We start from the raw sequence: 72,089 nt of genomic DNA, 5'->3' as shown, positions 1-72,089 counted from the left end.
CGAGAGACTCCATCCCAAAACTCCTGAAGGTGATTAACTCCTATAGCAAAGTAGCAGGATACAAAATCAATGCACAAAAATCAGTAGCATTTCTGTATGCAAATGACAAAGACACAGAAAAAGAAATAAAGGACATAGTCCCATTTTCAATAGCAACAAAAAAAAAAAAAAAACCAAAATACCTTGGAATAATGATAACCAAGGAAGTAAAAGATCTAAACAACAAAAAAATAAAAACTCTCAAAAAAGAAATTGAGGAGGACTTGAAAAGATGGAAAGACCTCCCATGCTCCTGGATAGGCAGAATTAACATTGTGAAGATGACAATCCTACCAAAGGCAATATATAGATTTAACGCAATTCCAATTAAAATCCCTACAGTGTTCTTCACAGAGATAGAAAAAATGATCTCAAATTTCATATGGAAAGGCAGAAGGCCTTGCATATCCAAACATATCGTCAGCAAATGAAATACCTCTCGTAGCATCAACATACCCGATATAAAGCTATATTACAAAGCCATAGTAATAAAAACAGCATGGTACTGGCATAAAAACAGGAGTATAGACCAATGGAATAGACTGGTGGACCGGGATTTTGGGCCAAGCAAGTATAGCTACTTGATATTCCACAAAGTCCCAAACAATATAGACTGGAAAAAAATAGCATCTTCAACAAATGGTGCTGGACAAACTGGATAACCACATGCAGGAAACTAAGACTTGATGCACACATTTCACCATGCACAACAATCAAATCCAAATGGATCAAAGACCTCAACATAAGACCAGAAACTCGAAAACTACTGGAAGAAAATTTAGGAAGTACTTTCCATAATGTAGGGATGGAAAAAGACTTCCTAAATAAATCCCCAGTGGCTCAAGTTCTTAAACAGTCATTCAACCATTGGGATCATATGAAGCTGAAGAGTTTCTTTACAGACAAGCATATAATAAGCAAAGCCAATAGAATACCCACAGAATGGGAGAAAATATTTGCAGGTTATCCAACTGATAGAGGCCTTATCTCTAGAATTTACAAAGAACTCAAAAGTCTAAACAATAAGAAGACAAATACCTCACTCACAAAATGGGGCACAGAGTTAAACAGGCAATTCACAGAGGAAGAGATACAAATGGCAAACATACACCTAAGTAAATGTTCATCATCCCTAATCATCAGACAAGTGCAAATTAAAACAACTATGAGATTCCACCTTACCCCAATAAGGATAGCCAACATCAAAAGGTCAAATGAAAATAAATGCTGGCGAGGATGTGGAGAAGCAGGGACACTCATTCACTGTTGGTGGGAATGCAGGATGGTACAACCAGTTTGGAAAGCAATATGGAGACACCTGAAACAGCTGACTATAGAAATACCAACAGACCCAGTTATACCATTACTGGGCATCTACCCTAAAACCTTCAATCTAAAAGCCAGAGAGATTTGCTCAACCTTGTTTGTAGCAGCTCAATTCGTAATAGCTAAAAGCTGGAATCAACCCAGATGTCCACCATTAGAAGAATGGATAACAAAGATGTGGTATATCTACACAATGGAATTCTATACAGCAGTGAGAAAAAATGACATAAAGAAATTTGAGGAAAAATGGTTGAACCTGGAACAGATCATTCTCAGCGAACTTACCCAATCGCAGAAAAAAAATCGACACATAGTCTCACTCATCTACAACACCTAACCTGTATCTGCCCAAGATGCCTTACATACCCAGCAAGCACCTCATGGACTAGAGAATAAGATGGATGGGAGGGTGGGGAGGGAATCAAAGTGTGGAAAACAGTAATCCGGACCCAAACGGCAATGGTAACATAAAATTCTACTTCCTAAAAGACAGACCAAATGACGGAACCTTCACTAGACCCTTTCAGGAAACACTTGAACCACAAGACACTGGAGAGGGTAAGATCAAGACTGACCTAAATCTCCTACATCTTCCCTCCCTCCCTCCCTCTCCCTCTCTGCCCTCTATCTCTCTCCTCTCTAGCTCTTGTATATTAGTTATCTTTTTCCTCAATTTCTTAGTGGACACTGACCTGTAACCCCCACTTCCAGCTTGGGCCTACCATCCACAAAGAGCTTTTGATCAGAGAAACCTACAAGGTTTCCCAAAACAATGACAGACTTCTGTCAGAGTATTGATGACCCACCAAAGGCCAGTGGTAAGACCCTATTGCTGAAGACTCCATACGCAGCTGACACGTAAAATGGAATGACATGGCTGGAAGCCAGGAGAGAGTCAGACCCCAGACAGTCAGCATGTCTAGTGCCAGAAGGCGCTACATAGGCGACTGGGGGAAAAGACCAAGATGTGTCCAAGCAACACGTTGTTTAACCTAATTAGCAACAAATAACTGGATGTGATGCCCACACAAGTGCAATAGTGGTACAAAGCCATGGTGAGGAATCAGTCGCTGTTGAGTTGGCTAATTGATCCACTCAGTGGTACTGGACCCATAGCTGGTGCTGGGAAAGAAGTCAGAAACTTACCCAAACACAAGCCCACTCTACAATATCAAGCTAACATCAATCACGGGGTATTAGAGGGCCTAAACCTATCATACTGTCTATCAAAAAAGTAAGTGTTATCTCAATTTTCCAGATGCTATCTTACTCTCCGATGGAGAATCTGCTTCTCTTTTCCAGATAAATGCAGATCCTAAGAAGAGAGCTGCCCCAACATACCTCAAAAGGGGCCCAACTGGGCACACCCTCCTGTTGCTGTTGTCCACCTTCTGTTGGCCAGGGGGTAATGTCCACCCTCTGCTCATGCAATCGTTTTCCCCTGCTATCGTGAGGCTTCCCTTTGAGCCTGTAAGACAAAATAAATCTCCTTTTTCCCAGAAAAAAAAAAGGGGGGGCCCAACTGAAATTAAGGACAACTGGCAAAATAAGCAAGGGTGATGTTTTCCTGATGAGCTAGATACTGTACAAAGGGGAAGGAGACCAACACAAGAAAAATCAACTCCTACCAAATCAGAGAGACAGAGCCTCAGTGGCCCCCAACACCTCAGCACTGAGGCAGACCAAAAATGAACCCAACATGGCTCAGGGAAATCTTGCAGAAGAGTGGGTGGAAAGAATGTCAGAGTCACATGTTGGGTCATGATTTGCAGAGACATTTATTATACCAATAACTGGGGGCCAACTCTACAATGCATGCCCCATTTTCATTAACAAGTAGGGTTTAATGAGAGGGGGTAGATTACAGATGAACCTAAATAATGGTACCAAACTGCCTGTATTTACTGAAAAGAAAACTAATAAATTAAATTAAAAAAAAAAAAAACCAGGCTGCTTGCAACTGCCCTAGGATGGCTTGGATTCTCATTGAGCTAGAGCCCAGGCTTCTCCATCCACCTACCTGCCCATATACTGACATTGGTAGACCACAGCACAAAAGAAATAACATGAAAAATAAAATTCAAGAAAATCCAGACAGATCACCCAGTCCAACAAGTATTACATCTAACCAAAACATAGAAAAGTGTTTACGATCAGAACATCAAGTGGAAGCTATGAGCAATGCAACCCTGAACAACCTACTGCTAGAACTTGCAGGAAAGCTACAAAGGACAGATAATCATGTGGATGCTACCATCACTAAGCTAGAGCAGTATGATAAGACACTGGAAGGAATTCAAAGAGAACTAAGAGAGTTGAGGGAGAATGAAAAAAAGAGGACCTTAAAAATCAGCTGTCCACACTAAATGAAAGCATAAATAAATTCAAGGATGATTTCCAAGAATCATCAAGAAAATCAGAAAATGAGGTGAAAAGGGAGCTGGACAGCAATGGAAGTGATACATAAGAAAGTAGTAGAAAATGCAAACTTAATTGAACAAGTCCAAAACTCGCTAGAGGTTCTCAAGAATAGAGTCAGCGAAGTGGAAGATAGAAACTCTGATCTGGAACACAGGATGGAAGAAACAGTTTGAGAGTCTAAAAATTTCAGTAAGTTCAAATTTCCTGTGAACAGAACATGAGGGAATTATGAGATACACTTAAACGTCCTAATATCAGAATCATTGGAAAACCAGAAGGAGACGAATTTCAGATCTAAGGCATGGAGAACTTATTTAACACAATAATTGAAGAAAACTTCCCCATCTCTTAAAAGAAAGGCCCATCAAGATACAAGAAGTGAACAGAACTCCTAACCGACTAGACCAAAGGAAAAACTCCCCAAGACATATGATCATTAAGACTCTAAACATTGAGAGCAAAGAGAAAATCCTAGAAGAAGCTAGGGAAAAACAGCACACCACTTTCAAAGGAAACCCCATCAGAATTACTTCAGACTTCTCAATGGAAACCCTGAAAGCTAGAAGGGCTTGGAATGAAACTCTCCAAACTCTAAGAAACTATGGCTTCCAACCCAAACTACTCTACCCAGCAAAAGTCTCCCTTATAATAGATGGCGAAAGGAAAACATTCCATGACAAAACTCAGCTTTACAATTATATGAACACAAAACTAAACCTACATAAAGTATTACAGGAAATTCTCCACAGAGAAGAAACAAATAACCAAAAACAAATGCCTACAAGAAGCAGATCACAACAACCAAACCCAGGGTAGACACAAAAAAATTCAAATTTCATGAAAATATCAACACACCTCTCCCACCACAACATGGCAGGGATCAATTCAAATCTCACAGTCATGACCCTAAATATTCATGGCATTAATTCACCCATCAAGAGACACAAGTTAACACGGTGGATCAAAAAATTAGACCCCTCAATCTGCTGCCTTCAAGAAACCCACCTTACCATTAAAGACAGAAACCTCCTCAGGGTGAATGGGTGGAAAACAATATTCCAAGCAAGTGGGAATAAGAAACAAGCTGGTGTACCTATATTAATGTTGGATAAAATTGACTTCAAAGCAGAAACAATCAAAAAAGACAAGGAAGGCTACTTCCTACTTATAAAGGGAACAATCCATCAAGAGGATATTACAATCATAAATCTCTATGCACCAAACACAGGGGCACCACAGTTCATAAAACAAAATCAACTTGACAATAAAACAGAAATAACCACCAACACCATCATAGCTGGGGACTTCAACACACCATTATCAGTAATAGACAGATCACCCAAACAGAAACTCAACAGGGAAGTAATAGAGCTCAATAAAACCAAAGAACACTTAGACCAAACAGACATCTACAGAACTTTCCATCCCAAATCCACAGACTACACATTCTTCTCAGCAGCCCATGGAACATTCTCTAAAATAGACCATATACTGGGTCACAAAGACTGCCTCCACATATTTAGGAAAAGTGACATAATTCCCTGCATGATATCAGATCATAATGCTATATTCCTAGAAATCAACAATAAAAAAACCACCAAGAACCCCAATGGCAACGGGAAAGTGAATAGCACACTCTTAAACAATAAATGGATAGTGGATGAAATAAAAAATGAAATTGCAAAATTCCTGGAATTGAATGACAATGAGAACACATCATACCAAAAGTTATGGGACTCAATGAAGGCAGTCCTCAGGGAAAAATCATAGCTCTCAATGCCTTCATAAAAAAGACACAAAGATTCCAAATCAATAGCTTAACAATCCACCTAAAGGCATTGGAAAAACAAGAAAAATCCAACCAAAGAGCTCCAGAAGAAAAGAAATAATTAAAATCAGAGCAGAAATTAATGAATTGGAAACAAAGTAAACAATTAAGGCAATTGACAAAACAAAGAGCTGGTTCTTTGAAAAAATAAAAAAAGATTGACAAACCTCTGGCCAATTTGATCAAGCAAAAAAAGGAGAGGCTCCAAATTAGCAAAATTCAAAATGAAAAAGGAGAGAATACAACAGCTATAAGTGAAATTGGCAGAATCATCAGGACTTATTTCAAAAATATCTACTCCACAAAACTGGAAAATGTGGATGAGATGGATAAATATCTGGATGCAGATCATCTACCAAAGCTAAACTCAGAGCATATTAATCACCTCAATGAACCATCACACTCCTGGAGATTGAAAAATTAATAAAAAAAACCTCCCAAAAAAGAAGAGTCCAGGGCCAGATGGATTCCCAGCTGAATTCTATCAAACCTTCATGGAAGAACTCAAACCAATCTTTCTAAACTGTGCCATACAATTGAAGAACAGGGAAAGCTACCCAGCTCCTTCTATGAAGCTAGTATCACCCTAATTCCAAAACCAGGCAGAGATGCCAGAAGAAAAGAAAACTACCGGCCTATTACCCTATTGAACATAGATGCAAAGATCTTGAACAAAATACTCACAAACCAAATCCAACAACACATCAAAAGCATTATCCACCTTGACCAAGTGAGATTTATCCCAGAAACACAAAGGTAGTTCAACATATGAAAATCTGTCAATGTAATACACCACATAAACAAGCTTAAACATAAAAACCACATGATCATTTCAATAGATGCATAAAAGGCCTTTGACAAGATACAACATCACTTTATGATCAAAACATTGGAGAGAATCGGCATGGCCAGTTCACATCTTAACATAATAAAGGCTATATACAAAGCTCCAAAGGCCCAAGTAATACTTAATGGAGAGAGACTGGAGGAATTCCCATTGAGATCAGGAACAAGACAGGGATGTCCTCTCTCACCTCTGCTTATCAACATAGTCCTCAAAGTCCTAGCTGAAGCAATAAGACAGAAGAAGGAAATAAAAGGGATACAATTTGGAAAGGAAAAAGTTAAGTTAGCTCAATTTGCTGATGACATGGTAGTATATGTAAGAGACCTCAGAGACTCCATACCAAAACTCCTGAAGGTGATTAACTCCTATAGCAAAGTAGCAGGATAGAAAATCAATGCACAAAAATCGGTAGCATTTCTGTATGCAAGTGAGAAAGATACAGAAAAAAAAAAAATAAAGTACATAGTGTGATTTTCAATAGCAACAACAACAACAAAAAAATACCTTGGAATAACATTAACCGAGGAAGTAAATGATCTACACAACGAAAATATAAAACTCTCAAAAAAAGAAATTGAAGAGGACTTGAAAAGATGGAAAGACCTCCCATGCTCCTGGATAAGCAGAATTAACATTGTGAAGATGACAATTCTACTAAAGGCAATGTATAGATTTAACACAATTCCAATTAAAATCCCTACAGTGTTCTTCACAGAGATAGAAAAAATGACCTCAAATTTCATACAGAAAAACAGAAGGCCTCGCATATCCAAACATATCTTCAGCAAAAGAAATACCTCTGGTGGCTTCACCATACCTGATCTAAAGCTATACTACAAAGCCATAGTAATAAAAACAGCATGGTACTGGCATAAAAACAGGAGTACAGACCAATGGAATAGACTTGAGGACCCGAATTTTGGGCCAAGCAAGTATATGATATTCGACAAAGGCCTGAACAATATAGGCTGGAAAAAAGACAGCGTCTTCAACAAATGGTGCTGGACACACTGGATAATCACATGCTGGAAACTAAAACTTGATGTACACATTTCACCATGCACTACACTTAAATCCAAATGGATCAAAGACCTCAACATAAGACCAGAAACTCGAATATTACTGGAAGAAAATTTAGGAAGTACTTTCCATGATATAGGAATGGAAAAAGACTTCCTGAACAACACCCTGGTGGCTCAAGTTCTTAAACAGTAACTCAACCAATGGGATCATATGAAGCTAAAGAGTTTCTTTACAGACAAGCATATAATAAGCAAAGCCAATAGAATACCCACAGAATGGGAGAAAATATTTACAGGTTATCCAACTGATAGTGGCCTAATCTCTAGAATCCACAAAGAACTCAAAAGTCTAAACAATAAGAAGACAAATACCCCACTCACAAAATGGGGTGCAGAGTTGAACAGGCAATTCACAGAGGAAGATATACAAATGGCAAACACATTTAAGAAAATATTCATCATCCCTAATTATCAGAGAAATGCAAATTAAAACAAGTATGAGATTCCACCTTACCCCAATAAGGATAGCCAACATCAAAAAATCAAATAAAAATAAATGCTGGCGAGGATGTGGAGAAGCAGGAACACTCATTCACTGTTGGTGGGAATGCAGGATGGTACAACCACTTTGGAAAGCAATATGGAGACTCCTGAAAAAGCTGACTATATAAATACTAACAGATCCAGTTATTCCCTTACTGGGCATCTACCCTAAAACCTTCAAACCACAGGCCAGAGATATTTGCTCAACCATGTTTGTAGCGACTCAATTCGTAATAGCTAAAAGCTGGAATCAACCCAGATGTCCACCATTAGAAGAATGGATAACAAAGATGTGGTATATCTACACAATGGAATTCTATACAGCAGTAAGAAAAAATGACACAAAGAAATTTGAGGGGAAATGGTTGAACGTGGAACAGATCATTCTCAGTGAACTTACCCAATCACAGAAAAAAAAAAAAAAAGACACATAGTCTCACTCATCTACAACACCTAACCTGAATCTACCCAAGATACCTTACATACCCATCAAGCACCTCATGGACTAGACAATAGGGTGGATGGGGATGGAGGGGAGGGCATCGAAGGGTGGAAAACAGTAATCTGGACCCAAACGGCAATTGTACCATAAAATTCTACTTCCTAAAAGACAGACCAAATGGCTGAACCTTCACTAGACCCTTACAGGAAACACCTGAATCACAAGACACTGGAGAGGGTAGGATCAAGAGTAACCTAAATCTTCTATATCTTCCCTCCCTCCCTCTCCCCCTCTGCCCTCTCTCTCTCTCTTCTCTAACTCTTGTATTTTAGTTATGTTTTTCCTCAATTTCTTAGTGGGCACTGACCTGTAACTCCCACATCCAGCTTGGGGCTATCATCCACAAGGAGCTTTTGATCAGAGAAACCTACAAGGTTTCCCAAAACAATGACAGACTTCTGTCAGAGTACTTGATGACCCACCAAAGGCCAGTGGTAAGACCCTATTGCTGAAGAATCCATATGCAGCTGACATGTAAAATGGAATGACATGGCTGGAAGCCAGGAGAGAGTCAGTCCCCAGACAGTCAGCATATCTAGTGCCAGAAGGTGCTGCATGGGCGACTGGGGGAAATGACCAATATCTGTCTAAGCAACTCATTGTCTAACCTAATTAACAACAAATAACCTGATGTGATGCCCACACAAGTGCAATAGTGGCACACAGCCATGGTGGCGAACCAAATGCTCTTGATTTGGCTAACTGATCCCCTCAGTGGTAGGAGACCCATAGCTCGAGCTGGGAAACAAGTCAGAACCATACCCAAACATAAGCCCATTCTCCAATATCAAGCTACCATCAATCATGGGGTACAAGAGGGCCTACACCTATGAAACTCTCTATAAAAAAGTAATTGTTATCTCAATTGTCCGGGTGCTAACTTACTCTCCGTTGGAGAATCTGCTTCTCTTTTTCAGATAGATGCAGATTCTAAGGAGAGACCTGCCCCAACATACCTCAAAAGGGGCCCAACTAAGGACAATTGGCGAAACAAGCAATGGTGATGTTTTCCTGATGAACCGGATATCAGCACAAAGGGGAAGGAGACCAACACAGAGAAAAATCAACTCCTACCAAATCAGAGAGCCAGAGCCTCAGAGGCCCCCAATACCTCATCACTGAAACAGACTAAAAATGAACTCAACATTGCTCAGGGAAATTTTGCTGAAGAGGGGGCAGAAAGAATGTCAGAGTCACATGTTGGGTCATGATATGCAGAGACATTTATCATACCAATAACTGTGGGCTAACTCCATTATGCATGACCCATTTACATCAACAAGGAGGGTCCAATGGGAAGGGGTAGATTATGGATGAACCTAAACAATGGTACCAAACTGCCTGTATTTGCTGAAAAGAAAACTAATAAATTAAATTTTTAAAAAGCTAAAATTGTATGTCAAAAATAATACTGTAGAGCTTTGAAAGTAAGTTTGGGGCAGAGTTCAAAGTGAGATGGAAAAGAAACAAATTGCCAAGGGCTAGGAACAAACTGATTGGCAGTGACAGACAGCATATATGCAACATCTCATGTCTTTGCAATGGTGCCTGTGGAAAAGAAAGGAGAAGCAGTTATGGTAAAATTTCTAACACATTTTTTATTTTGTAGCTCCTTAAGAAAAAGATGATAGTCCACATATTTAAAGAATATTCCACATTCTAGAAACAAACAAACAAACAAAGAAAAAAGAAAACTCAGAACAGAACTACTTTAACCCATATGCCTGTGTTGGGGAAGTAAGCAGGAGAGCCTCAGACCTGTGTTCAGCATTCAGATGACAAGGCAGACCAACCATGGTTGTAGCATTCCAAGTGTTAAGCACAGAATGTTCATGAGCAGCCTAACTGCTCTAAGTGTACAGACAACAGTCTCCATGAACTCAGGGAATAAACCCTGTAATAGTCCTAGAAAAACAAAGAGAAAACAAAACCAAGAAGCCAACCATACGAGAAACAAAGCAAGAATTGCCAGAGAATAAACTGCAGGCAACTAGAAGCTAACCAGAGACTTTACAATCCAGGGGAAGGAAAAAGAGAGGAAAAGGAAGAAAGAGGGAGAAGTGTAGAGAGAAAATAAGGAGGAAAGAAAGCATAAAGGGAAAAGATTGGTGGAGACATGAAGTAGACATTATGTGAACTCTTTTCTTGGGAGAAGCAGACAAGCACTTGCTCCTTCAGGCAGGACACCTTCTCTGGTGATCCAGTGAGTTTATTTAACTACGTTAGAGCATGGGTGAAGGGCTACATGGAGACCCCAAAGCAGTCATGGCATCAAAGGGTTTTATCCCAGCATAGATGATGATCTTTCCGTATCTACTTAGGTAGAATTCCCAATCCTTTGATCTTCCATCCTTAATATACTCTTTATCCCCCTGAGGTGAGGAAACCTTTTGTATCATTGTATACAGTTGGCACAGGGATTTTTTGATATCTCACTTGAGGGTCTGACAACACTCTCCATCCCTTCCTTGTAGAGGGAAACAACAGGCCCAATATAGAAAGTTGCTCATGTGAGGTCACACCTGCTTTTGATAAAGATGACAATAACTGTTTTTCTTGAAGGATCATTTCATACAGCAGCATGATCAAAGGATATAATGTAGATATTATTAAATATGATAATAATAGCTACAAGAGACATGGAGAGAGAGTGAAGAGAGAAGATGGAGACAGTTAAGAAATGTAGGCAAGCACAGTAACTGAACACATAGCTGTAATAGGCACACCAGTGATGTGCTGAGGGAATGCAACTCAAAATGTAGCAGAATTTTAAAACTAACTAACATATAACTAACTAGGAAGTATCAACAAAAGTAGAAAGTTATCAATGAAAAGCATCACCATATGGTCATAGCAAAGACAATTCTGTCATAGATGTCAACTTGCCAATTGTGGAGGCAAAATCTCATATGGATGCAAACACAGCAGAACAAGTAGGTTCTCACTGCGTAGCTCAGGCTAATCTCAAACTCATTGTGGTAGTTTAAATATATGGCCCCTTATATATTCAGTGTTTTATTAGCTTGTAGTTTGTATTTACAGCCACCTGGCTGGAGGCAGTGCCACTGGATATATCTTAAGGTGTGGTGGTGAATTTGAGATTTCAATCTAAACATAAGCAAAGTGTGCCTAGCTGTGGTTCCTGAAGTGTGTTATGCTGTGTGGCTTTTGGCTTTTTTTTCTCTTTGCCTGGTCTTTGAAGAGGGGGCCAACTTCTTCTACCATTATGGAACTTCTCCTGGATCTGTAAACTTCAATAAATCATATCCTCCTTAACTGTGCCTGGTATAGAACTTTATCTCAGCAAACCTGAAGCTGTCTGCTACACTCATGATCTTTCTGCCTCAGCCTCCCAAGCGATAGGATTATAGGCAGGGATAATTGCATCATCCAGATTCTTGTATTACCTTATACCATGTCAAATAAATATAATAATAAAATATAGATAGCCAAAGAATCCTAACAGAGCCTCTATAATATGGATTTATGTTAATGTATCACATGTTATAACAGAAAAAAAACACAAAGTTTGTGGGCTCCAGGAGTAAAGGGCTTTCTGTGCTTGTATGAAAACCTGAGTTCATATCCCCAGAACCCATGTGAAAATTAGATGCTGTGGTTTATGTCTGTAATCCCAGCACTGGGGAGGTGGAGAAAGGAGGATGTTTAAGGCTTTCTGTCTAGCTAATCTATCTGAATCAGTGAACTTCAGCATTCAGTGAGATATGCTATCTGAAAAATAAGGTAGACACAAGCCATGGTCACAGGACATCAGAATGCCATGCTGAAACTCAAAGGGAAACTAGCTCCCTCCTGGGTAGCCCTCATAGTGTCAGTGAGTCCTATGGGAGCTGTGGAGGACAACAGTCACCAATAGCATGAATAATCAGGAGACTGTAAAGACTATGAAATCAACCAGCTAGACAAGAAGTACACACTTGTGCAGTAGTGGCACACAGCCTCTAAGGGTAACCTATTGTTCTCTGATTAGACATGAGGCCTGCTCAGTCATATCTCCTACTGGGAATCAAGCCAGAATTCCATGGTCTGGAAACTCATAGACTTCAGAGAGAAGCCCCCATTGCTCTCTGGAGAAGGAGAGTGGGCTTGTACACCATGAATCTTTCAAATAAATTTACATATCTATTTTAACCCAACCTACTCTCACTCTCAGTTGGAGAATCTGTTTTATTTCACAGACTGTGGAAAAAATGGAAGATAGATAAGATCTGTTGAGAAGACAAGAAGATAGATAACTGTCTACCATGAGACTTGCCACCACTACCACATCTGTCAAGCCCCAGGAGAAATTGCAGAGAAGCAGCAACATGAATATTGTTCTTACTGGTAACCTGACAACCAGTTCCATGGTGATGGTGACAGACACAATAATTAATCAAACCTATCAAAGCAGAAATACAGAGGCTACAAAGAACTGAACACCAAATCAAACTGCAAACAGGCCTTTCATGACTCAAAGAACAATGTAGAAGAGGGAGCAGAAAGATTATAAGAGCCACAGAGTGGATAGAAATACCCTGAGGCAAAGTGTCCTCCCCCCACACCTCATAGGGACTTGGGCCTTTGTAACTCCGCAGTGAATACCATACCCCAATGACAAGGGCCCCCAGGGTAATGGGAACCAGGGTGAAGGGATAAATAAAATGAGATGGAAAGTGACTGAGCAAGACACGTGATCTCAATCTTTGGCCTCCACACATGTACACACAGATGTACATCCATTTGTTCACATGTATGTGTTTGTACACATGTGATAATGTGACCACACATACACACCCCCCACCCCCACACAAACCAAAGTTCTTAAAATAGAAATTGTTCAGATATTATTATACAATACTTTCAAAATCATATGCTAGCAGCAGGAACACTGCTGTGGTTCACTCTATATCCATGCTTCATTATGCCTTTTTGTCTTCAGCCTATGTTTTATTTGGGTGTCATTGTTCCCAGATCTATAATGTGCCTACTTTCTGGTGAGTGGGATATAAGCAAAAGATTCTGGAAATGCTTTTGCTTTACTTATATAATGCTACCTGTTATTGATTTCTGATTCAAAATGTGATGCACGACACTTGGGAGATGGTGGGTCAGCCATCACATCATGATGAGGTAAAGGATGCAAGGTAAAATCAGGGCAGTCTTGTTGCTCAGCATGTGCCAGGAAACAGGAAGGAAGCTATATGCTGTACAAGGCAGACCTGGGTGGGCTCTTTGGGCAGAAATAAAGTCCAAAGTTTAAAGCACTGAATGAACCGTGGGCTTCTATTCTGCAGTTGAAGAAGAAAAGGGACAGAACAATCCAAAGAAAAACAAATCCCCTTTAGCCTATAAATAACAGAGCAAGGCAAAACAAAGGATATGTGAGGTTATGGTATTTAGAAATCAATAATCTTGGAAAAATGGAATTCAGACTTCTAACAAAACCATGCGCCAGATACCCAGAATTCCCTCTTTAAAAGCATCTAAATATCCTAATTAATTTTATTTTAAAACCTGCTTCTTAAATGCACAGGTGAGCTGGTTAGAAAGGAGTCTTTTTTTTTTTTTTTTTTCCCTCCTAGATAAACAGGCAGTGCAAGGCTCTTGATTTCCCACCAGGTATACATGGTAAGACCCTATTGTTGAAGACTCCACATGCTTGGGCTGCAAGGTCACTGAGAAATCAAGCTGGACCTGAGCTAAAAACCTCTTCTTTATAGATCAACTGACAGAAAGATGGAAAAAGCTAAGCTGCATGTCACCCCATGGGAGAGAGAAGTCATTAATGGAGATAAATAACAGTGGATGCTGCAAGTCTTAAGTTTAGTCAGCCAGGCCAAATGATTCAATGGGTACAATAGTGGTATGTCTGTTATGGGGTAAACCAACTGCTCTCTAATGGGAATGGAGGCCCACTCCATAGGAGGGAATACATGCCTGGTCCTGAAAACCCATGACAGGGGAGGTCATGAGCCCTGGGGGTTTAATGCTTGTTTGTGTCTGGCTAAAAGCAAATATTAAGCTCACCAAACTGCCCACTGTTCATACTGATATATTAATGTTACTCTCACTTTTAGATTAGAGAAGCTTCTCTTTTCAAATGCTGGTAACCTCTAGGATAACAGTGCTGAGAAGTGACAGAGACTATCCAGCACTGAAACATCTCTATCACATCCTCCAAAGTTCAGGGTCCATTGTGGAAGTGGTGGTGGAAAGAATGTAAAAGCCCAAGGAAGGGTAGGACTACTTACAATGCAGTCTTTGAGACACAAAATGCCCTGGATATCCATGACCTCACAAATCTTGGTACTAAATACACAGAATCCTCATAATACGAGGAAAAGATGATGACATCAAAATAAAAGAGGAACTAATTGAGAGGGGAAGGTGATATGATGTAAAGTGGATTTATGAATGGGATAGTGGGGGAAGGTAGGGAATTATCATGGTGTATTGTTTACAATTATGGAAGTTGTAAATAAGAAAAAAAGTTTAAAAATGGTATGTACTACAAAAAAGAAAGAGAGAGCAATAAAGAAAAAAAAGGAAAGGAAGGAAGGAAGGAAGGAAGGAAGGAAGGAAGGAAGGAAGGAAGAGAAAGAATGAAAGAAAGAATGAAAGAAAGAATGAAGAAAGAAAGAAAGAAAGAAAGAAAGAAAGAAAGAAAGAAAAGAAAAGAAAAAATGAAAGAAAGAAAGGAAAACAGGCAGTGAAGAACATGGGTAGGCCACATTCTGTGCTTGGATCCTTTCCTAAATGTACTTATTAAATTTGGTCCTTTGATCCTTTGAACTGGCACAGAGTGAATACCAGACCTGTGTCCACCCAAGATGGGTCATATAACGGCAATTTACTTTCATAAACTGGAGACCTTAAAGGAACATACATTCAAATACGTGAGAATGAAACAAAAGGAGACCCCATTTCTTCCATATCCTAGAATTCAAGATTTCACTTTTCTGGAATATGCAGGAGCTACTACTCGGGAAGAGAGGTCTTACTGTGTAAAACTAGGAAGCACACAGCAGCCCCGCATGGGCTTGTAGCCATAATCTTCTTCTGCATGGTCCAGAAGTAGAGAAGAAAATTTAAATCAGACCCATCTTTGACTGACACTGATCAGGGGCATTTTGTGGAATCAAGTGTACATTATTGATGGAGAAATCCAACTTCTTACCAGTTCTCAAAGGACCCTCACAGGCATCTCAAGAAGAATGAACCAATCACAGTAGAAAGTGTCAAAGGAGCAGGACACACCAAAGAGAGTTAGAGGAGAAACAGACAACAGAACAGTATTACAAGGCCAAGATCCGTGCAGTTTTATCTTCACTGATGGCACACACACAGGAATATAGACATTTTAGATGTGGTAAAGACAAAGAAACACAAGTTTTTCTTGTCCAGAAGTAAAATGCTTTTAAGTACCTATAAAAAGAAGCCACCTCCACCTCTACAGAGCCCACTGCTCAGCATCATCAGCATAGAGAATGATGTCTCCTGGGATGCTCCAAGTCCATCCTTAACTGTGCAATGCTAACAGAATATGCTTCTTTCTATTGTTATTGCAAACATAGTTAATGTGAATATATCATGTGTTGGCACCATCCTTTCCCTCGTCCCTGCCCAGTTTTCACTGTGGGCCCTCCTCAGTGTGGTTGCTAATATTCCCAATGGGGTTGTGGGTTATGCATTGTGAGAGAAGCAGTCAGATACTGGGGGGAGGGGGAATGCCTCTGGGTAAGACATCCTAACCTGTGGCTCTTACAATCTTTCTGCCCCCTCTTCCACAAAATTCCCTGCTATGTGGTGGGTGTGTTTTGTGCCTACTTCAGTGATGAGCTTTTAAGAGCCTTTAGATCTCTGCTTTTGTATGTGTTGAGTATCCCCAGCATCTGTCTCCTTCACCCTGGAGCTGATTTTCAGGCTCACTATGGAATCAGCAGTCTTGTTCTTCTCCACAGTCACTCTGTGGTTTCTCTGCTGGGTCTTGGGTGAAGTGCAACAGTGCAACAGATGGTTTAATTCCTCAGGTCTCACTACTTTTGAAAAAGTAAAACAGATTCTCCCAACAGAAAGTGAAGTCAGCATAGGTTAAATGTGATAAGTGTTATTAATTTAGGGATAATTTGATGGAGATAGCACCTCTTTTAGCTAAAGACTATTGGGAGCTTGTCATTGGAGAGCATAATCTTTGTCTCCATGGGATTCTAACCTGGTACCCACTTCCAGATAAGTGTTCCTTCTCACTGAGCAGATCTGTTAGCCAATCAGAAAACTACTGGCTACCCACCAAGGCTGTGTGCCAACATTGCACTGGCGTGTACATCTTGTCAGGGTTTTGCCTCTGAGTAACTTACACCCCTGGCTGCTAGGACCTTTGACCACTTTCCCCCAGGAGCTCATGTAGCACTTTCCAACACTAGATGAGATAACTTTCTGGAGACTGGCTTTCTTCTGGATTCCAGTTGTGTTTCTGTGTTGGCAGCTTATGGTGTCTTCAGCAACAAGATCTTGCCTTGTACCTCAGGCAGGTAATCAAGTGCTTTGACAGAGCTTGTCTTGTTTTGGGGACCTCTTAAGTCTTACTTGTCAACAGCTTGTTGTAGATGCCAACTGATTTCTGGCACTGAGAGTTGCAGACCAGAGCAAAATAATAGTAATAATAATAGTAATAGTAATAATAATAATAATGTTATGCTTCTCACAGTCTCTAGGACTCTTCTTTTCAGGTGTTTCCCCCATATGCCTTGCAGTCTACCTTTAAGGATAAAGGTTTCTATGATAAAAATTCATTTTGGGTTTAGTTTTGTGTTTATTTCCCCCAACTACTCCTTCCACTCCCTATTGTATGGGACTCAAGGTGCCTATCATGTATGCCAGCAACTTGAGCTGATCCAGGATAGGAACTGAGGATGAGTGAGAACATATAGTATTTGTCTTTCTGTGATTGTATGTGTTTGCTGAGTATGGTCTGTTCCAACTCTGTCTGTTTTCCTACAAATTTCATTGTATTGTTTATTCTTATGACTGAGTAGAATTCCACTATGTAAATATACCACAATTTCATTATTCACTCATCCAATGATGGACAACTGAGTTGATTCCAGTTCTTAGATATTATGAATTAAGCAGCTATAAACATGGTTGAGCAAATATCTTTGTAGTTACTGGGCATAGGGCACGATGTTGGAGAGATGTGGGCATTGCTGGGTTTCATAGCCCAGCAGACCCGGGCATTGATCAATGGGCACATACAAGGGTTCTTGTAGGCAGCACAGGTTGTGGAGGTTCTGAGATCTGGGGAAGTGAGGCAGCCTGTAGGCCTCTCAGCCCACCAAGGAGGAGAGACAGGGATGCATGCACAGACAGCAGGGGAGCCTGGAGGAGTGGGCCATGTGCTCAATCAGGGAGCCCAAGGAAGAGCTGCAGGAGACAGGGAAGTATAGTGAGAAACAATAGAGTGTGGTGGGAGACAGGGGAGTGCCAGTGGGCCCGTGGGCTTAGTGGCCTAGGGAAGCATGGATGGGCTGTGGGCTTAGTCAGCAGAGCCTGCTGAAGCAAGGTGGGATACAGGGAAATGCAGGTGGGCCAAGTGCAATGGAGTGGGGGTGGGAGACAGTGAAGTGCTCACAGGGCCACTGATAGATGCAGTGAGGGATGGGCTTTGGGACACAGGGAAATGTAAGCACACCACCAACAGATGTGGGAAGAGCTTCTGGGTAACTCAGTGGGAGATAGAGGAGTGCATGGGCCTTGGTCAGGAACAGCAGTGGTGGTGTTATACAGGGAGTCACGCTGGCTGCAGGTGTGATTGGCAGAACCTACAGGTAGTGCATCCTCAGAGCACCTGGTTGGTGAATCAGGAATGCAGTGGCTGGAGCTAGTGATGGAGGGGCCCTGAGGGTCTAGTAGGCTACCTCAGAGTTTAGGAATCAACATATTCCCAGCTGTGCACCCCTTGACCATCCACTGAATGTCTGCAAAGACCTGCTTGAACTGGAACTCACAGATCGTGCCTGATATTACCCTGGGAGCTGAAACATGGTTAGGGGACTACCATCTTGGGTGGAAGTCCCCTCCAAATATGTTTCTTATGCATATAAAAGCAAAATACCTTGGATCTAAATGTCTTTATGGATGATTATTTGTAGAATATCTCAGGTCTTTAAAGATATATGTTTTGCTTATAAGTCAAATAAGGGGGAGATGGTAGTTCAAACTTTCCTTTTGATATTGATTTTTTCTAGGTGCTATTCATAAAATAAGGGCATTACAGTGGGAAATCCTGTATCCATCCATCCCCAACATTATATGATCTTTGGATTTGGTCCATCCATGTCAAATGTCATGGAAAAGCAGAATTTATGGAAGTGAACTAGTTCTAACCTAAGAAACTATGTATGAATGCCCAAGATAAGGTCTATAATAAGTTTTCAACTGTGATCTTTAAGAAGTTAAAAAGTCCAGGTTACTTAGATGCTCAGGTCATGTTTTAGAGATTAACATCAGCAGTGTATTAGTTACTTTCTAATTGTTGTGACCAGGAACTTTATAAGAAACAATTTAAAGAAGGTTCAATCTGGGCAGTTTAACATGATGGGGAATGCATGGTGGCAGGAGCTTGGGGCAATTGGTCACATTCACTCCACAGTGAGAAAGGAGAGAGAGACAGAGAGAGAGAGAGAGAGAGAGAGAGAGAGAGGGAGATTGGCAGAAAAGACAAAAAATTAAATGGAATTATTATTATTAAAATCTATTATTCTGCACAGTGCAAAACTATATAACAAGTAAACAATCTGTCAAGGAATGAAATCATAGAAATAGACGTGTGAGGTAGCTTATCACATTATTCTCATAGTCAGGAAGCAGAGAGCTATTAATGCTAGTGTTCAGTGTTTGAGTAAGATATCCCTTTAGCATGGATATTATAATGGCAAATCATAGGCATGGTGAAGATAATATATTGTGTAATATACATATGTATGTCTTGTGATGTCTTATGTAAGATTAACAGTGGTATGCACTGGCTTGTATGCATGGGCTAAACAATATTATGCCATATATATATATATATATATATATAGCAAATTTCCTTAAAATGGTTTATTTGTGTAGCATGTAAAGGATTCAAGAAATAGTTTATTAAGAATACCAGCTTTGGGTTCTGATAGTGGGGCTATAGCTTCCTTCTTGATGTCTTTGGAGATTTCTCATTTCTAGTTTATTAGACCAGGATAATATCTCTACTACAAATAAAGGAGGTCATTACTTTAAAATATTGCTTTCTAATATACTAGACATGGGCATGAAATAAGAATAATCACAAAATAGAGAATTCATGTAATTTGTCCAATAAATACAAATGGGTGTTCAACTAGTTGGCCTCCAATTCATATTAATGCAAATAGGTTAGCTACTAGAATTCAGTATATACATTGACTAATAGGATGGAAGATTATGCTTTGCTGTTTTGAGTTGTAAAGAAAGGGAATGATAGCTAGGATTAAAATATACAGGACTCGAGCCACTACTCCACCTAGTTTATTAGGAATAGATTGTAAAATGGCATATGAAAATAAAAATCTAATCTAGTTTAATGTGGGGAGGAGCATTTAGAGGGTTGGCTGGTATATGGTTGTCCAGGTCACATAAGAGGTCTTAGAAAATCAGAACTAAGAATGGAAGGAAAAAATATTAATTGGAAGCCTAAGATGTCTTTGATTATATAGTAAGGATTAACGGGAAACTTGACTATAGCAGAGTTTAATCCAGTTAGGTTGTTAGAGCCAGTTTTGTGAAGGAAAGGGTGAACAACACTGAGGACTCCAATAACAAATGGAAGAATAAGGCTAGAGTGGCTTTATCTACAGAGAAGCCTCCGCAGATCCATTCTACAAGTAAGAGACAGCTGAGAGAAGCTTAGTAATGATGGTAGCTCCTCAGAATGCTATTTGACCTCAGGGAAGAAAATATTCTATAAAGGCTGTAGCTATTACAGCAAATAAGAGAGCTGCACTAATATTTCAGGTTTCTATAAATGTATAGGAGCCACAGTAAAGGCCACATCCTATGTGTGAAAAAAAGCAGTGAATAATAGTAATACTGTACTCTGTTAGCATGAAGATAATGAATCAGTCAGCCATACTTCACATCTCCACAGCCATGGGTTATACACAAGAAAGCCATAACAAACCTTCCCCTCCTATACTGTATCTTGTATCAGGTATTTGGTTAGAGCAACAAGAAACACAACCAATACAGCAACCAATAATAAACTATTATGAGTAGTAAAGAAACATAACAAATGTATTTTTTACTTTTTTTTAAACAAATTTATTTATTTATTTATTAAGAATAAAAAGAGGCTGGTTGGGGGGCAGAGAATGGATGCTCTGGGGCATCTAGCCACTGCAAATGAACTCCAGATGCATGTGCCACCTTGTGCATCTGGCCTATGACCACTAAGCCATCTCTCCAGCCCTATTTTCTACTTTTTGATTAATATAATGTGATGTCCCTCTCCTGATATTTGGTAAATTATAATGATCTTATTAAATTATTGTCCTGTGGCTGGAGAGATTGCTTAGCAGTTAAGGCAAAGGACCCAGGCTTGATTCCCCAATACCCTTGTAAGCCAGATGCACAAGATGGCACATGTGCATAAAGCTCATTTTCAGTGGCTGGAGGCCCTTGTGCACCCATTCTCTCTCTTTATCTATCAAATAAATAAAAGTAACAGAATCTATTAAAAAGTAAATAAAAAGAAATTATTGTCCTGTAGCAAATAGCTATGAATTTAATTACACTGTTTATCTTCTAACAATCCTGCATGATCATTGTAAGTTCCCAATATTAGCGATAGCTCACCTTTCTATAAGGAAAAAGACACAGTAGATAAAACTTAGGTCAGAAGTCAACAAGGTAAATTGAGGCTCATCAAAGTTTCATGCTCGTAGCTCTGTACGTGCAGTAACCTCCTCTTGCCATAGGGCTGTGCTGAGATTTTCTTCATGTTCCCTCTATGTGGCCCACTATACAACTTTCCATAGAGGAGGGTCAATTACCAGGTGGAAAGTACTGCTCAGGGTAGATCACATGTGGGAGAAGTCAGGCTTTAGCCTTTGATTATTTGAGCTGGTGTTCAAGTCTGCCAGAAAATCACAAAGGCAAATTAGCACTGGGCAAATATACAATACAGCTTGTAACAGGAATTCTGAGGATAGTATTTCAGAGAGTCTAGTTCCCTTATGGGAGAGGGTCTGAATTAAAGAGTTTCCTAGAAGAGAACTAAAAATTCCATTGCAGACAAAAAGGTAGCTGAGGCAAGGCCAAAGGCAGTGGGTCTTATTTTAAGAAGTAAGCAAGCCAGCCTTGTCCCTGAACTGCAGACTTCTGGAATGGGAGGTGGGAGACTTGAAAGAGAAAAATGTAGTACAGAGAGAGGCTGGGTGGGAAGAAATAAATTGTCTCCACAGACAGAAACAATAACTGAAGAGAAGTTAGCACATAGGTCTTAGCTCAGAGAAGCCAGGAGTGGCTTGGCAGAATGGAACACCCTAGGCTGTAGAGCTATGCTCAAGTGCTTGCTTGAGTGCTCACAAGTGGTGACCTTGGGCCAGAGGGTTATCTCCAAGTGACAATTGCGACTGTCAATGTTTGTCTTGAGAGAGTCACTAACTACCTAAAGCATTTTGGCTTAATGTGAGTGCACAAAGAAGGAGACCAAAATCTCCAGAATAAAGGCTGTGATCTACAGTTAGTGTCCATTAAGATCTAGTTGTTGGATGATGGGAAAAATATTTTACTTTCTTATGTCTCAGTTTCTTCATCTGAAATTGAGTGAACAATAGTACCTCCTTCAAGATAATGGCAAAAATAACTATCATTTCCTGTTATCTGATGATTTAACTGTAAAAGTTGTTATTGTGATTAGGTACATTATTATCATCTTTGAGGAACTGAATGGTTCTTACAGAATATTGGGTAGGTGAATCAGAAAATAGAAAGATGCTGAAAGAATCAATAGACATCTCCATTTCATAATAAAGTAAACTTGAGTCCATCCTTTCTGTCAGAGGGGTTTACTTTCCATCTTCTTGTAATGTGCACCTATAGGCCACCCTTTCACACATCCATTGCTGGAAGTTGTAGTTACCTTCTCATTGCTGGACAAATACTCAGCCAGAAGCAGCCTATTTGGAGAAAGGGCTTACTTTAGGCTTATGGTTCCAGAGGAAGCTTCCTCATGGTGGAAACTGGCTCACTTTATCATACATCCATAGCAGAGAGACAACAACTAGAGCTCAAGATGGCTCTCTACACACCTTAGGGCTGCACTCAATATCTGCCTCCAGTGACACACCTCTTCCAGCAGGGGCTGATTGCTGGACACTTAAGTAGGAAGCATAACCTCAATCAAAAAATACCTGCAGTAGGGCTGGAGAGATGGCTCATCAGTTAAGGCATTTGTCTGAAAAGCCTGCAAAGCCTGATGACCAGTGTTCATTCCCCTATACCCACATAAAGCAAGGAGCACAAAGTGGCACATGCATCCTAAGTTTATTTGCAGTGGCTGGAGGCCCTGGCATGTCCATTCCCTCTGTTTGTCTCTCTTCTATCTCTCTCTGCTTGTAAATAAATAAATAAAATTTTTTTAAAATCCAAGGTTCAGGGGGACATTTACATTCCAACCACCACATTGCATAAACAATATAAATCCTACTTGATTAACTCTTTGTCTCTAGAACTTGATGTGTTGCCACTAAGGCCAAAACAACATGAAGACATGGGTTCTTGAGTCACTATTGGGAGTATTTCAACAGGCAGAGAGATAGCTGAGGGCATGTTGGGGCAGAGGAACCAAATTCCTGTATAAGAGGAGGAACAGTAGGAGTAAAGGGATAATTCAGAATCTGAAGACTGCTAATTCCTGATAAGATTCTAGATCTGTTTCATATGATCCCACTGGTTGAGTGACTTTTTAAGATTGTGAGCTCTTGGGCTTTTGTTCAGGAAGTCTTTTTCCATTCCTATATCATGGAAAGTACTTCCTAAATTTTCTTCCAGTAGTATTTGAGTTTCTGGTCTTATGTTGAGGTCTTTGATCCATTTGGATTTGAGTGTAGTGCATGGTGAAATGTGTGGACCAAGTTTCAGTTTCCTGCATATGTTTATCCAGTTTGTCCAGTGCCATTTGTTGAAGATGCTGTCTTTTTTCCAGCCTATATTGTTCAGGCCATTGTCGAATAGTAGCTATAGTTGCTTGACCAAAGTCCAGGTCCTCAAGTCTATTCCATTGGTCTATACTCCTGTTTTTATGCCAGTACCGTGTTGTTTTTATTACTATGGCTTTGTAGTATAGCTTTAAATCAGGTATGATGATGCCACCAGAGGTATTTCTTTAGCTGAGGATATGTTTGGATATGTGATGCCTTCTACCTTTCCATATGAAATTTGAGATCATTTTTTCTATGTCTGTGAAGAACACTGTGGGGATTTTAATTGGAATTGCATTAAATCTATATATTGCCTTTGGTAGGATTGTCATCTTCACAATGTTAATTCTACCTATCCAAGAGCATGGGAGGTCTTTCCATTTTCTCAAGTCCTCCTCAATTTCTTTTTTGAGTGTTTTTATGTTTTCACTGTATAGATCTTTCACTTCCTTGGTTAACGTTATTCCAAGGTATTTTTTTGTTGTTGTTGATAATGAAAATGGGACTATGTCCCTTTTTTCTTTCTCTGTATATTTGTCATTTGCATATAAAAATGCTACCGATTTTTGTGCATTGATTTTTGTATCCTGCCACTTTGCTATAGGAGTTAATCAGCTTCAGGAGTTTTGGGATGGAGTCTCTCAGTCTCTTACATATACAATCATGTCATCAGCAAATAGAGCTAACTTAACTTCTTCCTTTCCAAATTGTATCCCTTTTATTTCCTTCTCCTGTCTTATTGCTTGAGCTAGGACTTCCAGTACTATATTGAAGAGCAGAGGTGAGAGAAGACAACCCTATCTTGTTCCTGATCTTAATGGGAATCCCTCCAGTCTCTCTCCATTAAGTATTATTTGGGCCTTTGGAGCTTTGTATATTGCCTTTATTATGTTAAGATGTGAACCGGCCATGCCAATTCTCTCCAATGTTTTGATCATGAAGTGATGTTGTATCTTGTCAAAGGCCTTTTCTCTATCTATTGAAATGATCATGTGGTTTTTATGTTTAAGCTTGTTTATGTGGTGTACTTCATTGACAGATTTCCATATGTTGAACCACGATTGTGTTCTTGGGATGAATCTCACATGGTTAAAGGTGGATGATGCTTTTGATGTGTTGTTGGATTCGGTTTGCAAGTATTTTTGTCAGGATCTTTTCATCTAAGTTCATTAGGAAAATAGGCTGGTAGTTTTCTTTTTTTTGTGGCATCTCTGCTTGGTTTTGGAATTAGGGTGATACTAGTTTCATAAAACAAATTGGGTAGCTTTCCCTGTTCTTCAATTGTGTGGCACAGTTTTAGGAGGATTGATTTGAGTTCTTCCATGAAGGCTTGATAGAATTCAGCTGAGAAGCCATCTGGTCCTGGACTCTTCTTTTGGGGGAGGTTTTTCATTACTTTTTCAATCTTCATGAGTGTGATGGGTTCATTGAGGTGATTTTCTGCTCTGAGTTTAGCTTTGAAAGATGGTATGCATCCAGGAATTTATCCGTCTCCTCCACATTATCCAGTTTTGTGGAGTAGAGGTTTTGGAAATAAGTCCTGATGATTCTCCAGATTTCACTTATGTCTGTTGTGATCTCTCCTTTTTCATTTTGAATTTTGTTAATTTGAAGGCTCTCCTTTTTTTTTTTGTTTGATCAAATTGGCCAGCGGTTTGTCAATCTTGTATATTTTTTCAAAGAACCAGCTCTTTGTTTTGTCAATTGTCTTAAATGTTTCCTTGGTTTCCAATTCATTAATTTCTGCTATGATTTTAATTATTTCTTTCCTTCTGGAGCTCTTTGGGTTGGATTTTTCTTGTTTTTCCAGTGCATTTGGGTTGATGGTTAAGTTATTTTGGGATCTTTCTGTCTTTTTTATGAAGGCATTGAGTGCTGTGAATTTTCCCCTGAGGACTGCCTTCATTGTGTCCCATAAGTTTTGATATGATGTGTTCTGATTGTCATTCAATCCCAGGATTTTCAAAATTTTCTTTTTTATTTCATCCACTATCCCTTTATTGTTTAAGAGTGTGCTGTTCAGTTTCCAGGAGCTGTTGGGATTTTTGGTGGGTCTTTTGTTGTTGATTTCTATCAATATGCATTGTGATCTGATATCATGCAGGGAATTATGTCAATTTTCCTAAATATGTGGAGGGATACAAATGGCAAACACACACTTAAGAAAATGTTCATCATCCCTAATCATCAGAGAAATGCAAATTAAAACAACTATGAGATTTCACCTTACCCCAATAAGAAGAGCAAACATCAAAAAATCAAACGAAAATAAATGCTGGCAAGGCTGCAGAGAAGCAGGAACACTCATCCACTGTCGGTGGGAATGTGAAATGGTACAACCACTGTGAAAAGCAAAATGGGGACTCCTGAAAAAGCTGCCTATAGATATACCAACATACCCAGTTATTCCCTTACTGGACATCTACCCTAAAACCTTCAAACCACAGGCCAGAGAGACTTTCTCAACCATGTTTGTAGTGGCCCAATTCATAATAGCTAAGAGCTGGAACCAACCCAGATGTCCACCATTAGAAGAATGGATAACAAAGATGTGGTATATCTACACAATGGAATTCTATACAGCAGTAAGAAAAAATGACACAAAGAAATTTGAGGGAAAATGTTTGAACCTGGAACAGATTATTCTCAGTGAACTTACCCAATCACAGAAAAAAAATCATCACATAGTTTCACTCATCTACAGCACCTTACCTGAGTCTACCCAAGATACCTTACATACCCAGCAAGCATTTCATGTATTAGACACTACGAGGGATAAGGAGGAAGGAGAGGGCATCAAAGGGGTTGGAAACACTAATGTAGACCCAAACACCAGGGGTACCATAAAATTCTACTTCCTAAAATGTAGACCAAATGGCTGAACCTTCACCAGGCCCTTATAGGAAACACCTGAATCACAAGACACTGGAGAGGGTAGGATCAAGTCTAACCTAAATCCTCTATATCTTCCCTCCCTCCATCTCCCTCTTCCCCTTTCTTACCTCTCTAACTCCTATATATTAGTTACCTTTTACCCTCATTTTCTTAGGGGGCACTGACCTGTAACTCCCAGTACCAGCATGGGGCTATCACCTACAATGAGCTTTTGATCAGAGAAACCTACAAGGTTTTCTAAAAGAATGACAGATTTCTGTCAGAGTACTTGATGACCCACTAAAGGTTAGTAGTAAGACCCTATTGCTGAAGACACCATATGCAGCTGACACATAAAATGGAACGGCATGGCTGGAAGCCAGGAGAGAGTCACTCCCCAGACAGTCAGCGTGTCTAGTGCCAGAAGGTGCTACATGGGCAAATGGGGGAAAAGACCAATATCTATCCAAACAACATATGGTCCAACCTATGTAGCAGCAAATAACCTGTTGTGATGCCCAAACAAGTGTAATAGTGATACACAGCCATGGTGGGGAACCAACTGCTATTCATTCAGCTAACTGATCCCCTAAGTGATATAAGACCCATAGCTGGAACTGGGAGACAAGTCAGAACCATATCAAAACATAAGCCCATTCTCCAATATCAAGCTACCATCAATCATGGGTTACAAGAGGGCCTACACCTATTAAACTCTGTATAAAAAAAGTAAGTGTTATCTCATTTGTCCTGGTGCTCACTTACTCTCCTTTGGAGAATCTGCTTCTCTTTTTCAGATAGATGCCTATCCTAAGGAGAGAGCCACCCCATCATACCTCAAAAGGGCCCTGATTGAAACTAAGGAAATTTGGTGAAACAAGCAAGGGCCCTGTGTTCGTGATGAACCCGATATGAGCACAAGGGGGAAGAAGACCAACACAGAGAAAAATCAACTCCTACCAAATCAGAGCACCAGAGCCCCAGAGGCCCCCCAACACCTCAGCACTGAAGCAGACCAAAAATGAACCCAACATGGCTCAGGGAAATTTTGTGGAAGAGGGGGCAGAAAGAATGTCAGAGCCACATGTTGGGTCATGATATACAGAGACATTTATCATACCAATAATTGTGGGCTGACCCCACAATGCACGACCCATATACCTCAACAAGGAGGGCCCAATGGGGAGGAGGTAGGTCATGGATGAGCCTAATAATGGTACCAAACTGCCAGTTCTTGCACAATAGGAAACTAGTAAAAAATAAAAAAGATTCTAGATCTGAACGATAGGCAGGAAGACTTTTCTTGATGTCAAATTTTCCAACATTGGACACCAGGGAGATTGATTTCTACCTCCTTAGAAGTCACCGAGGGCTTGTGACTTGCTTTGGTAATGACAAGAAAGCATAGCTAGTGATGTGTGTCAGTACTGGACCCAGCCCTTGATTTGGATTTGCTAAAGGACAACTCTGAGCCCACTTTCTGATGCTGTCCCCTGAAAGAAACATATGGAGACAGGAAAACATTCTGGTCATTTTTCTTTGTTTGTTTGTTTTTGAGGAAGGGTCTCACTATAGCTCATACTACCTGCAATTCACTATGTAGTCTCAGGCTGGCCTTGAACTTATACCGTTCCTCCTATCTCTGCCTCCAGAGTTCTGGGATTAAAAGCATGGACCACCATGCCCAGCAGCAAAGAATTCTGGAACTCAGAGTTAACCCAAGGATTATGGCTGACCTGCAGGGGAAATATTCCTTTTATGGTTATTCATTGTTATTTTGGTTGTATATATTTCTCTCTCCCCACCCTGTTTTTTTCTTAAACTGAAGTATCTTGACTGATATTACATGGACTATAAGTTGGCATATTTATTAATAAAAAATTATCATTAGATATTCATGCACATTTCACTGTGAATTTTCTCTAGAAATTTCCCTTTATTTAACTTTTAATCACCAACACATAGAAAATGTATTTGGGGGACTGGAGAGATGGCTTAGCAGTTAAGCACTTGTCTGTGAAGCCTAAGGAGTTTATTACCAGTGGCTAGAGGCACTGGCAGGCCCATTTCTAACCCCCCCCCCAAGTAAATAATAAATAAATAAATGTATTTTTATCATAACCTGTCCCAATTGCCTTCTTTTGTCCCTCTTCTCACACCCACCATGCCATTCCACTGAATCCCTTCTTTCCAGCTAGTTTCTCTTCTATTCTGAGGTGTTCTTTTTTCTTTTATTGTTTTGCTTTTCTCCATCACCCATGATAAAATGTGCAGATATGGTACAGGCAGTGAGTCCCTGTGAAGACAAAATGCAATTACCACTTCATGTCCTATGTACAGAAGACAGTTCCTAAATTCTTTACAACTACTAGGAAGACTCAAAACTAGTCAAAGGTGCTGAGAATAAGTGACTGTTGAGTCTCAGACTAAATGAGTCATCTATAGCATGCCCTCCAAGGCTCAGAAAGCATTGCATAAGAGGAGCTTCCTTTTGGTGATGCGATAGACCAGCAGACTGGGAGATGGTTGTACAGGCCTGAATCAAGCTTTTAGAACATTTTCTGAGACTATGTTCTTTAATTTCTCAAGAAAAGTTTGAATTAGATAGGTTTTAGCATATTGACTATTCAAATGAATGTGAGTCAAATCACCAGGAAATTTTCAAGGGTGAAATTTTAGGCTCTGTACCTCCCAGCAACTTAGTTGAAGGCAGTAAGGAAGGCATTAAAAGCCATGCTGTAGCAGATAGCTTCAGGTTTGCTGAGATGAACTTCCAGACAAGACAGAGGAATGGATTTATTGAAGCTTACAGATCCAGAGGAAGTTCCATAATGTCAGAAGAAGCTGGCCTGCCTTCACAGGACCAAACACAGAGAGAGAAGTACAAGCCTAAAAGTAAAAAGCCACCTATCGCAGCACCATTCAGGAACTCCAGCTAAGCACACTTTGCATATTTTTAGATTGAAATCTCAAACCCACCACCACACCTTAAGGCTGGACTCTAAGATCTACCCAGTGACACTGCCTTCAGCCAGGTGGCTGCAGATCCAAACTACCAGCTAATAAAACACTGAACATACTGGGGGGAGAGGGGCATATGTTCCAACTACCAGTGTTGTATTGTCTGCTTTCATTAGCTCATACATTCACTGACTGTTTTGTTAGGTGCTCATTCAACAAGTAATTATTATTTTTTTACTTGAAAAAAAAACATTTTACTGTGCACATCTGAGGTATAAAACCAATTATGGGCCACATATATATGCATAGTAAAATTTTGAGTAAGACAAATTAGTATATTTGTAACCCCATATACTGAGTTTATGAAAAGTGCAGCTAGAATCACTTATTTAACAAAACCTTCAATTTTATACATTTTAAGTAACTAAAGTTACCAATTTTACATGAGATCTCTATATGTTCATCTTACATGTCTACTGATCTGCATCTCATGAACTACATCTGTCCACTCCACAATTCTTCCTATCCTGCTACCTAAGATAGGCCCTTTTTACTCTCTCTCTCTCTGCACATATGTGTGTGTGTGTATGCAATATTTTGTATATATACAATATCAATGGAAAATTCAGGTTAGGAGCCACAGATGAGTGAGACCATGCAATGATTATCTTTTTGTGATTAAGTGAGTTTGCTGAGAATGATATGTTCCAAGTTTGATTATTTTTCTTCAAATTTCATTGTGTCATTTGTCCTTACTGATGAGTAGAATTCCATCATGTAGATATACCAAATCTTACTTATCCATTTGTCTAATGATGGACATCTGGGTTAATTCCAGCACTTAACTATTATGAATTAAGCAACTATAAATATGGTTGAGCAAATATCCCTAAGCTGAGGTTTGGAGCTTTTAGGGTAAATGCCCAGTAAGGGAATAACTGGGTCTGTTGGTACCTCTGTAGTCATCATTTTTAGGCATCTGCATATTGCTTTCCATAGTGATTGTACCAGCTTAAATTTCCACCAACAATGACAGTTCTTATTTCTCCACTACTTCACCAGCATTTGTTGTCATTAGATTTTTTAATGTTTGCTATACTTACTAGGGTAAGGTGGAATTTCATAGTTATTTTAATTTGTATTTCCCTGATGATTAAAGATGATGAACATTTTCTTAAGTGTGTGTTTGCCATTTTTATTTCTTCCTCTGAGAACTCCCTGTACAGTTCTGTGCCCCATTTTGTGAGTGGGTTGTTTTACATTTTATTGTTTAGGCTTTTGAGTTCTATGTAGATTTTAGAAATTAGGCTTCTGTCCAATGTGTATCCATGAAAGATTTTCTCCCATCCTATATTGGCTCTGTTTATTGTACATTTGTCTGTGAAAAAGCTTTTTAGCTTCCTGAGATCCCAATGGTTGAGTGATTGTTTAATTTCCTGAGCTACCACGGTTTTCAACAAAGAATACTTGAACGCTGAGGGAACTCAAGGTCCAGTACCCTAAACCATTCCTTAGCTCTTGAAATACAAGTCCTGTTCTTCACTGTACTTGAGAGCTTGGAGGCACTGAATTACAATGTTGAACTGTTTGTCACAATATTATTGTTTGTACATTTAAAAAATTACACTGTGTTTATTGTTCTGATCAGCCCCAAGTCTTGTGTTCACTCACTCTCCTCCAAAACTGGAGTTATCAGATGTTCTAGCACTGTAAGCATGGTATCTTGCTAGCTAGTGGGTTCTTTTAAAACATCACACTTGTAGCTGGGTATGGTATCACACACCTTTAATGCCAGCACTAGGGAGGCAGAGGTAGATGGATCACTGTGAGTTCAAGGCCACCCAGAGACTACATAGTTAATTCCAGGTCAGCCTGGGCTAGACTGAGACCCTACCTTGGAAAACCAAAAAAAAAAAAAAAAAAAAAAATCACGCTGTAATTCAGCAGCTAGAAGTGAATGTCAGGCAAGGAAAGAAATGTAACTATATCAAAGTGGATATGGGCACAGGATTACAAACAAGAATGCTTGACACAGAGAAAGCTAAAAGTGGAGGAAGGGATGTGTCTGTGGGTGAAAACTATTCAACTACGAATAGTTCTCATTTTCTAAAAGGGTGGAAGTACTTTCACTATGTAAATTTCACTTGCAAAATGTGTTTTATTTTGTGTTTTATTTGCATACATTATAGAAAACCTTATAGCGTCAAAGGAGAAGTTATATGAATATATTTGGTTTGAATTTTTGTTTTAATTTTAAATGAGAATTATTTAGATGATGGATTCAAATTCTTGCTTTCTCTCTTACTAGATTAAAAAAAAATATTCAAAAAATCCACCTCACACTAAAGATAGACACCTCCTTAGGGTGAAAGGTTGGGCAATAACATTCCAAGAAAATGGGGAAAAAGTGGGTGTTGCTATATAAATATCTGATAAAGTAGACTTCAAACTGAAAGTAATCAAAAATGACAAAGAAGGCCAGTTCTTACTCATCAAGGGAATGATCCCACATGAACACATCACAATCATAAATAAATATGCACCAAACACATGTGCACTACAGTTTATAAAACAGAAATAAACACTAACACCATCATAATCAGAGACTTTAATACTCCACTCTCATCAATAGATAGATCATCCAAGAAGAAAATCAACACGGAAATAATAGAGAGTTCAAAAACATCATCAATCAGCTAGACCTACAAGATATCTACAGAACTTTCCACCCCAACTCTACAGAATACACATTCTTCTCAGCAGCCCATGAAACCTTCTTGAAAATTTATCATATATTAGGCCACAAGTGTGCCTTCATAAAGTCAGGAAAATTGAAGTAACTTCCTGCATCATGTGAGATAATAATACATTCAAGTTAGAAATTAATAACAGACACATCAACAACACCACCAGCTAATGGAGACTAAATGATACACTTTTAAACAATGAATGGGTCATGGAAGAAATCAAATAATAAATTGTAAAATTCCTAGAATTGGATGATAATGAAAATGCAAACTACCAAAACTTATGGGGCACAACGAAAACAGTCTGAAGGGGAAAATTCATAGCCCTAAATGACTTCATTATAAAGACAGAGAGATCCCAACCAATCACTTGATTGTCCCCCTGAGGGTGCTGGAAAAACCCAAAGAGCTCCAGATGGAAATAAGTAATCAAGATTAGAACAGAAATTGATGAATTAGGAACTAAGAAAACAATTTTAAAAATTGCTGAAATGATGAGTTAGTACTTTGAAAAACTAAACAATATTGACAAAGCCCTGAACAAATTGATTTAGCAAAAGAGAAGAGATATCTCAAATTAACAAAACCAAAAATGAAAAAGGAGAGAACACAACAGACATCAATGAAACTGGAAGAATCATTAGGACATACTTCCAAAACCTCTACTCCACAAAATTAAATAATCTTGAAAAAAATGGATGAATTCCTAGACACATATCTCCTACCAAAAGTAAAGTCAAAGCAGATTAATCTTCTAAACAAACCTATCACATCCATGGAGATTGAAATGGTAATCAAAAACTTCACCCAAAAGAAAAGTCCAGGACTGTTGGGCACTGCCAGGCACAGTCTGGAACCTTCAGGAGAGGGGCCTGAGCTACCGGAGGCCACTCCCTTTCAAAGCCTGGCACACCTGAACTTAGGCTTTGCCCATAGCCCTGTGACCTTTGGCCAGTTGCCTAGGAAACTCCTTATCAGCCAGCGCCTTCACACAGCCCTTCCCCCTGGGACTCTAGATTACCTGGCCCCCCCCTCTGCCATTGCCTGCATGCTGTAATGAATGTCCCCATATGCTAATTAGACATAAGCAATTAACCTCATGCATCCAATTACCTTAGGACCTTCCCCTGCCCTCAGATGCTTATAAACCCATTTCCCTGACAATAAACTAAGCTGCTCACTGAAACTATCTCTCAAAAGTCTTTTACTTTTGCATGCTCACCCACTCTGGTATCATAGGCACCTTTGGGGGTACTGCAGACAGTCCCCCAGAGCAAGGACCCAGGAACGCACAGTTGGTGCCTGAACAGGGACTGTATGAGATGGACAGGGTAGGTGAGTGCTCTCCCAGAGGGACTGGGAGACATAAGCCCATTGTGGCTTTGCCTCCATGGTTTTGAGGGATGGCAGGTTTCTCTTTTTCCACTTTGATTTTTGGTTCATACCATCACATGGGACCAGACACGACAAACTGGCAGCTGATGTCCCTTGGCCGATGCCACTCTTTGGTATTGACTGAAGGCTAGCCTTCCTCTTTCTTGACCATGACAGTCTGTTGGTTGTTTGCAAAACCCTCTATCTATTTGTCTTTCCCCCATCAGAGAGAAGCTATTTTTCTCTTTTTCCTCCTTTAATGTTTTCTCCCAGAAAAAGGAATCACAGATTCATAGATTAGGGGCTTTTCTGAAATTTAAGGCAATCAAGCTCTCCCAGAATGAGGCCACCTGCTTCTGGGAAGTCCTCTAAGTTGACCCCTGTATGGTTTCTTGGAATTCCATGTGGCCCAGAAACACGGACCCACATAGCTTATCTGGCTAAGAAACAAAAAGTTCAGAAAGGAAATTTACCCTCACTCACTTTAAGTGGTGAAGCTGCAAGCTGGTTTTGCAAGTGTTCCAAAGTGGATTAAGTCAGAGTCAGGCAGCAGGCTTACATGGGCCCAGACAATGGCGCCTCGGTCCATGCAGGTACCATGTCTCTGCCTCCTTCTCCAGAAGCCCCCTGGTCAGTCTTGGGACCATTTCCTTTCCCAGGAGACACCCCACAGGCCCCTTCTTTCCCAGTGAGCTCGCTCCCTTCTTCTTTCCTCTTTGGGTAGCTAGACTCAGTCTCCAGCAGTTGTCTCAGCTGTTACCCAAACATGTGCCACACCGGACCCAGGGTTAGTGCCAAGGAACTGGGCAGGGATGATCTAAAGGTGTATGCAAGCCCTGCCCAGCTGCCACAGCAGTGGCACCAAGAAGAGGCAAGAAAGAATAAAAAGGTCATGTTTAATTAAAGTCTATGGTGAACTAAGATATATGTAAACAATGCCATACTTTGTTAGATGATATCATAAGATTATGTTCCCTGATATCATGAGTTTATGTTCTAGGTTAACTTCAACTTGCATAGAGGATTATTGAAAACAGGAGAATTCTCTCTGAAGTGGTGACTTATAATGTGTCAGGTATTTTAAAATTAAAAAAAAAGATTTCAATGTCTTGTTACTTAAAAGGAGGAGGCAACTGACCTAATTTCTAGGCCAGCCTGCCTCAAGATAGCAATAAAATTTGCCTTAGTTACTCCTCATAAAATCATTTCCAAGTGTGTTATTGGTATTAATGACATAAAAATTGTCTTTAGACTACTTGCTTGTCAGTGAGTAATAAGACTAATCAATTTGGTGTAGTTTATCTTAATGGCCTTATAAGAAAGATGGTTAATTATGGGTTAAGATGAGATGATTAAATAAACTGGGAAGGTATTTTACAATGTTTGACATAGAATGCTCATTAAAAATACCTTTTGAGTAGGAGGTCAAGATGGTATCCACCTAACCATGCTGCAAGTCCTGGGAAGGAGAGGCAAGGAATTAAGGGGTCACTGGGTCTTTTACAGGAGAACAATCTCTAATAGATTGCCAGTGGAAGGGTGTAGAGGGGGGAAAAAAAGTGGATCAGCTGATCCCCATGCCCTTGGGTAACCAACCAGTTCCCCAATCCCCCCAAACAGCCATCCTAGTCAGAGTCACAGCCTCAGGCTACTCTTGAGCCAACTGCAGGCAAGGAGACCCAGGACAGTAGTTCTACCTGTGCCACCAGTGTGATCTCACATGTGTCCGCAGACCCATCCCCCACTTCGGAACTGCTCCACTCCACCTGGTCCCCCCTTCCCAACTTCAACCAGCCTCACTCAGCCCTGCCCCCAAGACTTCAGGCCTGCCCCACTCGGCTCCATTCCCACACCACTTCTGACCCGCTTCACTCTGCTCTTCCCCTGCCCCTCATGACTTCAGACTTGCTCTGCTTCATTCTTTTCAACTCTCACATGACCTTTGACTCTCTCCTGTCTTCTCTGCCCTGCCCCACATAACTTTGATCCACTCTGTTCAGCCCTCTTATTTGCCCCATGTGACTTCAGACTGCTCTGCTCCACTCCACTCTGCCTCCACGCAACTGCTGACTCTTGCCACTCTGCCCCAACACTGCACATCCTGCCACTGCATGACTTCAGATATGCTCTGCCCCTTCCCCTGCACTGTCTCCACCCCCACAAAGAGGCACCACCCCCTGCACATCACGACCACAGACCACAGTCCCATTATGCCTGCTCCTACACTCTGATTGGCAGACTACAAGCAAAAGGAATAACATAAAAAATCAAATGCAAGTAAATCCAATAAGATCTCCCAGTCATACAATAGATGTCTCTCATCAAAACATAGAAGAAACAATAGGATCAGAACTCCCAAAATGAAGTTATGAGCAATGCAACCCTGACCAAGCTACTGCTAGAACTTGCAGAAAAGCAACAAAGGATGAATTGTGTGGATGCTGCCATCATTGAGGAATAGAAACCATACATAGAAAAGCAGTAGAAAATGCAAACCTAATTAAACAACCTAAAACTCCTTAGAAGCTCTCAAGAATAGAGACATCCATATGGAGTGAAGATAGAATCTTCTCAGATCTGGAAGACAAAACAGAAGAAACAGTTCAAGAGTGCAAAAGTTTCAATAAGTTCAAAAATTTCTGTGAACAGAACATGAGAGTAATGCAGGATACCCTTAAACATCCTAACATTCATATCATGGGAATACGAGAGGGGAAAAAATTCAGACCAAAGGCATGGAGAACTTACTGGACAAAATTATCAAAGAAAACTTTCCCACTCTCTCAAAAGAAAAGCCCATCAAGACATACGTGAAGCTAACAGAACTCCAAATAGCTTAGACCAAAGGAGAAACTCTCCCAGACATATTGTCATAAAGACTGTAAACATTGACATGAAAGAGAAAGCCCTAAAAGCAGCTAGGGAAAAACAATACATCAGATTTAAAGTAACCCCATCAGAATCTCTTCAGACTTATCAATGGAAACGCTGAAAACCAGAAGGGCCTGGAATGGAACAATGAAAACTCTAAGAACCTATGGCTTCCAACCCAAACTACTCTAACCAGCAAAATTTTCCCTCATAATAGATGGTGAAAGAAAAACCCTCCATGACAAAACTCAGCTTTACTACTATATAAACACAAAAGCAAAACTAAAGAGAGTATTTTAGGAAATCCTCCACACAGAAGAATCAAATAAACAACCTCAAGTGCCTACAAGATGCACATCACAATAAGCAAACTAAGAGGAGGCACAAAAACCTTCAAAGTCCATGAAAACACCAAGCCACATAAAACAACAGCAGGGATCAAATCAAATCACACAGTCATTACCTAAATATCAATGGCCATAATTCACCCATCAGAAGACACAAGCTAACAGGGTGGATCAGAAAATTAGAACACTCAAACTGTTGTCTTCAAGAAACCCACATCACCACTAAAACACCTCCTCAGAGTGAAAGGGTGGAAAATTATAACCTAAGCAAATGGGAATAAGAAACAAGCAGGCAGACCCTTACTAATATCAGACAAAATAGACTTCATACCAAAATAATAAAAAAGACAAAGAAGGCCACTTCCTAATAACCAAGGGAAAAAATATAGCAAGAGGATATCACTATCACCAATCTTTATGCACCAAACACAGGTGCACCATAATTCATAAAACAAAACCTACTTGACAATAAAACAGAAATAACCACCACTACCATCATACTTGGGAATTTCAATACACCATTATCAACAGTAGATAGAACATCCAAAGAGAAACTTAACAGGGAACTGAGAGAGCTCAACAAAACCATAGAACATTTATACCTAACAGACATCTATTAAACATTCCACCCCAAATCCAAAGACTACACATTTTTCTCTGCAGTGCTTGGAACCTTCTCCAAAATGGATCATATACTGGGTCACAAAGCCTGCCTCCATATATTTAGGAAAACTGACATAATCCCCTGCCTGATACCAGATCACAATGCTACATTGCTAGAAATTAACAACAAATCACCCACCAAAAACTCCCATCAGTTCCTGGAAACTGAATAGCACACTTTTAAACAATAAATGGGTAGTGCATGAAAAACAATAAAATAATGAAACTGGGAAATGAATGACAATGAAAACACATCATACCAAAACTTATGGGACATAATGAAGGTGGTCTTCAGGGGAAAATTGCTAGCAGTAATGCCTTCATAACAAAGACAGAGAAATCCAAAACCAATAACCTAACCATCCTCCTAAAGGCATTGGGCAAGCAAGAAGAATCCAACACAAAAAGCTCCAGACAGAAACAAATAATTACGATCAGAGCAGAAATTAATGAATTGGAAACAAAGAAAACAATTAAGACGATTGGTGAAACAAAGAGTTGGTTCTTTGAAACAATAAAGAACATTGAAAAACCCATGGCCAAGTTGATCAAGAAAAAAAAAAAAAAAGAGAGAGACACTTCAAATTAACAAAATTAGAAATAAAAAAGGAGAGACAAAAAGACATAAGTGAAATTGGAAGAATCTCATCAGGTCTTACTTCAAAAACCTCTACTCCATAAAATTGGAAAATCCAGTGGAAATGGATAAATTCCTAGACACATAACATCTACCAAAGCTACACTCAGAGCAGATTAATTCCCTAAACAAACCTATGACATGCATTTAAAACTCTCAAGCAAGAAATTGCAGAAGACACTAGGAAATGGGAGAACATCCCTTGTTCCTGGACTGGAAGAATCAATATTGTGAAAATGGAAATCTTACCAAAAGCAATCTATACATTTAATCTTCATCAAAATTCCAATGGCATTCTTTACAGAAATAGAAAAAACAATCCAAAAAATTCACTGGGAAGCAAAAAAAAAAAATAATCTCGAATATCTAAAGCAATTTTGAGCACCAAAAATGAGGCTGGTGGTATCACCATACCTGATTTTAACCTATACTACAGAGCCATAGTAACAAAAACAGCATAGTACTGGCACAAAAACAGACATGTAGATCAGTGGAACAGAATAGAGGGCCCAGATGTAAGCCCAGGTAGCTATAGCCACCTGATATTTGATAAAAATGCCAAACACCCTCATTAGAGAAAAGACAGCCTCTTCAGCAAATGGTGCTGGGAAAACTGGATATGTATCTGTAGAAGGGTGAAAATACATCCTTATCTCTCTCCATGCATAAGAATTAAATCCAAATGGATCAAAGAATTTAATATCAGACATGAAACTCTGAAACTGCTACAGGAAACAGTAGGGGAAACCCTTCAACATATTGGTTTTGGCAAAGACTTTCTGAATATAACCCCAATTGCTCAGGCAATTAAGCCACAGATTAACCGCTGGGACCTCATGAAATTACAAAGCTTTTGTATGACAAAGGACACTGATTAGAGCAATGAGGCAACCTACAAAATGTGAGAAAATCCTTGCCAGCTATACATCTGATAGAGGATTATTATCTAGGATGTACAAAGAACTCAAAAAATTAAATAATAAGAAATCAAACAACCCAATTAAAAAATGGGCTATGGAACTAAATAGAGATTTCTCAAAAGAAGAAATACAGATGGCATATAAACATCTAAAAAATGTTCTACATCCATACTCATCGTGGAAATGCAGATTAAAACTACTTTGAGATTTTATCTCACTCCTGTCAGATTGGCTACCATCATGAAAACAAATGACCATATATGTTGGAGAGGATGCAGACAAAGAGGAAACCTTCTACACTGTTTTTGGGAATGCAATCTGGACCAGCCACTATAGAAATTAGTATGGAGGTTCCTGAGACAGCTAAAAATAGATCTAAAATATGATCCAGCTATAGCACTTCTAGGCATATATCTTAAGGACTCATCTCACTACCTTAGAGATAGTTGCTCAACCATGTTTATTGCCACTCTATTCACAATATCTAGGAAATGGAACTAGCCTATATGTCCCTCAACTGATGAGTGGATAATGAAGATATGGCACATTTACACAATGGAGTTTTACACAGCAGTAAAGAAAAATGAAGTTATGAAATTTGCAGGAAAATGATTGATCTGGACAGGAGTATAGTAAGTGAGGAACCCAGGCTCAGAAAGCCAAACATCATTTGTTCTTTCTCACATGTGGATCCTAGCTACAGATCACTGGACTTCTGTGTGAGTAGGAAGATAACTCAGTAGCAGAGGGTAATAAGCTAAAAATGGATATATAAAGGGAATAGAAAGGAAGGGAGATGGGGACTTAATAGGATTGCACTGTGTATATGTAGGTAAAAGAATAGATTATTCGGGGTGAAAAGGTCTAAGTGAGGTCAGGGGAAGAGATTGAGTAAAGGAAAGATGGAGGGAGGCTCATTAAAACCTAAGATGATATAAATAAATCATATGGAAACCTACTTTTCTTGGACAGTGGAATACAGAGGAGCCATAGATTGTTACAAGAAAACTTTCAGTGCCATGGATGGGATACCTTCCAGTGAGTTGTTAGCCAGCAAGGTCCCTGATGCCCCCAAAACATTTCAGGCCATTGACGAGGCCCTTGGTTTCCCACCAGGAAGAGATGATAAGACCCTATTGCTGAAAACTGCACATATTTGGGCTACAAGATCACTGAGAAATCCTGCTGGAACTGAACTGAAAACTTCCTCCATGTAGACCAGCTGACAGAAATATGGAAAAAGCCACACTGCATGCAGCTCAATGGGAGAGAGAGAAATCACAAGTGAAGATGCTCCACAGTGCACAATGCAAGCTTTGTATTTGACCAAACAGGGCAAATGAGCCAATAGGTGAAATTGTGGCATGTCTGTTGAGGGGAAACCAACTGCCTTCTAATTTGACTGGAGGCCCACTCCATGGGAGGGAATACATCCCTGATACTGAAAACCTACAACAGGGAGAGTCATGAGTCCTATGGATGTAACATCTGCTGCTGTATGGCTAAATGTATATACTGTGCTCATCAAACTGTTCAGTAAGCACTTCTCTTAATGTTCATATCCATATATTAATGCTACTCTCAGTTTTTCATTAGAGAACTTTCTCTTTTCAGATAGCAGTGACCTTGGGATGAATCAGAAGGCATCAGGGTGCTGATAAGAAGTGACAGAGGAGTGCTCAGCTCTGCAATATCTGTATCACACCTTCCAAGGCTCAGGATCCATTGCAGAAGAGGTGGTGGAAAGAATGTAAGAGCTAAAGGAAAGGTAGGACTCCTTACAATGTACTCCTCCAGACACAAAATGGCCTGGATATCCATGACCTCACAGTGCCTGACACTACCTACATGGGATCATCATAATAGGAGGAAAATCTGATGATATTAAAATAAAAGAGAGACTGATTGAGACAGGGAGGGGATATGATGGGGAGTCGAGTTTCCAAGACAAAAATGGGGGGAGGGAGGGTATTACCATGGGCTTTTTTTTTTTACAACCATGGAAGTTGTAAATTATAAAAAATTAAAAGAAAAAAAAAATAGAAAAGTTAATTAAAAAAAAAAAAACTCCCTCAAAAGATGAGTCCAGGACCAGATGGCTTCTCAGGTGAATTCTATGAAACCTTCATGGAAGAACTCATACCAATCTTTCTCAAACTATGCCACACAATTGGAGAACAGGGAAAGTTCCCCAACTCCTTCTATAAAGCTACTATCACCCTAATACCAAAACCAGACAGAGATGCCACAAGAAAAGAAAACTATAGGCCTATTTCCCTGATGAACTTAGATGTGAAGGTCTTAAACAAAATTCTCACAAACAGAATCCAACACCACATCAAATCCATTATCCACCTTGATCAAGTGAACTTCATCCCAGGAACACAGGGGTGGTTCAACATACAGAAATCTGTCAATGTAATACACCACAAAAACAAGGCTAAACACAAAAATCACATGATCATTTTGATAGATGCAGAAAAGGGCTTGACAAAATACATCATTTCATGATCAAAACATTGGAGAGAACTGGCATGGTCAGTTTATATAAAGGCTATATACAAAGCTCCTAATAAAAGCAATATACAAAGCTCCTAAATCCAAATAATACTTAATGGAGAGAGACTGAAGGAATTCCCATTGAAATCAGGAAAAAGACAGGGGTGTCCACTATCATCTATGCTCTTCAATATAGTACTGTGATTCCTAGCTCAAGCAATAAAACAGAAGAAAGAAATGAAGGGGATACAATTTGGAAAGGAAGAAATTCAGTTAGCACTATTTTCAGATGAAATGACTCTATATGTAAGAGACCCGAGAGCCTCCACTGCAAAGCTCTTAAAGGTGATAAACTCCTTCAGCAATGTATCAGGATGCAAAATCAATGCACAAAAATCATAAGCCTTACTATATGCAAATGAGTAAGATACAGAGAAAGAAATACGTGACATTCTCCCATTTTCAATAGAAACAATAACAACAAAAATACATTTGGAATAACATTAACCAAGGAAGTGAAAGATCTATACAATGAAAACATAAAACAACACTCAAAAAAGAAACTTAGGGGGACTTAAGAAAATGGAAAGGTCTCCCATGCTCCTCAATAGGCAGAATTAACATTGTGAAAATGGCAATACTACTAAAGGCAATCTACAGATTTAATGCAATTCTCATCAAAATCCCAACATCATTCTTCATGGAGATAGATAAAATGATCTCAAAATTTACAAATGGTTCTAAACAAACTGGATAACTATATGCAGGACATTGAAACTTGATCCACACATCTTGTCATGCACAACACTCAAGTCCAAATGGATCAAAGACCTCAATATAACATCAGAAACTCAGCTATTACTGGAAGAAAGGTTAAGAGGTACATTCTATGATTTAGGAGTGGGAAAAGACTTCCTGAACAAACCCCAGTAGTACAGGATCTTATAAAAATCACTCAACCAATGAGATCTTATGAAGCTGAAAAGTTTCTTTACAAATGCACAATAAGCAGAGCCAAGAGATTACCCATAGAATAGGAGAAAATATTTGCTAAATATCCAATTGACAGAGGCCTAATTTCTAGAATCTACAAAAAACTCAAAAACCGAAACAATAAAATGTCACACAACCCATTCACAAAATGGGGCAAAGAACTGTACATGCAGTACCCAGAGGAAGAAATACAAATAACAAACACACACTTAAGGAAATATTCATTATCCCTAATAATCAAGGAAATGAAAATTAAAACAACTATGAGATTCTACCTTACCCCAGTAAGGATTGCAAACATCAAAAAATCAAATGCAAATAATGTGGAGAGGATGTGGAGAAATAGGAACACTCATCCACTGTTGGTGGGAATGTAAGATGGCACAATAAATTTGGGAAGAAATATGGAGACCTCTACAAAAGCTGACTATAGAGGTACCACATACCCAGTTATTCCATTAGTGGGCATGTACCCTAATAACTCCATGCCTCAGTTAAGAGAGGTTTGCTCAACCATGTTTATAGCTGCTCCATTTGTAATAGCCAAGAGCTGAAATCAGCCCAGATGTCTATCATTAGACGAATGGATAACTAAGATGTGGTATTCTACCCAGGAGTAAGGAAAAATGACACTGTGAAATTTGAAGAAAAATGGTTGAACCTGGAACAGATCATTCTCAGTGATAATCACTGCATAGTCTCACTCATTTACATCTCCTAACCTAAATCTACCCAAGTTGCTAAAACACCTAGCAAGCATCTTGAGGACTATACAATAGGGAGGGTGATCAGGGAGGGGAAGGTAAGGGAGGGAGGGAGAGGGAGACATGAAACTGGACCCGAATGGCAATGGTACCATCAAACTCTACATCCAAAAAATAGACCAAATTGTTGAACCTCCACCAGGCCCTTAGATTTACAAGACTCTAGAGAGGGTAAGATGAAAACTGACCATTATCTCCTCTGTTTCTGTATCTCTCTCTCTTCCTCTTCTCTCTTATATCTCTATCTCCTTTACATCACTTATCCTTTTCTTCTTTCTCTTCTTGGGTTCTAACTTGTAACTCCCAGCAGTATCAGCAGGTGGACATCATCCACAATGAGCTTTTGATCACAGAGACCTTCAAGGTCTCCCAAAAGAAGACAGATTTATGTCAGAGCACTTGATTACCCACTATAGGTTAGTGGTTAGACCCTACTGATGAAGACACCATACACTGTTGGCACATATCATGGAACGACATGGCTGGAAACTGGAAGAGAGACAGTCCCAGACAGTTAGGGCATCTAGTGCCAGAAGGTGCTACATGAGTAACTGGGGTAAAATGACCAATATCTGTCCAAGCAATACATAGTCTAACCTACTTAGCAGCAAAAAACCTGACGTGATGCTCATACAAGTGCAATAATGACACATAGACATGGTGGGAAACCAACAGCTTTTGATATGGCTAATTGTTCTGTTCAGTGAAATAGAACCCATAACAGGAGCTGGGAAACAACTCAGAACTACATCCAAAAATGAGCCTACTCCCCCATTAAACTATCTCTAAAAAATAATGGTTATCACATTTACTTAGGCTAACTTTACTCTCCATTGGAGAATCTACTTCTCTTTTTCAGACACAGATTCTAAGGAGAGAACTACCCCATCATATCTCAAAAGGGCCCCAGCTGAAACTAAGAATAATTGGGGAAACATGCAAGAATGCTGTTTTCTTGGTGAACTGAGAATCAGCACAATGGTAAAGGAGATAAACATGGAGAACAATCAACCCCTACCAAATGAGATATACAGAGACACAGAGGCTTCCAAAATCTCAACACTGAAGCAGAGCTAATATAAACCCAACATGGCCCAGGGAAATTTGTGGAAGAGGGGGTGGAAAGAATGTCAGGACCACACCTTGGGTCATGACATGTAGAGATATTTCCTCCTACCCAAAACTAAAGGCTAACCCCACACATTGTATGATGCATATACCCCAACAAGGAAGGGAAAGGACAGGGAGGAGGCTAATAATGGCACCTACTTGGCTGTATTCAATGACTACAAAAGCAAAAAAAAGAAAATTAAAAATGCCTTTTGAGTGGTACTTAAATAAAATGTTAAAGTATATGAATAAAGATGTACACACATGGGAAACAATTTTCAGGCTAAACCTAAACACCATGCCTAAAGTTAGAGATTGTTCAACTGTGTACAAACTCTTAAGAAACAAAAAACTAATTTTCAGGCTATAATATGTTGGGATAGCTTACTTAAGCTTTATCAAATTTAAGTCAAGGGTCAATTAGAATTTAGGTTGCTGTTTGGGCTCAAAAAAGACCAGATTATGCTCTATTATATCTAAAGTCTCTTTTTTTTTTGCATCTTAAGTCCAGTGCATTTAACAAAATTAATTCTTAATATATATTCCTTACCTTAGGGTACAGCCTCATTTTCAAACACTGGTCCTTATCTGATAAAAATATTTTCAAACTCTGTGGTTCTGTTTCCAATGTTCTTTGGGTAATTCCTACCTACACAGGTATCTGATCTAATCAAAGATGTTTTCAAACACAGGTGCTGAGACTTTATACTTTCTTACTTGTCCCTTTCTGACAATTTCTAGGTTAAATTAATAAGTCTTTTTTGTAAATTAATTGGTATTGTTTTCAAGGCTGGTAACAGGTTCTGCCTGTACTTGTAACAGTTAGATATTTAAAGTATAAGATATGCCTGCTTTCTATACTTCAGTTATAGCTTGTGCTGACACAGGACAACAAAATTTTTAAAGGTTGGACAAAATGATTTTAGAAGCTCTTGCACCATTCTTTAACTAAATGTATTTCAGTAATCAAATGTGCTCTATATGTACATACGTCCAGGCTGGCATAACTTCCTTTCTAAGTGTATTAATCACCTATATAGAAACCAAAGCCAATTTGATTCATCAGAGCAAAAAGCACCCATATTTTGGCCTGTGCTCCCAGATCATGAAACCACTGGAGATGATGGGACACTTCTAGACTGGTCCCTTGGTAAGTCACCTGTCTTCCTGTGCAGGGAGGGTATGGAGACCCAAAGAAAATTGGGGTACAGTCCAAAAAAGGAGAGTCAAAATTGGGGAGCAATCAGCCCTCCTGTATTCCCAAAGAAGGGAAAACTACTTGGCCAGCACATCCCTGACTTATCCTAACAGACAGAAAACACCAGTAGTCATAGACCCACTCCTGGGTCTGTTTGAAGAGTCATTAATGACCTCCAAAATTAATCCTTAATTAAGGTTTGGCTATCTGCATTGTCTTAAACATTCAGAGAGAAATGTATAAGCAAAGATAAAAAAACCTTAAATATATAAATGGCCTATTAAGTAATACAACAAGAGCTTTCCAAGAGGGGAAACAAACAAAACCTAATGACATCTCTACCCCATAGTTATAATTCTATTAAAAATGAAACAACTACAGATGTCAAAAGGGTTATTTTCAATATAGAATATATAAATAAGTTCTGAGACAAAACATATATTTGTACAGCCTTTTATGACACCCAGTGGCTCCCTATTATTAAGGTTAAATGTTGTGTATATGTTTCTGGTAACTATTATCTCATCTGTTTTAGAAGCCATGTTGAGTACTACTGTGTTATTTAATGAACAGTTCTAGAGGAAAAATCTCAGCCAGCTCATCCTCAGATGGTCCTGAGACAATCCATGCCTGTCTACCTGGATTCTCCCAACCACAAAAAGGACCAGTTTGCTGTGTGCTCACTTCTCATTAAACCCTTACAGATGATATGATTCTATACATAAAAAAATCCATAAAAACTCTACTAGCAAATAGTTAGAGCTGATAAACACTTTTAGCAATGTAGTGGGAAACAAAATACACAGAAATCAGTAGTTTTCCTATATACTAACAACAAATGTTCAAAGAATGAAATCAGGGAATCTCTCCCATTCACAATTGCCTCAAAAAAAAAAAAAAAGTGCCTTGGGATAAACTTAACTAAGGAAGTGAAGGACATCTACAATGAGAACTTTAAAACAATCAAGTGAGAAATTGCAGAAGACACAAGGAAATGGAAAGATATCCCATGTTTTTGGGTTGGAAGAATCAATATTTTGAAAATGTCAACCTTATCAAAAGCAAACTACACATTTAATTAAATCCCCATTAAAATTCCAATGGCCTTCTTCACAGGAATAGAGAAAAAAGTCATCCTAAATTTCATTTGGAAGAACAAACAACCTCAAATATTCAAAACTATTTTGCACAATGAAAATAAGGCTGGCAGTATCACAATACCCAACTTTAAGCTATAGTACAAAGCCATAGTAATAAAAACAGCATGGTATTGGCCCAAAGACAGAACAGAGGATCCAGATATTAATCCAGGCAGCTACAGGCATCTGATTTTTTAAATTTTTTTTGTTTATTTATTTATTTATTTGAGAGCTACAGAGAGGAGGAGGAGAGAGAGACTGAGAGAGAGAGAGAGAGAGAATGGGCACGCCAGGGCTTCCAGCCACTGCAAACGAACTCCAGACACATGTGCCCCCTTGTGCATCTGGCTAACGTGGGTCCTGGGGAATCGAGCCTTGAACCGGGGTCCTTAGGCTTCACAGGCAAGCGCTTAACCGCTAAGCCATCTCTCCAGCCCACTGATTTTTGACAAAATGCCAAAAATATTCATTGGAGAAAAGACAGCCTCTTCAACAAGTGGTGCTGGCAAAACTGGTATCTAGATGTAGAAAAATGAAAATATATCATTGCATTTCCCCATGCACAATAATCAAACCCAAGTGGATCAGGGACCTTAATATTAGACCTGAAACTCTGAAATTGCTAGAGGAAAAGATAGGGGAAACCCTTCAACATATTGACATAGGTAATGACTTTCTGAATATAACCCCAGTTGCTCAGAAAATAAAACCATTAATCAACTACTGGGATCTCATGAAATTACAAAGCTTTTGTACAGCAAAGGACACTGTGAATAGAGCAAAGAGACAACCTACAAAATGGGAGAAAATCTTTGCCAGTTACACATCTGACAGAGGGTTTATATCCAGAATATACAAAGTACTCAAAAAATAACAGAACAATAAGAAATCAAACAACCCAATGAAAAAATGGGCTATGAAATTAAATAGAGAGTTCTCACCAGAAGAAATACAGATGGCATGTAAATATCTAGAAAAAAGTGTTTCACATCCTTAGCCATCAGGGAAATGCAAATTAAAACTATCTTGAAATTAAATGCAAATTAAAACTACCATCTCTCTCCTGTCAGAATGGCTACCATCAAGAAAACAAATGACAATAAATGTTGGTAAGGTTATAGTAAAAGGGGACCTCTTCTGCACTGTTGGTGGGAATATAATCTCATACAGCCATTGTGGAAATCAGTGTGGAGATTCTTGAGACAGTTAAAAACAGATTTGCCATATGATCCAGCTATAACACTCCTAAGCATATATCCTAATGACTCTTTCATTACCTTAAACATACTTGCACAACCACGTTTATATCTGCTCTATTCACAATAGCTAGCAAATGGAACCATCCTAGATGTCCATCCACAGATGAATGGATAATAAAGATGTGGTACATCTACACATGGAATTCTATCCAGTGGTAAAGACAAATGAATGTGTGAAATTTTCAGGGAAATGGATGGATCTGGAAAGAATTAAACTAAATGAGGTAATCCAGGCCCAGAAAGCAAAACATTGTATGTTCTCTCTTATATGTGTATCCTAGCTACAAATGAATAGAGTTGTGTGAGATCTGGAACCAAAAATCAGTAGCAGAGGCCCATAAGCTAGAAAAAAGGCTATAAGACAGGGAGGAGAGGGAAGGTATTAAGAGAATGGTATTGTATATATGCAAGTAGAAGAACATTACAGGGACGGGGAAGGCCTAAGCAAGTTCAGGGGAAGAGATTGTGTAAAAGAAAGGTGAAGGTCAATCAAAATTCAAGATATTCTTAATAAGACATATGAAAAACTACTTTTTAAAAATAATGGCACACCCTGAAGCCATAGATTGTTACCTAGAAAATTTTCAGGCATAGGATACTTTTCAGTGAGTCATTGGGCAGGGAGGTCCCTGTTGCCTCCCAAACATTACAGGCCTTAACCAAGGCCCTTGGTTCTCCATCAGAAAAAGATGGTAAGATCCTATTGCTGAACACTTCACATGCCTGAGAGGCAAAGTCACTGAGTAATCAAGTTTGTGCTGAGCAGAAAACCTTCTCCCTGTAGCCCAGTCAATTGAAAGATGGAAAAAGCTGCACTGATTGCAGTCTTGTGGGAGATAGAAGTCATCAGTGGTGGAAACAGTAAACACTGGAAACCTCAAGTGTGACAAGGCAGGCGAAATGACTGAACAAGTGCAATTGTGGTATGTCAGCTCTGTGGGAGACCAACTTCTCTCTAATTGATCTAAAGGTCTACTCTATGGGAGGGAATACATGCCTGTTACTGAAAACCTAATCAAAAGCCTATCGCAGGGGAGGTCATGAGCCTTAGAGGTATAAAGCCTGCTCTTGTCTGGATAAATGCATATATGACTGTCACCAAATTGTCCTGAATACACTATACTTAAGGTTCATACTCATATACTAATGCTACTCTCACTTCTGGTTAGAGAAGTTTCTCTTTTCAGATGGTGATGACCACTGGGATGACGCAAAAGGCAATACAGTGTTGAGAAGAAGGGATGGTGGAGTTTCCAGCACTGAAACATCTCACACCCTCCAAGACAGAAGAGGTGGCCAGAAGAATGTAAGTGCCAAAGGATGAGTACCACTCCTTACATACAACTGTGTGGACAGAATTTGGCCTCAATATCCAAGACCTCACAGTGCCTAGCAATATCCACACAAGACCCTCATCATAAGAGAAAAAGATGATGACATCAAATTAAAAGAGAGACTAATGGTGAGAGGGAGGGGATATGATGGACAGCAGAGTTATGAAGGGGAAAGTGGAGGAGGGGAGGAGAGGAGAGGGAAATACCATGGTTTGTTGTCTGTATATATGTTGTCAAATATATATATGTGTATGTGTATATATATTTAAAAACCCTTACTTTTTTTCTTTCTTCCCAGTGTTCTCTTCCAATACTATTTTCCTATACTCCGGGGTCTATTAGAATAGTTTCCCTCTCTTGAGAGATTATCTAATTGCCACAAACCAAAATTTTATGTTCCATTCAGCAGGAAGTAGTAAGTGATCCATCCGATGTCTTCATTCTTTTTCCTCTAACAGCAGTTAGAGTGTCTTCTCATGACACTCTTATTAGTACAGGAGAGAAATAAATGTGGATAGAATTAGGATGACTGGTGCCCTGAAGGTTAAAAGGACAGTAAAGTTTTTCCTATCTTGCCCAGTTCCAAAGAACTCTTTTTCCATGTGTGCACCGTGTTCCTGGGGCTGCAAAAGGCAGGCCTCATCCTCTTCAATGCTGGTTAAGTGTTGTTTCTCTGCCTGTGCAGCTCTAAGTCAACCAGAGCTGAATGCTTGTTCAACATTTCCATAATCAGGACCAGTTGTGTCAAGACACCTGCTCTCTTTTGGTGCAAAAGGACTAACCACCCCATGCATAAATATTTCCTCTCCCACGTATTGTTCCCCAGTCTTGATTGCTTCATAGGTGTAGCTCTATAAGAAAATATCAGCCTACAAACAAAATCAGCCTGAGCCAACTGCCAGTGCCCACTAAAAGAGAACTTCATCTCTCTGCTGGTGGGCCTCGGCATTACACTGTTGATGGGTGTCTCCAGTGGTGACCAATAGCCTTGAATGCCTCCAGAGACAGTTGAACTTTCTAATGGGTGTGGTACTTCAAAACTGTCTAACCTTAGACTTAATTATTGCTGTACATGGGGGGGATATGTATTGTCTTGGAAAAGGAATATTATGTTTTGTTGTTGTTGTTGTTGTTGTTGTTGTTGTTAATGAATCAAATGCTGTTAAGCTGCTTGACTGCTACAAGCCTGAGGACCCCACCACCTGGTTCTCTAACCCTTTAGTTACTTGGGTTCTCCTTAGCCACTATATGAACCCTATTTCTTGTAGTCCTCTGTCACATCAAACTTCTCAGAAAACAAATAACTAATATTGCTAAAGTTGCTGCTAATCAGGTCCTCATACACCACCAAACTCTATCTCACCTATGTTAAATTATGAAGAACTCATTTGGGATGACACTGGTCTATTATGAAAACAAAAGGGAAGTTGTTGGGCACTGCCAGGCACAGGAAGGAGCTTTAGGAGAAGGGCCTGAGTTTCCAGACATGGCTAATCACCCCTGGGCTACAGGAGGCTGTGTGCTGAGAAGTATATGTAAGTGGAGTTAGTAAGGCCAGAGCTCCAAGTTACCAAATACCTTTGAAATCTCATCAATCTGCACATTTGTGGTTATAACCCCATCATACACCAGTGCACAAATCCCATTAACATTTAAAATGGACCACACTCTGAATATCCTACAAGTACCTATAACCTAGATGAGTAGATCACAACACACACACAAACACACACAGTCAGGAACCTGAGAGATCTCCACCAAGAATGCCTAGTCCCACAATGGAAACCTCCAATGAAATGCTAGAAAAATCACCAGAAATTTAATTCCAAAATGAAAACAACAATCAATGTGACCCTGATCAAAATAATAAAAAAAAAATCACATCAACCAATCTCAAGAGCCAACAAGAAGAAGATCACAATAAACAAAACTAAATCACGCTCAAAAAAGTACACAACAGGGCTGGAGAGATGGCTAAGCAGTTAAGCGCTTGCCTGTGAAGCCTAAGGACCCCGGTTTGAGGCTCAGCTCCCCAGGTCCCACGTTAGACAGATGCACAAGGGGGCGCATGCCTCTGTAGTTCACTTGCAGAGGCTGGAAACCCTGGCACGCCCATATTCTCTCTCTCCCTCTATCTGTCTTTCTCTCTGTGTGTCTGTTGCTCTCAAATAAATAAATAATTTTTTTTTTAAAAAAAGTACACAACACAGGAAAGCACCATACAGCACTCCATCATGGCAGAGATTTAAATAAAGCTCATGATTATAATCTTAAACATTCGTTGTCATATATCACTCATCAGAAGATACAATTTGATAGGATGGATCAGAAAAATTGACCATTCTATCTGCTGTCTTCAAGAAACCCACGTCATCACTAAAGACAGACAGAAAATTATATCCTAAGCAAATAGAAATAAAAAACAAGCAGGTGCAGTATATTAATATCTGATAAAATAGAATTGAAACCAAAAGTAATCAAAAAGGACAAAGAAGGCCACTTCTTACTCATCAAGGGAATGATCCAACATGTGAACATCAAGATCATAAAACTGTATGTTCCAAATATAGGTACATCACAGTTTATAAACAAAACCTTCTTGAAAACAAACCAGAAATAAATACAAAGTCCATCATAGTCACAGGCTTCTATACTCCACTATCAGCAATAGACAGATAATCCAAGCAGAGAATAAATAGGGAAATAATAGAGCTCAATAACACTATAGATCAACTAGAACTAATGGACATCTATACAACATCCCACTTCAAATCTACAGAATACACATTCTTCTTTACAGCCCATGGAACCTTCTCCAAAATAGATCATCTAGTAGGCCATAAAACATGCCTCTATAAATTCAGGAAAATTGAACTAACTTCCTAAATCATCAGATCACAAAGCTTTAAAGCTACAAATTAAAAAGAGACATATCAGGAAATTAATCATCTCCTGGAGACTGAACAACACACTTTTAAATAATGAAGGGGTTATGGAAGAAATAAAAAACATGTATAATTTCTAGAAATGGATGATAATAAAAGCACAACTTACCAAAACTTATGGGACACTATGAAGGCAGCCCTGAGGGGAAATTTCATAGTGATAAATGCCTTTATAACAAAGACAGGGAGATCCCAAATTAATAACCTAACTGTCCATCTAAAGCATTGGAAAAACAGGAAGAATCTAACTCTCAAAGCTCCAGATGGAAATAAATGCTCAAGATTAGAGAAGAAATTAATGAAGTGGAAATTAAGAAAACAATAAAAATAAATCAATGAATCAAAGAACTGGTTCTTTGAAAAAAAATTTAAAATATGGATTGATAAATCCCTGGAAAGTTTGGTCAAGCAAAAAATAAATAGACATCTCAAATTAACAAAATCAGAAATGAAAAAGGAGAGGTCACAACAGGGACCAGCAAAATTGGAAGAACCACCAAGACATTTTCCCCAAAACTTCTACTCCACAACATTGGTTAATCTGGAAGAAATGGATGAAATCCTAGCCACATACAACCTATCAAAACCAAACTCAGAGCAGATTAATCTCCTATACAAACATATCACATTCATGAAAATTGAAAAGGTAATCAACCCCCCTCAAAAAAATAAACAAAAATAAAAGGACAGGACCAGATGGCTTCTCAGCCAGATTTTATCAAATCTTTATTAAAGAACTAAAACCAGTTTTTCTAAAACTGTTTTGCATAACTGGAGAGCAGGGTATCTTCCCCAGTTCCTTTTGTGAAACTAGAATCACCCTAATAACAAAATCATACAGAGATATAAGAAAAGAAAACTATAGGCCTATATCCCTAACAAATTTAGATGAAAAGATCCTGAAAAAAGCCTCATAAACAGAATTCAACAACACATCAAAAGCATTATCCACCTTGATCAAGTAGCCTTCATCCCAAGGATGCAGGAATCATTCAAAATATGGAAATCAATTAATGTAACATAACATACAAATAAACAAACTTAATCACAAGAACCACATGATAATCTCAACTGATGCAGAGAAGGCCTTTGACAAAATACAGCAACACTTCATAATCAAAACACAGGAAAGAATAGGCAAGGAGGGTTTATACCTCAACAATAAAGGCTATATATAAAGCACCCAAAGCCCAAATAAAACTTAATATGGAAAAAGTCATTAAGTTCCCAATAACATCAGAAACAGGACATATGGGTGAACACTCTCACCACTGTTATTCAACATAGTACTAGAAGTATATCTCAAAACAAAGGAGAAATCAATAAAAAGGAATACAAATAGGAAAGGAAGAAGTGAAGTTAGCCCTATTTGTGATGACATGATCCTATACATAAGTGACTAGAAAGTCTCTATCTCAAAACTTCTAAAGGTGATTAATCCCTTCAGTAAATTGGAAGGATAGAGAATAAACACACAAAAATCAATGGCTTTTCTATATGCAAAGGACAACTATACAGAGAAAGAAATCAGTGAAGGGGGACAAATTTTCAATAACAACAAAAATTTAAATACCTTGGAGTAACATTAACCCACTGTGGTGGTTTGATTCAGGTGTCCCCCATAAACTTAGGTGTTCTGAATGCTAGGTTCCCAGCTGATGGATATTTGGGAATTAATGCCTCCTAGAGGGAGTGTATTGTTGGGGGCAGGCTTATGGGCTTTATAGCCAGTTTCCCCATGCCAGTGTTTGGCACACCCTCCTGTTGCTGAGGTCCACCTTCTGTTGGCCAGGGGGTGATGTCCACCCTCTGCTCATGCCATCGTTTTCTCCTGCCATTGTGGAGCTTCCCCTTGAGCCTGTAAGCCAAAATAAATCTCTTTTTCCCAGAAGCTGCTCTTGGTTGGGTGATTTCTAACAGCAATGTGAACCTGACTGCAACACCCAGGATGTGAAAGGCCTATATAATAAAGGCATAAAAAACATAAGGAAGAAATCATGGAGCACTTGAGAAGATGGAAAGACCTCCCATGTTCCTTCCTGGATAAGTAGATATAATACTGTGAAAATGGCAATTCTTCAAAAAGCAATATACATATTAGATCTAATGCAGCACCAGTAGAAATTCCAGCATCATTCTTTTACAGAAATAGAAAAAAAAATGGTTGCCAAATTCATAAGGAATAGCAGGAGGCATCAGATAGCCAAACATATGCTTAGCAAAAGAAACACATCTGAGGGTATCACCATACCTGATCTAAAGCTATATTACAAATCCATGATAACAACAACAACAACAACAACAAAAACCAGCACAATACTGGCATAAAACTAAAAACACAGACCAACTGAACAGAATTGAAGACCCAGACCTTAGGTCAAGTAATTATAGCTACTTGATCTTTGACAAAGGTGCCATTAAAGCAGACTGTAGAAAAGACAACATATTCAGCCAAAGATGCTTGACAAATTGGATATCCATGTGTAGAAAAATGAAACCAGACCCACTCATCTCCCCATACACAAAAATCAAGTTCAAATGGATTAAAGACCTCAATAGAAGAACTAAAAATCTCCTACTGGAAGAAAAAATAGGAGGATCTCTCCTTAATATAGGACTAGGGAAAGACTTCCTGAACAAAACCCAAGTAGCCCAGGAAATCAAACAATCACTCAAAAAGTGAAATCTCATGAAGCTAAAAAGCTTTTACAGAGACAAACATACCATAAGCAGAGCCAATAGATTATACACTGAATGGAAGAAAAATCTTTGCCAGCTATACCATTCACAGAATTGTAATATCTAATATCTACAAAGAACTCAAAAAACTAAAAAATAAAAAAAATCCAACAATCCACTCCAAAGATGGGGCATAGAACTGAATAGGGAACTCTCAGAGGAAGAAATACAAATGGATTACACACAGTTAAGAAAATGTTCAATATCCCTAACTATTAGAAAAATTCAAATTAAAACAACCATGAGGTTCCACCTTACTCCAGTAAGGAAGACAATCATTAGAAAATCTAACAACAACAAATGTTGCCAAGGATGTGGGGAAGGAAGAACCCTCATCCACTGTTGGGAACGTACTCTTGTACAACCACTATTCAAATCAACATGGTTAGTCCTGAAAAGAGTGAACATAGAGCTACAAATAGACTCAGTTGTTCCCTTACTGGGCATTTATTTTAAATGCTGCATGCCTCACTATAGAAACATTTGCTCAACCATGTTTATATTTGCTCAGTTTATTATAGCTAAGACCTACAATCAACACAGGTGTCCATCATTGTATGAATGGATAACGAATTTGTATACAATCATACAATAGAATTTTACTCAGCAGTAAGAAAAAAATTATACAATGAAATTTGGACAAGAATGAACATACTTGGCACAGATCATACTCAGTGAACTCACATTGTCTCACTTATCTATCATGCCTAACCTGGACTTGCTTGAGTTGCTGACATACCTAAATGGAAACTCTAGGCCCAGGTCAGAGAGATGGAAGGGTCTGGGAGGGAAGCAAGGGGGGCAGGTGGAAAACAAACACAAAACTCAATCCAAAATAAACTGTTACCATAGAAATCTTTATCCTTGGAAATAGCCTAAAAGATATAACCCTAAAAAGGAGTAAGGGAGGAGCACCTGAACAGAAGATCCCTGAAGAGAGTGGGATGAAGCCAAAGATTAAAAGAAAATTTGTTGTCTCTGGTCTGTAACGTCTGTAACTCCCAGTACCCAAGATTGGTTGCTACCCACATTGAGTTGTTGATCAAAGAGGCCTATGAGGTCCCCAAATTAAGACAGCTTTTAGTCAAAGCACTTGGTTACCTGCCTGAGAAAAAAGCTAAGACCCTCTTGCTGAAGACACCATATGCTGCTGACAAAGACTATGGAGAGATTTGGATGGAATTCAGAAGAAAGCCAGACCACAGACTGTTAGCCTGTCTACTGCTGCAAAGCTCTACATGAGCTACTGGGGGAAAGTGACCAACAATGGTCTAAGCAAACAGCTGTCTAAGCTACTCAGAAGCAACACCCTGTAAAGATTTCCATGCTACTACAAAAGTGGCCCACAGCCTTGGTGGGTAACCAATAGCTTTCTGATTGGCTAAGAGATCTGCTCAGTATAAAGGAACCCATATTTAGAATTGGGAACTAGATCAGAATCTTATAGAGACAAAGATTATGCTCTCCTGTGTCAAGTTCTCACTAGATGTGTTGAATGGGACTGATTTTAAAAAGGAAGGCTATTGGATTAACTTATGACAGTCCAGTAGCCTTTGCAGGCCTGAGAATCAAAGAACCCAGAAGCTGCTTAATCCATGTGTCTAGATGGCTCAGCAGTAACAATCCAGCCCTGTATAATTCCTAAGGAGCTGCTGGTCTTCAATCCACACTGGTCTTCGGTCTGTGTTTGCTTCAGTCCACTGAAAGTGGGCAAGCAGCTCTAGCAGAAACTGAAAGGAAGAGAGGGTTTTTTACACACAGAGCTTTCATGTATAAAGTCCCTCTCCGAGAGAGGCTGCCCACTCTGGGGGAAGGGCTCATCCTGGGGGAAAGATTTCCACCTTCAGTAAATCTTTCCTGGAAGTAACCTGAAGGATCTGGGCCATTTATCATACTACCTCAATTGGGTTGTTTGATGACAACACTAAGAGATGCCTTAAGGATCTCCTGCACTCCCAACGACACATTCTTCCTTATATCCATTGTAGAGGAGCAGTCAGATTTCACCCCTGGTAACACTGTAGCACCTTTGTTAGTCTGTTGACTGGATGGCATCAGGAGCCCAATGTGGCCAGGAGGTAGTCTTGCTTCCAGTTCAACTGAATGTTCTTTGTGCCTACTGCCAAAAGCACTCCCCTGTCTGGCACCAAGACCTGTATGCCAGCAGAGTGTAACATAGTGGGAACAGGATGCACAAGTTTGGCTAATGAGTCACTGGGGGTGATGGTAATCAGGGCCATTCCCATTTCCACTGCTTAATTCCTGGACATGGGAATCTGAGCTATAGGAGAAACAACACCGTATATAGGATGCTGATTCAGAGCATATACAATCTTCTGGAGGACACACCCCCAGCATTCCAAGCTATTGCCACCTAGTTTGTGCTTTAACTATTTCTTTAAAATGTCATTCCACCACTCTATCAAGCCAGATGCTTTAGGGTCGTGGGCCAAATGGTAAGACCAGTGAATTCCATGATCATGAGCCCCCTGCCATACTTCCTTGGCTGTGAAGTGAGTTCCTTGGTCAGAAGCAATGCTGTGTGGGATGCCATGATGGAGGACAAGGCATTCTGTAAGCCCACATATGGCAGTTTTGGCAGAAGCACTACATGCAGGAAAAGCAAACGCTACCCAGAGTAAGTATCTATTCCAGCAAGGACAAAATTCTGCCCTTTTCATGATGGAAGTGGTTCCACGTAGTCAAATTGCCACAAATTTTGGCTCATCACCCCAAGTAACCCTACCATACAGGGAGCTCAGAATTGGTCTGTGTGGCTGTCAGATTTGGCACTCAGCAGCAGCTGTAGCAAGGTCAGCCTTAGTTAGTGAAAGTCCATGTTGTTGGGCCCCAAAATAACCTGCATCCCTGCCACCATGACCACTTTTTCCATAGGCCCACTGGACAATGACAGAGATGGCTATGGAAAGAGGTTGATCACTATCCACAGAATGGGTCAGCTTCTCTATTGATTATTAAATCCATCCTCTGATGAGGTCATCTTCTGATGAGCATTAACATGGTACACAAGTCTCTTTATAGTCTTTGACCATTCAGAGAGTTCTATCCACATACACCTTCCCCAAATGTCCTTCTTACAATTTTCTAATTGTGATGCTTTCAAGTCCTGGAACAGCCAGCCAAACCATTGGCCACAGCCCACAAATCAGTGTATAACTGAACATCTAGCCATTTCCTTCCAAGAAAAATGCATAACCATGTGTACTGCCCAGTGTTCTGCCCATTGTGAAGACTTCCTTTCACCAGAGTCCTTTAGAGTTTTCCTGGAAAGGGGCTGTAATCCTACAGCTATCCACTTCTGGGAGGTGCCCACATAACATGCTGAACCACCTGTAAACCATTCCCTGGGTTTCTCCTCTTCACTTAATTGATCATAGGACACACCCCATGATGCCACAGGTGCATGCTTCAGGACAGAAGGCACTGTAACAGGAGTAGAAACCATACACATTTGGGCAACTTTCTCATGTAGCTTACTCTTTTAACTTCAGAGCCTGATAGAACCTGATCACAGATATACCACTTCCACTGGATGATGGACTGGTGCTGTGCATGTCCAACTCTATGGCCTGGTGGGTTAGATAACACCCAGCTCGTAATGGGCAGCTTAGGTCTCATAGTAACTTGATGATTCATTGTCAAATGTTCAGTTTCCACTAAGGCTCAAAAGCAGGTTAAGAGCAGTCTCTCAAAGGGAGAATAATTGTCTACAGAAGATGGCAGGGCTTGAAAATCCCAAGGGCCTCCACTCTGATTCATGTATGGGGGCCTGCCAAAGGCTCCAAATGACATCCCTATCTGCCACCAACACCTCAACTACCATAGACTCTGCTGGATTATATGGCCCAAGTGGCACAGCAGACTGCACAGTAGCCTGGACTTGTTGAGGAGCCTTCTCTTGTTCTGGGCCCCACTGAAAACCAGTAGCTTTCCAAGTCCACTTCATATATGGGATAGAATAAGACACCCAAATGAGGAATGTACTGTCTCCAAAATTCAAATAGGCCCACTAGGCGATATGCTTCATTCTTAGTGTTAGGAGGGGCCAATAACGTATCCTTCACCTTAGAAGAAATATCTCTGAATGCCTCACACCACTGAACTCCTAGAAATTTCACCAAGTTGGGAGGTCCTTGAATTTTAGAGAGATTTATTTCTCATCCCCTGATGCATTGTACCATAAATTCCACAGTGGTTGCCACCTCCTGCTCATTTGATCCAATCAGCATAATGTCATCAATATAATGGACCAATGTGACACCTTGTGGAAGGTAATCAAGATCCTTGCAAACTAAGCTATGACACAAGACTGGAGAATTAATATAACCTGAGGTAATACACTAAAGGAGTACTGCTGAACTTGCCAGCTGAAGGCAAGTTGCTTCTCGTGATCCACATGGAAAGGTATGGAGAGAAAAGCATTTGCAAAGTCAATAGGTGCATACCAAGTAAGAGGAGAAGTGTTAATCTGGTCAAGTAAAGAGATCACATCTAGTACAGCAGCTGCAATTGATGTCTCCACGTGATTATGTTTCTGATAATCTAATGTAATCCTCCAGGATCTGTCTGTCTTCAGAACAGGCCAAATAGGAGAGTTAAAGGAAGGCATGGTGGGAACCACCACCCCTGCATCCTTAAAGTCCTTTATAGTAGCATTAATTTCGGCAATCCCTCAGGGATTCGATGCTCTTTTTATTTATTTACTTATTTATTTATTTATTTATTTATTTATTTATTTATTTATTTATTTATTTATTTGAGAGCGACAGACACAGAGGGAAAGACAGATAGAGGGAGAGAGAGAGAATGGGTGCACCAGGGCTTCCAGCCTCTGCAAACAAACTCCAGACGCGTGCGCCCCTTGTGCATCTGGCTAACGTGGGACCTGGGGAACCAAACCTCAAAACAGGGTCCTTAGGCTTCACAGGCAAGTGCTTAACCGCTAAGCCATCTCTCCAGCCCTCGATGCTCTTTTTGACTCACTGTTTTCCCCAGTGGTGGGAGCCACAATGGCTTCTATTTGGCCTTTCCAACCATCATATCTATCACTCCACAAGCCATAGAACCAATGTGGGGGTTCTGCCAAGTTCTAAATGTATCTATCACAATTATGCTTTCTGGGACTTGGGAAATAACCACAGGTTGAATTCTGAATCCTATTGTACATACTGTCAGTCTAACATTAGCCACAACTTTATTGATCACCTGATCTCCATAAGCACCTATTTAACTGGAGGGCCATGATGCTGTTTCAGGTCTTCTGGAATCAATGTCAATTCAGTGGCAGTGTCCAGGAGACCCCAAAATGTCTGATTATTTCCTTTCCACTAGTGTACAGTCACCCTAGCAAAAGGCCATATAGGTTACTGTGAGGAAGGATAGTATTAAGCTTAATTTTGAAACTTTTGGGGTTTGCAGGAGGGTCTTTCCTTGAGAAGACATGTCCACCCATTCAATCAATGGGCTCTGGATCTGGATAAAGTTGGCTAAAGTCTGGAAATTGGTTAAGGGGCCTTCATTTTATGTAACTATAATTCAAAGTGGCTTTTTGTTCCTTTGCTCTGGAAGTTTTCTGCTTATACAGATCAAGCAGGAACTCTTATCTATTTGATTTATGTGAATACCATGATTAATCAACCAATACCAAAGGTGTACAAGAGTCATATCTTATGTGCATTGTTTTGCCTACACTGTCCATTATGGTAAACATCCTCACCTATCCTTTGGCACTTCAGAATTTCCACTTGGCCTTTGTTACCCTGAGATCTAGTTAGACTCATTGACTCTAAGTCACCTAATGCAGCATCTGCAGCTCCCATTGTGATGTCTTCTTTACATAAAAGGCCAATGACAAGGCATTTTAAATATGCTGGTGCTCCCTTCAGAAATCTGTTTCTTACAGTCTTAATAAAGTACACATCTTCTGACCAGTCCCATTGGGGGAGCAAAGATGAGTTTACATGGCAAATCCACTTGTTAGGTTAGGACAAAATGGAGTCACCGAGGATAGCAGAAGGGCAGCAGAGATATAAGTGGGTTATCCACATTCTTCAAGGGACCATATAGCTATTGTCCCTTCCCTGCCTAACAATGTACCAAGTCTAGGTTTCCTGCCCTTTTATCTCTCAGGTCACCTGGTTACTATTCTGCTGTCAGACCCTGGCTATCTTAGATATCCCATAAAGAAATCTTTTTTCTCCCTTTTCCCCTTCCTCACCTTCCCCCAACTGAAGAACTCTAAATAGCCCACAATCTGTAATCTCAATTTGACTGCTCCACTCTTGATAGTCTATCCTGGCAGCTCATGTTTTTACCGAATAAAAGCTTCCATTTTTGCCTAAGGATGGTCTCTGTGTTCTTGGTCACTCCTAAACCTCATATCTGGTGCCATGACTTGGATAGGAAGGCTTCCTGTTGCCCTCATGTGCGGCCAGACCTCCTTTCCCCTGACAAGACCACTGAGCTGCCATTTGACCCTCTGAAGGCCTCAGACCATCGCTGTCTGATACAGGCTCTCACACCCACCAAGATTTGGCCTCACTGTTCTTCTGATCTCCTCCCTTCTCAGAAAGTGTCTCTCTTGGGTTGGCCTGCACTCAGGTTTCATCCCTCCTTGTGAAAGCCATGCTGTCATAATGGACTACACCCCTTGGATGTTAGACCCAGCCCCAGGTCTCAAGAAAGATGCACTGTCGACTCCTTTGGTCTTGCTATCTGGTCTACTGTACCCTACTGCACCTTTTGGTTTGGTTACCATCTCAGGACACTCCCTCTCCATCTCTCCTCTTCAACTCCCTCCTGAGCTCTCATCATCCACTGCCTGCAGCTTTCATCTTCCACAGACAGCTTCTTTTAACATCAGGAGCACAGTCACCCTCCTTCCCCACTACAGTGGTTTGATTCAGGTGTTCCCACATAAACTTAGGTGTTCTGAAAGCTAGGTTCCCAGCTGATGGAGATTTGGGAATTAACGCCTCCTAGAGGGAATGTATTGATGGGCAAGCCTGTGAATGTTATAGCCAGTGTCCTCTGGCCAGTTATTTGGCACACTCTCCTGTTGCTGTTCTCCACCTTATGTTGGCCAGGGGTTGATGTCCACCTTCTGCTCATGCCATCATAGAGCTTCCCCCAAGCATATAAGCCAAAATAAAACTCTTTTTTTTTCTCACAAGCTGCTCTTGGTTGGGTAATTTCTATGAGCAATGCGGACCTGACTGCAACACCCACTAACAGGCTAAAAAGCCGACGGCTGTGACCTGTATGGCCTCTGTCCATGTGGGATGTGCAGGGCCTATTAACCTGAATGGGCCAGGGGTCATATTGGTATTCTGTATAAACCCATCTTGAGCTCTGGTTTATTTTTCTCTCAGCCATGTTTTCCTCTTTCTCTGTCTCCTTAACAACATAAAGCCTCTGCAACTCTTGGACAACATCTTATCTTTCTTTGCAACTCTGTTTGGCTACATCCATAAGATGGACAATGGGTCCAAATGGCTTGAGAATGGTACTTTTGATTTCTAAATTCTCACTTATTTGGACCATTTTTCACTACACAAGCCTGGCCTTCCCTCTGCTCTACATGCTTTTCTCACCAAGTCCTTCTATCCACCTCACTCCAGCAGCTTCTCTGTCTGTTCCAGTTCCCTCAGCCTCTCCTGACACCCTGCCTGGTAACAAACTTTGAATTGGAGTTGTAAACAGAATAGAAATTTAACTTCAGAATGAATGAATGTATGAAGGGGAAATGGTAAAATATATATGAAAAGTGCACTTGAAATGAATGTGTGTGTATGAGTATGTATGTGGCTCACAGCTCTAAGGCTGCAGAATGATTTGTTCTGAGCAGTGCCATATCATTGTGGGGATGTTTTCCATCAAGTCCACTCTACTAGACAACCTAGCCAATTTTTACTGGAGTGTTCTCCAGAAGGAACACAAAAAGTAATTAAGATAATAAACAATTGAAACTACAATATTCTCCTACTCTTATAGAGTTGTAAAATGGCAGAATCCAAAAGCTGCCTTACACCCTGAGGGAATTTCTTGGGAGTGGGGAAGGCTCTTAGCTTTTCCACGTTGCAGAGCCAGGGGATGCAAGCACAGGGAATCACAGGATTCTGGTCCCAGCATGGTGAATGCCAAGTCACTATAAACAGATGGGGACTTCTTATAAGAAATTTTTAACAGTTTTACATTTACTTATCTTTTCATGCTTCTATGGAAATACTAACATACAAAAAAAATTAGAAGTACTTGATACTATATTTGTAAAATAATTTCTAAAATTACTAATAATGTTTAAATCTACTTTCTTATTTTTTAAAAATTGTGTTTCAGGAAAGTTATAAAAAACAAAGTTCCAAAATCTATGTTTATTCTGGGTAACTACCATAAGTCAAATCTTATCTACTCTTTCTATAAAAACATTATTTCAAAAGGCCTTTGGAGGAAAAAAAAAACTGAGGGTAGGATCAAGTCTAACCTAAATCTTCTACATCTTTCCTCCCTCCCTCTGTCTCTCATCTCTCTAACTCTTGTATATTAGTTATTTTTTCCCTCATTTTCTTAGAGGGCACTGACCTGTAACTCCCAGTACCAGCATGGGGCTATCATCCACAATGAGCTTTTGATCAGAGAGACCTACAAGGTTTCCTATAAGAATGACATATTTCTGTCAGAGTACTTGATGTCCCACAAAAGGTTAGTGGTAAAACCCTACTGCTGAAGACACCATATGCAGCTGACATGTAAAATGGAATGGCATGACTGGAAGCTAGGAGAGAGTCAGTCCCCAGATAGTCAGTGTGTCTAGAGCCAGAAAGTGCTACATGGGCGACTGACTGGAGGAAATGACCAATATCTGTCCAAGCAACTCATGGTCTAACCTACTTAGCAACAAATAACCTGTTGTGATGCCCACACAAGTGCAATAGTGGCACACAGCCATGGTGGGGAACCAACTGCTCTTGATTTGGCTAACTGATCCCCTCAGTGGTATGGGACTCATAGCTGGAGATGGGAAACAAGTCAGAACCATAACCAAACATAAGCCCACTCTCCATTATCAAGCTACCATCAATCATGGGCTACAAGAGGGCCTACACCTACTAAACTCTCTATAAAAAAAGTAAGGGTTATCTCATTTGTCCTGGTGCTAACTTACTTTCTGTTGGAGAATCTGCTTCTCTTTTTCAGATAGATGTAGATCCTAAGAAGAGAGCCACCCCATCATACCTCAAAAGGGCCCCGGCTGAAACTAAGGAAAATTGGCGAAACAAGCAAGGGTGCTCTTTTCCTGATGAACCCGATACCAACACAAGGGGGAAGGACACCAACACAGAGAAAAATCAACTCCTACCAAACCAGAGAGCCAGAGCCTCAGAGGCCCCCAACACTTCCTCACTGAAGCAAACCAAAAATGAACCCAACATGGCTCAGGGAAATTTTGCGGAAGAGGGGGCAGAAAGAATGTCAGAGCCACATGTTGGGTCATGATATGCAGAGATATTTACCGTACCAATAACTGTGGGCTAACTCCCAATACACGACCCATATACCTCAACAAGGAGGGGCCAATGGGGAGGGGATAGGTCACAGATGAGCCTAATAATGGTACCAAACTGCTTGTATTTGCTGAATACAAAACTAATAAATATTTTTTTTAATAAAATAAATGTAGAAGAAGTTTTAAAACATTTTTTAAAAGTTTTATGGTAAAGACAATAAAAGTTTTTGTTGGTAGTTATGAAATGAACAGACTAAAAAAGATAAACTAGAGAGAAAACTTTATATGCTGGAGGTTAATTGTTTGATGAGAAAGATTGTTATGGAGTGGTTACATGGATTGTAACGTAAAAGTGTGTAGACAAAGTTATGAGTAAAATATGTAGATGAAGTTTACTAAATTATCACAGGCTGAATTATAGAGTTGGTTAAGGTTCAAATAGGTGAAGATTGTGCCATAAAATTTTGTGTATGTTAAGAGATTAAAAATATTTATTTTTGGCTCAGCAGTTAAGGGTGCTTATTTGCAAAGCCAGAAGTACATTGTGGAACATACATTTGGAAATTGTTTTCAATGGAAAGTGGCCCTGGCATGCCCATTCCCTCTCTTTTCCATGAGACTTTTCTCCTTCTTTCATTAAATCATGACAGTTTTATCTAGTTCCTCTATTCTTTGAACATGTTAAATATGGCTAAAGTAATTTCAAACACTGACTTATAGATTGGATGTATGTATTATTTAGCTTTTAAAAGTGGTAAATCTCCATATACATACATACATATATACACATGTATATATGTATGTATATAAAGGTATCCCACCTTGGAACTTCAAAAATTATAAAATGTTACATGTCTTAAGTGAATATTGTTACTACATAATATAGATTTATTGCTTATTTTAAATTCTGTCAGCAAATCTTTTGTTCATAGTTTACTCTCTGTAGCTTCATGTCCCTTAAATATTTAAACTCCACTTTTTGTCAATAACAGACTTTTCCAGATGTCAGAATATTAGAATATTGTAATTGGATTTATATAAAGTCCATGGTGTTTAGCTATCAATAAGCATGCATCACCATGCCTGACTAAAACTCTGTGATATTAAGATGGTTCTTGTCTTGTTTAAGCTGATTTTGTTAGATGATTATCACTGAGTTTATAATCTAAGTCTTATAATAAATGACTTATTATGATTTTTTTTTGAGGAACAAATTTTATTTTATTTTATTTTATTTTATTTTATTTTATTTTATTTTATTTTATTTTATTTTTTGGTTTTCTGAGGTAGGGTCTCACTGTATCCCAGGCTGACCTGGAATTCACTCTGTAGTCTCAGGGTGGCCTCGAACTCACAGCAATCCTCCTACCTTTGCCTCCCGAGTTCTGGGATTAAAGGTGTGTGCCACCACGCCCAGCTTATTATGATTTTTATTCTTAGAAAAACAGAAAAAGCTTCCCACATCTTGGGAAAAATACTGTATACAAACGATGTTAGTATAATTTATCTAAGCTTCATTTAACAATCATAAATATTTCTTTAATCAGGCCTTAAAGTTGTTCAATGGTTAAACAAAGTACTTATATAAAAAATTACTTTGAATCTGTCATATTATCTCTAAAGTATGTTAAAATCAGGCTTGTTAACAATAACCAAGTTTTAAAAAAATATTTTATTTTTATTTATATATTTTTACAATTTTTATTAACATTTTCCATGATTATAAAAAGTACCCCATGGTAATACCCTCCCCCCGCCAACTTTCTCCTTTGAAATTCCATTCTCCATCATATCCTCTCCACATCTCAATGTCTCTCTTTTTTTTTTTTTGATGTCGTGGTCTTTTCCTCCTCTTATGATGGTCTTGTGTAGGTAGTGTCAGGCACTATGAGGTCATGGATATCCAGGCCATTTTATGTCTGGGGGAGAACGTTGTAAGGAGTCCTACCCTTCCTTTGGCTCTTACATTCTTTCCACCACCTCTTCCACATTAGACCCTAAGACTTGGAAGGTGTAATTGAGATGTTACTCAGTACTACAGTCAATTTTTTCCAGGACTGTGATACCTTCTGAGTCATCCCAAAGTCACTGCCATCTGAAAAGAGACGATTCTCTACCCAATGTGCGAGTAGTATTAATCAAGGGTATAAATATTAAGAGAAGTGCTCACTGGGCAGTTTGATTAGCATAGTATATACATTTTTCCAGACATCAGCAGATGTTACACCCCTAGGGTTCATGACTACCCCTGTTTTAAGATTTCAGTATCAGGGATGTGTTTCCCCCCATGGAGCGGGCCTCCAGGCCAATTGGAGGGCAGTTGGTTTCCACCATGACAGATGTGCCACTATTGCACCCATTGGTTATTTAAGCTGGCTGGCCAATTATAAGGCTTGCAGTGTCCACTGTTGAGTATCTTCACTAGTGATATCACTTTCTCCCATTGAACTACATCTAGAATGGCTTCTTCCAGCTTTCTGTCAGCTGGTCTTCATGCAGGAGGTTATCAGCTCAGTTCCAGCAGGATTTTTCAGTGGCCTTGCAGCCCAAGAATGTGGAGTCTTCAGCAATAGGGTCTTACCATCTATTACTGGTGGGAAACCAAGGGCCTAGGCAATGGCCTATGATATTTTGGGGGCATCAGGGACCTCCCTGGCCAACAACACACTGGAGGTATCCAATCCCTTTTTCTAACAATGATCTATGGCTCCTGAGTGTTCCATTGTCTGAAACCGGAAGATTCCATATGATTTATTTGTATCCTCTTAGATTTTGGTTAGACCCTCCCTCCACCTTTCCTTTACTCAATCTCTTCCCCTGACCTCACTTTGGGCCTTATCACCTCCATTGATCTATTCTTCTACTCACATATGTTCAATACCAACCTATTCAGTACCCTCCTCCCTTCCCTTCTCTTCCCTTTATGTCTCCTTTTTAACTTAATGGCCCCTGGTACTGAGATTTTTCCTTCTTTCACAGAAGCCCAATCATCTATAGCTAGGATCCTAATATGAGGGAGAACATATGATGTTGGGTTTCTGGGCCTGGGTTACCTCACTTAGTATAATCCTTTTCAGATCCATCCATTTTCCTGCAAATTTCATAACTTCATTTTTCTTTACCACTGAGTAGAACTTCATTGTATAAATGTGCCACATCTTCATTATCCACTCATCACTTGAGGGACATCTAGACTGGTTCTATTTCCCAGCTATTATGAATTAAGTGGCAATAAACATGGTTGAGCATGTACTTTTAAGGAATGGAATGAGTCCTTAAGATATATGCTTGGAGTGCTATACCTGGGTCATAAGGTAGATCAATTTTTAGCGGTCTTAGGAACCTCCACACTGATTTCCACAATGGCTGGACCAGATTGCATTCCCATCAAGAGTGTAGAAGGGTTCCTCTTTTTCCACATCCCCACCAGCATTTATGATAATTTATTTTCATCATGGTAGCCAATCTGACAGGAGTGAGATGGAATCTCAATGTAGTTTTAATCTGCATTTCCATGACAACTACAGATGTAGAACATTTTTTCAGATGCTTATATGCCATCTGTATTTCTTCTTTTGAGAACTCTCTATTTAGCTCTATAGCCCATTTTTTAACTGGCTTGTTTGCCTTCTTATTATTTAATTTTTTGAGTTCTTTGTATGTTTTTTCCCATTCTGTAGGTTGCATCTTTGCTTTATTCACAGTATCCTTTGCAGTACAAAATCTTTGTAATTTCACCAGGTCCCAGTGGTTAATAAGTAGTGTTTTGCCTGAGCAATTGGGGTTGTATTCAGAAAGTCTTTGCCAAGACCAGTATGTTGAAGGGTTTCCCCTACTTTTTCATCTAGCAATTTCAGAATTTCATGTCTGATGTTAAGGTCTTTAGTCTATTTGGATTTAATTCTTGTGCATGGAGAGAGAGAAGAATCTATTTTCATCCTTCTACAGATACTTATCTAGTTTTCCCAACACCATTTGCCAAAGAGACTGTCTTTCCTCCAATGAGCATTTTTGGCATTTTTATCAAATATCAGGTGGCTATAGCCAACTGGACTTACATCTGGGTCCTCTGTTCTGTTCCATTCATCTACATATCTGCTTTTGTGCCAGTACCATGCTGTTTTTGTTACAATGGCTCTGTAGTATAGGTTAAGATCAGGTATGGTGAACCACCAGCCTTATTTTTGTTGCTCAGTATTATTTTCAATATTCAAGGTTCTTTGTGATTCCACATAAATTTTTGGATTGCTTTTTTCTTTTTCCCTGAAGAATGCTTTTGTAATTTTGATGGGGATTGCATTAAATGTGTAGGTTGCTTTTGGTAAGATTGCCATTTTCACAATATTGATGCTTCCAATTTAGGAACAAGGGATGCTTTTCCACTTCCTAGTGTCTTCTGCAATTTCTCGTTTGAGTGTTTTACAGCTTTCATTGTAGAGATCCTTTACTTCCTTTGTTTTGTTTATCCCAAGGCATTTATTTTCTTTAGTGCAGTTGTGAATGGGAGTGATTCTCTGATTTCACCCTCTGTATGTTTGTTGTTAGCTTATACAAATGCTACTGATTTCTGTGTATTTATTTTGTATCCTGCTACATGGATGTAGGTGTTTATCAGTTCTAACAACTTGCTGGTAGAGTCTTTAGGGTCCTTTATATATAGAATCATGTCATCTGCAAATAATGATAACTTGATTTCTTCATTTACAATTTGTATCCCTTTTATGTGCATCTCTTGCCTTATTGTGATGGCTAAGACTTCCAGTACTATATTAAATAAAAGTGGGGACAGTGGACACCCTTGTCTTGTTCCTGATTTTAGTGGAAAATCTTCCAGTTTTTCCCCATTTAGTAATATGTTGGCTGTAGGCTTGTCATAAACAGCCTTTATTATATTGATATAAGTTCCTTCTATTCCCAGTGTCTGTAGGACTTTTATCATGAAAGGATGTTGGATTTGTCAAACACTCTCTTCATCTAATGAGATGATCATATGATTTTTGTCCTTCAGTCCATTTATATAATGTATTACATTTATCGATTTTCATGTGTTGAACCATCCCTGCATCTCTGGGATAAAGCCTACTTTGTCAGGGTGAATGATCTTTCTGATATATTCTTGTATTCTGTTTGCCAATATTTTGTTGAGAATTTTTGCAGCTATGTTCATGAGGGAGATTGGTCTGTCATTTTCTTTATTGTTCTATCTTTGCCTGGTTTTGGTATCAGGGTGATGCTGGCTTCATAGAAGGAATTTGGTAGGATTACTTCGTTTTCTATTTTATGGAAATTATTAAGAAGCAAAGGCATTAGTTCTTCCCTGAAGGTCTGGTAAAATTCAGCAGTGAATCCATCTGGGCCTGGGTTTTTTTTAGTTGGGAGATTTTTGGTAACTGTTCAGATCTCCATGCTTGTTATAGGTCTATTAAGTGATCAATCTCAACTTGATTTAATTTTGGTACGTCATATAAATCAAGGAAATCATCCATTTCTTTCAGATTTCCATACTTTGTGGAGTATATGCTTTTATAGTATGTCCCTATGATTTTATTAATTTCTCTGGAATTTTTGTGATACTAACTTTTACATCTCTATTTTTATTAATTTGTGTCTCTTCTAAGGGTTTATCAATCTTGTTTATCCTTTCAAAGAACTAACTCTTTGTGTCATTGATTCTTTGGATTATATTTTAGTTTCTATTCCATTAATTTCTGCCCTAATTATTATTATTTCTTCCCATCTACTGATTTGTGGTATGCCTTGTTCTTCTTTTTCCAAGTCTTTAAGGTGAAACATTAGGTTGTTTACTTGCGACCTTTCCAATTTCTTAATATAGGCACTTAAAGCTATAAATTTACCTCTTAGAATTGCCTTAATTTTGTGTCCCAGAGATTTTGTTATGTTGTGTTCTCATTATCGTTTGACTCTATAAATTGTTTGATTTCCTTTTTTATTTTTTCATCATTTATCAGTGTGTTGTTTAATTTCCATGATTTTGTGTAGGCTTTGTAGCTTGATTCCATTGTGGTCAGATAGAAAGTAAGGAATTATTTCAACTTTCCTGTATTTGTTAGGGTTTGCTTTGTGTCCTAATATATGGTATATTTTAGAGAATGTTCCATGTGCTGCTGAAAAGAATTTACATTCTTCAGTATTTGGATGAAATGTCCTGTAGATATCTGTTAGGTCCATTCCTTCTACGACCTCATTTAGTCCAGATGCCTCTCTGTTTATTTTTTCCCAGGATGACTTGTCAATTGATGAGAGTGGGGCATTCTAGTCACCAACTACCACTGTTTTTGGTGTTATTGTGACCTTAGTTCTAATAGCGTTTGTTTGATGAATTTGGGGACCCCCATATTAGGTGCATTTATGTTTAGGATTGTAATGTCCTCATGTTGGAGGGTGCCTTTAATCAATATATAGTGACATTCCTTATGTTTCTTAACTAATGTTGAACTGAAGTCTACCTTGTCAGATATTAGGGTAGCAGCCCCTGCTTGTTTTCTTGGTCCATTTGCTTGAAACACCATTTTCCAACCTTTCACCCTAAGATAGAGTTCATCCTTTGTAGAAAGGTAGGTTCCTTGAAGGCAATAAATTGAAGGATCCTGCTTTTTAAACCAGCCTGATAACCTATGTCTTTTGGGTGGGACATTGAGGCCATTGATATGAAGAGATATTATTGAAAGTTGTGTATTTATTTTTGCCATTTTTTTTGTAGTTCTTTCGGTTTTACCTTTGCTCTCTTGTGTTAACTTGTATTTGAGTATTGTTTGTTTTTTCATGGTTCCTTATATGTGTGCTTCTCTTTTTCTTCAGCGTGGAGGATTCTTTCAAGTATTTTCTGTAGAGCTGGTTTTGTCTTCAAATAGTCCTTTAGCTTGCTTTTGTCATGGAATGGATTTATTTCTACATCTACTTGAATGGATATGTTTGCAGGATCAAGTAACCTTGGTTGACAGTGGTTAACTTTTAGGAGTTGGAATACATCATTCCACACCCTTGTGGCTTTTAAAGTTTTTGTTGAGTAATCTGCTGGAATCCTGATGGGCTTGCCTTTGTAGGTAACTTGATTTTCCTCTCTGACTGCTTTCAATATTTTTGCTTTGGTTTGTGTGCTTGGTAGTTTGATATGGCGAGGAGAGGTTCTTTCCAGGTTTTGTCTGGCTGGTATTCTAAAGGATTCCCGTATCTGCATTGGCACCTCGTTCCCAATTTGGGGGAAGTTTTCTCCTATGATTTTGTTGAAGATGCCTACTATGCCTTTGGAGTGAAATTCTTCTCCTTCTACTATGTCCTGAATGTTTGATCTTTTCATAGTGTCCCTAATGTCTTGAAATGCCCACTCATAATTTTCTATTAGTTTGTCTTTCTCTTTGTTGGACTGTATTAGATCTGTCACCTGGGCTTCTAGCTTAGATATTCTGTCCTCTTTTCATCTAT

Source organism: Jaculus jaculus, chromosome 2, assembly GCF_020740685.1.
Source record: "Jaculus jaculus isolate mJacJac1 chromosome 2, mJacJac1.mat.Y.cur, whole genome shotgun sequence".
Taxonomy (NCBI): Eukaryota; Metazoa; Chordata; class Mammalia; order Rodentia; family Dipodidae; genus Jaculus; species Jaculus jaculus.
Note: the sequence above shows the minus strand (reverse complement) of the source record.